The 72,089-nt window shown below is 36.8% G+C and overlaps 3 protein-coding genes, 1 long non-coding RNA gene and 1 pseudogene across 4 annotated transcripts in view; 2 read left to right on the top strand and 3 right to left on the bottom strand.

Annotated features, from left to right (window-relative positions):
• The window catches only part of LOC114274036 (pentatricopeptide repeat-containing protein At2g20710, mitochondrial), a 3,890-nt gene extending 1,536 nt beyond the window's left edge, over positions 1–2,354 (top strand). The window contains exon 2 of the mRNA XM_028215897.2: positions 612–2,354. Coding sequence (XP_028071698.2) covers positions 612–1,727 — 1,116 coding nt within the window. The 3' untranslated portion in view covers positions 1,728–2,354. The remainder of the gene's footprint in view (positions 1–611) is intronic.
• Positions 2,355–4,977: 2,623 nt separating this feature from the next.
• LOC114274103 (uncharacterized) lies at positions 4,978–6,211 on the bottom strand. The gene is made up of 2 exons (XR_003633295.2): positions 5,799–6,211; positions 4,978–5,266 (listed from the first exon to the last, which is right to left on the bottom strand). It is a non-coding gene; the product is annotated as an uncharacterized LOC114274103 (long non-coding RNA).
• A 25,542-nt stretch (positions 6,212–31,753) lies between these two features.
• On the top strand, positions 31,754–35,085 carry LOC114274035 (pentatricopeptide repeat-containing protein At2g20710, mitochondrial). Its single transcript, XM_082883797.1, has 2 exons — positions 31,754–32,115; positions 33,737–35,085. The coding sequence occupies exons 1-2, from the start codon at positions 31,822–31,824 to the stop codon at positions 34,850–34,852; spliced, it is 1,410 nt and encodes a 469-aa protein (XP_082739923.1). The 5' UTR covers positions 31,754–31,821; the 3' UTR covers positions 34,853–35,085.
• A 10,954-nt stretch (positions 35,086–46,039) lies between these two features.
• LOC114274034 (E3 ubiquitin-protein ligase RMA1H1-like) lies at positions 46,040–47,533 on the bottom strand (annotated as a pseudogene).
• A 1,700-nt stretch (positions 47,534–49,233) lies between these two features.
• LOC114274033 (E3 ubiquitin-protein ligase RMA1H1) lies at positions 49,234–52,920 on the bottom strand. Its single transcript, XM_028215895.2, has 2 exons — positions 52,780–52,920; positions 49,234–50,342 (listed from the first exon to the last, which is right to left on the bottom strand). The coding sequence occupies exon 2, from the start codon at positions 50,297–50,299 to the stop codon at positions 49,523–49,525; it is 777 nt and encodes a 258-aa protein (XP_028071696.1). The 5' UTR covers positions 50,300–50,342; positions 52,780–52,920; the 3' UTR covers positions 49,234–49,522.
• Positions 52,921–72,089: the final 19,169 nt, after the last annotated feature.

Raw genomic sequence — 72,089 nt, 5'->3', positions numbered from 1 at the left:
ACACAACATACACCCAAAGATCTCTAGGTGCTTTACAACATATCAAATGGTGTTTAGCAGTCTCCTTGGCCTTTCTTCACATACAACACCAAGTAGTTGATATTTCCTCTAGACTAACAGCTATGGACCTTAGAAGGCATTTATCCATACTAAATGCCTTTTTGAAGAGATCCTGGCTCAAAATTGTGCTCCATAGAACTACAAAAATCTCGAGCAAAATCTGCCCCTTTTATTGGCCTTGAGCTCCCAATCCTGACTGCTTGAATAAAGCATAGCTCCCAAACTACGTGGGTCTCCAAGAACATCACTTAATTCACTTCAAATTCATGCCAGTAAAAAAATCCAGACAGTGACAACTGATCATGCTTTCCAAAATTTCCATTAAATAACAGGGTTCCAACTTGAATGTTTTTAAATTATGCCTTCTATAAACTTTGCCTGTCGTCAACTCCCTACTTTTTATGTTAGTTTGTCTTCATTGGTTATGCAGTTCACTTTTTTTGAGCTTTCGGCTTGCTTATGTAGGGGTATTTATTTACTCAAATTATCTCATTTCTACAATCTTTAACACTGTGTTGGTACTTCAGTAGTTTTTTTCACTCTTACTTCAGTTGTCTGAGTGGATGAGTCACAGTTTGAACCTTGCCCCATCACCTGGAGACGTTGCAGTTCAGTTGGATTTGGTATCGAAGGTTCATGGCCTAGAACAGGCAGAGAAGTATTTTAATAACATCCCAGACACTTTGAGAACCTTCCATGTTTGTGGCGCTCTATTGAATTGCTATGCCAACAAGAAATCCTTGGCCAAAGCAGAGACCATCATGCAGAAGATGAGGGAGTTCGGGATTTTGAAAAAATCACTGTCTTATAACGTTATGCTGAATCTCTATTCAAAGATGGGACAGCAAGAAAAGTTTGATTCTCTCATCAAAGAGATGGAAGAGAAGGGCATCAGTTGTGAGAGATCCACAGTATACATCCGATTGAATGCATATGCAGCTGTGTCTGACATAAAGGGAATGGAAAAGCTTCTTACACATATGGAAAGCGATCCTCGATTCACCATGGATTGGAATTCTTATGTTATAGCAGCAAATGGGTACTTGAAAGCTGGACTTTTCGAAAAAAGTTTGGAAATGCTAAAGAAATCAGAGCAACATATACATAGTAAAAGAAGAGGGTTTGCTTATGAAATTCTCCTCACTCTATATGCTGGTCTTGGTAACAAAGATGAGTTGTATCGTATATGGAATTTGTACAAGCAAATGGGGAAAATATACAATAGGGGCTATTTTCGCATGATAAGCTCATTGGTCAAGTTGGATGACCTTGATGGAGCTGAGAAGGTCTTAGTGGAGTGGGAATCTGTGAATACGTCTTTTGATTTTGATATTCCAAATTTGCTTATCAATGCTTATTGCAAGAAGGGGCTTTTGGGGAAGGCTGAAATGTACATAAGCCGGGCTATAGAGAGAGGAAAGGAGCCTACAGCAGGCACGTGGGATCATCTGGCAACTAGATACTACAAAGATAACCAGATGGCAAAAGCAGTGGAGATAATGAAGAAGGCAATCATGGCTGATCAACGTGGATGGAAACTTAATTATGTTACTTTAACAGCATGTGTAGTATACTTGAAAGAGACTGGAGATACGGAAGTAGCAGAAGAGTTCACGAGGTTGCTTTGCTTGCCAAACATGGACATTTCGCAGAGATGCCTAAAATAAATATTACAAAAGATGGATATTTTGGAGACAAACTCGATGAGATGGAGGGGGATGATCAGGAAGTGGAGGGAAATACCTATGGGGTAATGGAGTTAAAGTACGAGGGCAACAGCTAATTTACATAAAAGTCACCAGTGTTTGTTGTTGCTTGCATATACAAGTTATTCAAAGTTAAAACTACCTAGAATACAACCTCAAGTTTGAGATTTTCCAGCTGAAGTTTCTCTGGTTGTGAAATGTAAGGCGGGTTTCAAGACTATAGTTCCTGTCGATGAATTGATCATGGGATTTGAACAACAAAACTACAGCTTGATGAGATGACTTTTATTAGTCTCAGCATAAGTATTGAATTTGATGGGCCGATTCATTCGATCTCGGCTCTACATTACAAGTATTTCAGAAGGTAAGAGGGTGGAGAATTAAGGGATTCTCCCCCAGTTTATGTTGTCTCAGAGGGTCTTGTAAAACCACTGTACATTGCAATTCTCTTTATATTTTCTGATGAGTTTGAGATTGTGAATGTAATTGAGATGAATATGTTGCTAGGGCCGTTTTATTTATCAAAACTGATTTTTTTATGATTCTTAATCTGAACCAACATATTTTTGGTAGCATGGTTAACATCAATGTTGAGTATATATTTACATGTTGGACTATTTTTTAATATAGTGTTTATATTATGCTTATTGGAGTAGGATGGAGCACCCAGCTAGCAATGTCCATTGCAAATCTAATATATCCCGAATCAATAACATCACCCTTTAATTTCGAGAAATTACAGCTTCATCAAATCTTAACTTTTAAGTAATATTTCTTTGCGAAATCTCATTAAAAAAAAAAAAAAAAAAAACCAAACCATTGGCGTAGACTCTCATTATGAAGGATTTTCTTATCAGCAATTAAATTCTAGCTTAAAAAAAAAATCACCTTTTTATGCTTTAAAAAAATATTCATTTTTTTTTCAGGGATTATCAGTCTAATATTTCTCTCTAACATTTGATAATGAAAGAGGTCGATAATATTTTTTTAAGCCTAAGATTCCTCACCCGTAATAGGTAGTGTGTTTCTCTCATTTCTTCTAAACCCACTCTCTCTCTTCATCATCATCCTCTCTCTTTCTCTCTCTCGCTCTTTCTATTCTCTCTTCATAGCCAGATGCACCAAACCTAGATCACGACTATCACAATCTCTCTCTAATGGAAGCTTCTCTTCAATGAAAACCCTAGGCAAGATCAGCTTGGAGTTTCACACTCATGGCCGAAAATCATGGTTCCAAACCTGTCTAAGAGTTCTTCAATGTCATCTTGGTTCATTCAATCTCTTCCCGACGGACCTTCAAGCTCAACGAAGAGGTCTTTGCAATATGTATATACTAGTGTATGTTCGTGTCTTCAAAATAAATTTGAGATTAAAATAAAATTAAATGTAATTTAACTAACTTGTTGCCAAAAATAAAAATAAAAAATTTGAAGTCAAAAAATATTAATAGATAGTCTATTTGGTTTGAATTTTTAAATGAAGTTTATAATTATATTTTTTAAAAGAGTTTGTCAAACTTGAAATTTTGATTTCGTTTGGGAAGTGAATTGAGTTTTTAGCTATTTTAAGACTAAAAAATATCATTTGAGATGGATTTTTTGATTTTTTTGAGAGAAAAATTAAAAATAATTATAATTTAAATGTGATATTTTATATTATTAATTTTTAATCTATTTTGTCATTTTGTAATCATTTTAATCCCAACCTATACCGTAAAACGAAGCCAATTTGATCGTACATTTGGAAATAAATTTTACAAATTTAAAATTCAAAACATATTTAGTTTTTGGGTGTGCCACACCCGATGGTCGGCGTGGGACGAAACTACTTTTGTGTGTGCATGGTGAATAGATGCGTGTACCGGTAGATGTATATATATAAAATAAAAGTTAATTTTTTAATTTTTTTTTAAAAACGTGTAAAAATTTTGAGAAATAATATGATCTAAAATGAGTTAAAAGTTAAAAAGTGAATTTTAACTCATTTCTCAAAATAAGTTAAAAAATTTGTAAACTAAAAAAAATTTCCAGCCGTTATTATCACATGTATCAAAAAATTTCTATCAATATTCAGCACAGGTATAAAAAAGATTGCCACAAACATTTTTTAAACCTAGCACCAATCAGCACACAAAAGGGGTATTTTGGAAAGATGATTAAAGCCATCTTCCAGTTTTTAATTTATTTTAAGTCACATCATTTCTCACATATTTTTATATATTTTTTCAAAAAAAGACAAAATAAATCAAAAAATTAAGATTTTCACAAACATTTTTTAAACTCAATACCAGCTAGCACACAAAAGGCTATTTTGAAAAGATAATTAAAAGTCATCTTTTAGTTTTTAATTTATTTTAGGTCACATCATCTCTCACATTTTTTACACATTTTTTCAAAAAAAGACGAAAAAAATCAAAAAATTAGTTTTTAAACATCCCAAAACAAATGCAATGCCCTTTGCCTCCAAACTATATTTTTTTATTTTTAATCTATTTAAGAAATGTGCTAATGTTAAGGCTTTTGACAGATAGCACTCAAATTAAAATTATTGAGTCAGACTTATTTAGATCAAATTCATAATCATTTTCATTTAAATTAATTATCTTCTAAATATAATCATTTTAATCTATTAAAATAATTAAAAATTAAAATAATTTCGTTTGACTTTATTATTATTTTTTTGAGAGAAAATAATTAAAAAATGTTCCAAATTACATATGTTCTCAATTATTTAATCTGTCTCATATATCAAGAAGAAGAGAGATAAATAAATCACATATATTAAGAAGAGAGATAAATGAATCACAATTCTGTAGGACTCTTTACATCTGCCCACTTACTCTTTCTTTTTGACTCTCTCCATTTACAATCTCCTACTCATTCTCTCTGTCCATCTTCCCTACTCAATCTCTCTCTACCTATTATCTCTATTCTCACCTCTCTGTCCCACTACCTATTATCTCTCCCTCTACCATCTCTAACTATTCTCTCTCTCCAAACCCTTTATTTCCTTGGTTCCTTCTTTCGTTAAATAGATTTTTTTTTTCTTCACTCTATTTTCTCTGAAATTCATGATTTGATTTTGTTAAATCATAGGAAATCAATGCTCATTTTAAAAATCAACACGCATTTTCCATTAAAGAATCAAACTCATTTCATAAATCAAAATCATATCACAAATCAAATTTTAAAAAAAAATTCAATAAAACCCATTTTATGAAGATCCAGAAACATATATACTCATTTACTCATTTATTGGATAAAACCCAAAACCTTTTAAAAAACTAAATCCATTTAAGTTTCTTAATGTTAAGATTAAATTAGATAAATTACATTTTAATCCAAAATGATAAGAACATATACTCATTTAAAAACAGAATACAGTGTTCTTATGGCGTTTGTAGAGAAGCCTGACTTGCTCTTTGATCTCTTCTTCAACATAAGAACATGTATTGTAGAAGTTCATAACTAGGCCAACTTGTTCTTCACTTTCCTCATTTTCTGCAAAAGCTAGGTTGAGATTGAGAGAAACAACATTGAGAAGGATAAGATTGAAAAGAAGAAGAGAGCTTTGGAACCCATTTCTCTATATCTCAACTCACACAAGCTCACTGGCCTTGCTTTTAAAAAAAAAAACATCGTAAACTAAAAACAGATTGAACAATAATTGAAAAAAAAAAAAAAAAAAGTTACAACTATAGCTCATGGGATACCTTCACTAAAATAATAATAATAATAATAATGAAAAGTTGAAGCCCTTTTCGAAAACTGGTTTTGCACAAAAACAAAAATGATATGAAACTATGGGTATTTTTAAACCTTCCAATGTTTTTGTTTCTGAAGACTCAAAAAACAAAACGAACATTACCAAACATGGCCCAAAGTAAACAAAATTGAGCAACATAGACGCAATTAGTGACTTGATGTATATATACACAGAGAGAGATATAATTGTAGTAAGTATGGTACCAAAATTGGATGTACGAAGCAAAATAAAAGAAGAATTTTGAAGACAGAAGAGTAAAGCCCTAACCTTGCTATTGGTAGAGGTAGGTTGTTGTGCGGTGGTCAATGGCGGCGGTCAGAAGTGGAGCTTGTCGAGGATTATACAGTTTTTTTGCGACCGGAGGAGTATTGGATAATCGTAGGTGATTGCCGTGAAGGATGAAAAAGGGGAAAGGTAAGAATAGTGGCTTATTGTCGAATTCCTTGCCGAACAGTGGCTTATCGGAGCAAAGCCCTTGAAGAACAGCTCTAAGGATACCTTATATAAAAAATAAAAATTGAAGCCATTAGATATAGCTATTTATTTCAAATCTATTCTTATGATAAGGCTGCAAGAGTCTTGTATGGCTTTGATGCTATATTGAATTTTCCTAGCTACAAAACTGACTTGATCACTAAAAGTACAACAATGTTGGGTAATTGATGAGTGGTTCGGTGCCATGGATTTATATGAAGTTTGTTTAAAGTGACTCATTGATTTCAGCAACAATTTTGATTTTTGACGAATCACTGTAACAAACAAGAGTTGCAGGATTGGTGCAACACAATTTTCTATGTGTTAAAATTGGTTTGTGTTGGCTTTTTTATCAATTTTTACTATGGTTGAGTCAAAACTAGGGATGTAAACGGTTCGGTTCGGCCGGTATTGAGAATATATTTAGCACCGAACCAATCCTTTCAGTTTTTATGATTAAGAAATCGATATAGATTGTATGCTACGGTTCAGTTTTATCAGTTTTGTAGGTTTGATGTAGAAGAGAAATTTCATGAAATTTTAAAAGATTTTATAGTAGATTATAGAATTTTTCATTGAAAATAAATGAAGAAAATATATAAAAATTTCCTTATAACTGTTTTTCTCCCTAATTTTTATGACAAAAGTGTATTATATTAGTTACTTATCATATAATGTTCAAGAAAATATAATATAAAAATATTTAAATATAATATTCGGTCGGTTTGGTTTGCATCAGTACAAAAGTTTCAAATTTGAAACAGACCGTATGTTATGAAAAACAGACCAAAATTTTAAATTTTGATCGGTTTCAATTAGTCGGCTCAGTTTTATCAATTTTTCTTACATACCTAGTCAAAACACACTCTTCTTTGGTTTGATCAAAACACAGAGAAAATTATGAGCAAACTAGAGAATTTGGGAAAGATGAGGAATGAAATTGGAAGAGAAGAGAGAATTGCCACTTAACACGCTTGTGTGTGTAATTTTCTCTAGCATGTTTAATTTTCTCTAGTTTGAATCCAGAGAAATTCTTGCAAAAACCAAAGAAATTCTCTGAAAATCTAGAGAAAATCTCTAGACTGGAATCCAGAAAAATTCTTTAGTCTTTCTAGAATTTCTAAATTCTATGGGAAGTTTAGAGAAATTCTCTTGATCGAATTTTCTCTGGATCGATATTGAGGGACCTTAGATATTATAAAAATATTGAATGTCATTTATACTATAAAATCTTAATGCCTAGGACCCTAAAAAAAATTCCCTCTCCTTTTTTTCTTACTGAAATTCAAAATTATGGGAAAATATTTTTTTATTTAATTTAAATTTGATAAAAATTTAAAAAGATTAAGCCTCAATTTGGCAATCTAGTTTTGGGCTAAATTGGCCATATCCGTCCAAAATATGCTAAATTAGCCACTACCAGACAAAACACATTCACGTGCTTACAAACAACACAGCGCAGGGTGAATTTACTAAACTACCCTTAGGCCAAACTGTTTCACACCAACACCAATTCAAACCACACACAACACTTTTCTCACTTAGGGCACCGACAAATGCAGAAGCGAAGAAGGCGAATCGACGATGCTGAATGATGAAGAAGAATAGCGAAGCTTGCCATAGCCCAACACCACTAGACACCACCGGTCATCAGGTACTGGTTTTTATTTTTATTTTATTTAATTTTTTTTTTTTGTTCGTAATACAATCTCCTTCAACCCGATCTGGTGGGTTTATCTCTGAAAGCCATTGTTCTGGGTGATTCAAAATTTTTCTCCAAACTTTTGTATGTGCATATGTTATTTTTTGTTTGGCATATGGGAAACGCACTGTTGTGCGATGGAAATGACGCCAAAAACGATTCCTGATGGACGATTACTGATGGAAATTAGTTTTGGACGATTACTGATGGAAATTACTTTTGGTTTTCTTGACAAATCTAAAATTTTTGGGAACAATTACTGAATATTCCTCATTCTTTCATTCTTGGTAGCATTTTTGGGATTTGCCCTGTTTATCTTCAACTTCTGTTCAGTAATTCTTGAAATTATTCTATACAAAGTTAGAAAAAGGAAGTCCCTGATTTCATTGACCAGATAATTTCTTCTTTAATTAACGGTAATCAATGATAGAAACCGTATTCTCATTTTCTTAACAATTTTTTCTTAATGTAATGAAACAAACCTTAATTTAAAAAACATTTTTTCTTAACAATTTTGTCTAAAATAAATTATTTCTTTATTCTCATTTTCTGTTAGAGTTATGATAATGCTGTCCGTCTCGGGTGGATGGGTCGGGCTGGTCCAAGCTCTTCAAGTTCCGGTTCAGGATGATGTTTCCGCCAAGTGACCTGCAAGCAAGTCCAAAGGGGAACGGGACAGTCCCCCAGTGAACCCTCCGGCGAGATAATCAGTAGTCGACGAAAAGAATGTAGAGAGAGAGAGAGAGATAAAAGTCCAACCTTCCTCTTGTCTTGTATCCTTGCTTATATCCTTTGGTAATCATTTCACTGCCCCTTGTGACGTGCCCCCTTCCGCCGAAAGCCTGTGTCGTAGCTTACCTTGTTCAGGGTGAGGGGGCTCTGTTCCGACGGAGAGGTGTTGTCGTAATAAATGCTATGACGGGCTGCATTAATGGTGATGTGTTGTGGTAATAACTCTGCAGATCTTTGTCTGCTGATGTGGCCTGTGTTCCACCTGCCATGTGCCCGAATGCCATTGGCCCTCCATGTCTAGATGGCCTCCAGCTGTCCTGGGCTTTGTCAACCGGGTTATGCTATTAGTCCCAAGCGATGGGTTTGGGGTGGTTTGTTGTGGGCCGTATGCCTTGTGGGCCCATCCATGTCAGTAGTCCCCCATTTTTTAGTGCAGCTTTAGTCCAACGAAGGGAATAGTAACAAGGAAGGGAAGTTCGAACCGAGTGGAGAGGCTGACTGGAAGCCGTGCCGATCGCAAGGTTGACTGAACGGGAGAAGCTGACTGTGAGGCTGGCCGGGTGAAAGAGAACAGGTCCAGAAGGGGCCTGACCCCAAGGAAGGAGGGGTTCGTCTGGCGACGGGGATCTATCACGCGCGTGCGGTAGCTGGAAGGTTGGAGGAAAAAGAAGGCCCAGCCAGGGCGGGGGCAGACCGCCTGGTGAAGATTGTGGAAGAGACAGCTCTGCGCGCGGCCTCAGGATATAATGAGGCTGACCTGCTGAGGGGGTTATGCTCCGCCCAAATGGAGGTAACTACCTTGGCAGGGGCCCTCCTTAGGAAGGCAGGGGCTGCCAAGTTGAAGGCTGAGGAGGCCAAGGCCCAGTTGGCCAAATTGAAGAAGGACAGTGCCGACTGGAAGACTGCCCATGTCGATCTGCCAGCAGTCAAGTTGGAGCTGGAGGACACACGCCGTAAGGTCGTGTCGCTCGAGTTCCAACTGGCTGGTGAACAGAAAAAGTTGGAAGAGTCTGAAAGGGCCTACGCCGTGGCGGTCGAGCGGCATGAAGAGGCCATGACCAGCAATGAAGAGCTGGTCAGGCAAAAGGATGAAGCAGATTCCAGAATTGGGGATCTGTTGAAGGAGTTGGGGGAGGAGCGTGCCAGAGCAGAGGAGGAGAAGGGGAGGCTTCTGAGGGAGTGGGAAATAGAGAAGGCGAAGGCAGTGGCGAAGCTGGAGAGTCTAAAGAGGGGGGCGGAAGAGGAGGGGGCAACGGCGGCCGTTGAAAGGGGGGCCCTGCAACGGGAGCTGGACAAGGAGAGGGCGAAGGCGGTGTCTGAGAGGGCGGCCTACCCTGATCAGTGCGTCGCAGCAGTGGAGCAATATAAAGGGTCCCCCGAATTTCAGCTGGTGGTAGATGCCGCTGTCGCCAGGAGTCTGGCTGGGCAAGAGTTTGGGGGGGTGGGTCCATCAAGGAAGACTGCTGGAGGTAGGACAAAGGCAGAGGTGATTGAAAGCTTCCAGCAGTCAGACTTCTACAAGCACGAAATAGCCGAGTTCTGGGACCGCGGTTGGAAGATGTTCAAGCGCAGAGCTGAAGAGCTGCTCCCACACTTGGACCTTAGTAGTGTGACGATAGGGGAAGATGATGTGGCCCAGACCCCCCTGGACGAAGGCATTGAAGAAGAAGATCTGGCGTCTAGTGAGGAGGAGTAGCCAGGGAGAAGAAGAACTGGGCGTGCTCTGTGTCTGTGTGTGTGTTTTTTTTTTTTTTTTTTTTTTTTGTAATGTACTTGTGAACACAATGTAAAGGAATGAGTGCATGAATAAATGTATGAAGAATTTATTTGTAATGAATTTGTGTACAAAGGTTACTTCGTTTATGTTGTCAGTTGAATTTTGTTTATTTTGTTTATGTTGCTAGAATAAATGAAGTGTTGTTATAAAAACTGGTCATAGAGATTGGGTCAATAAAGATATCGTGTAAAATTAAAGTTAAAGATTCCTCTCTGCGAAGTGTGATTGGAGTTGTATGAAAATTGAAAGGATGATAGTGTTTGATTGAACAATTGGAGTAGCAAATTGTAGAGCATAATATTAAGCACAGATGAAGACTAAACATTTAATTGCAAATTGTAACTAAACAGTTAATTGTAAACTGGGTGAGGCGGCAAATAATCTGATTAGTAAATGAAATACGTGAGAGTATGTTTGGAATTTAGCTAGGTAAAAACGTGGTCCTGGAATTATGAAGAAACTTCAAAATGTGACTAAGTGTTAAAAATGTGGTTCTGCTTAGCTTTGAAGCGCAGAGTCAGGCTGAGGCTTTTGAAGTGCTCGGTCTGGCCGAGGCTTTGAAGTGCTCAGTCTGGCCGAGGCTTTTGAAGTGCTCGGTCTGGCTGAGGCTTTGAAGTGCTCAGTCTGGCTGAGGCTTTTGAAGTGCTCAGTCTGGCTGAGGCTTTTGAAGTGCTCGGTCTGGCCGAGGCTTTGAAGTGCTCAGTCTGGCTGAGGCTTTTGAAGTGCTCGGTCTGGCCGAGGCTATTGAAGTGCTCGGTCTGGCCGAGGCTTTGAAGTGCTCGGTCTGGCCGAGGCTTTGAAGTGCTCAGTCGGGCTGAGGCTTTTGAAGTGCTCGGTCTGGCTGGGGCTTTGAAGTGCTCAGTCGGGCTGAGGCTTTTGAAGTGCTCGGTCTGGCCGAGGCTTTGGAGTGCTCGGTTTGGCCGAGGCTTTGAAGTGCTCGGTCTGGCCGAGGCTTTGAAGTGCTCAGTCGGGCTGAGGCTTTTGAGGTGCTCAGTCGGGCTGAGGCTTTTGAAGTGCTCGGTCTGGCCGAGGCTTTTGAAATGCTGCAAGTGAAAAAGTTATGGGAGCGACATAGAGACAATTGAATTATGAAAACCGAGGTCACCAGTCGAAATTTACATTATGTATAAAAAGGGAAATACAACAATGTTGACAATACAAAAGTATGAACTTATTGGTAGTAACGCTTCAAATGTTCCGCATTCCAGGGATGGGGCAGGTCTCGTCCTTCCATGTCTTGAAGTCAGTAAGTGCCTGGTCGTGGTCGGGCTTTCACAACATAGGGCCCCTCCCATTTGGCTGCCAGTTTGCCCTCGGTTGGATTCTTTGTGGCAAGAGTCACTTCCCGTAAGACAAGGTCCCCTACGGAGAACTCTCGTGGTCGGACTCGGCGGTTGTAGTGTGTTCTCATTTTCTGCTAGTACGAAGCCAATCTGACAGCAGCGGTCTCTCTGAGTTCTTCGACGAGGTCCAAGTCTGTTCGATGGAGTTCTTCGGCTGCGGCCAGATCCGGATGTAAAACCCTGGGAGTGAGCAAACCGACTTTTATCGGAATAACCGCCTCAGCGCCATATGTTAAGCGAAAAGGGGTTTCACCAGTGGGAGTGCGAGCAGTGGTTCGGTAAGCCTAGAGTACGTTTGGTAGTTCCTCAGCCCAAAGGCCTTTAGCAGCTTCGAGCTTAGTTTTGATGATTTTCAGAAGGGAACGGTTGGTGACCTCAACTTGGCCGTTTGCTTGACATTTATCGCATTTGAGCACGAAGTCGGTCGTATCCTGATTAAGGGTCGGCCAAAAATACCCAGTACGGAGTATCTTCTGGGCAAGGGACCTGCCACCCGAGTGATTACCACAAATTCCCTCATGGATCTCCTGCATTACATAAGTTGCTTGAGCTGGATTGAGGCATCGTAGATATGGCCGGGAGAAACCGCGCTTGCACAATATACTGTCGACAATGACGTAATTGGACGCTCGGGATCAGACTTTGGCAGCCTGCTGCTGGTCATCTGGGAGTACTCCTGTGGTCAAGAAGAAGAGAATGTCGGATGCCCAAGGGATGGGTTCGTTTTGTATGTATTGTACAGCTTGCAGATCGGGTGAAATGGCTGGGTGGTGTAGATATTCGACGCGGACGTCGTGGCTGAGAGTAGGATGGTCAGCAGAGGCCAACTGAGCCATCTCATCTGCTTTGGAGTTTTCCGCCCGAGGAATGTGCCTGATGTGGAAGGTATTGAAAAGGCGAGCAAGAGGGAGTGCCAGGTCCCTGTAAGCTCGCATCGTGTCTTCCTTGGCATCAAAGTCCCCCGTCATCTGACCGACGACGAGTTGGGAGTCGCTGAATACTCGGAGGTGGCTGACCCCTATGTCCTTGGCAAGGTGGAGTCCTGCTATTAATGCCTCGTACTCAGCTTCATTGTTGCTTGCTTCGAACAAGAAACGGAGGGCACATTTGAAGTAGCCGCCCTCAGGGGAGGTGAGGATGAGGCCGACACCACTTCCTTCTCTTCGGGACGAACCGTCGACATTGAGAGTCCAAGAATGAGGATCTTCTGGTTCTGTTGGAGTTGGTGGGGGCGGAGGTGTAGTGGTCGGGGTCGGTTTGGTGAATTCCATGATGAAGTCAGCTACAGCCTGTCCCTTGATTGCTGTCCGAGGGCGGTAAGAGATGTCGAACTGGCTGAGTTCTACGAACCACTGCATCAGTCTACCTGAGAGTTCTGGTTGCTGCATGACCTTCTTCAGGGGCTGGTCGGTGAGGACCACTATGGAGTAGGCTTGGAAGTATGGGCGAAGTCGTCTGGAGGCAATGACCAAGGCCAGGGATAGTTTTTCCAACAAGGGGTAGTTTTGCTCCGCGCCCCTGAGAGCCCGACTGATGTAATAGACCGGCCGTTGAATTGAGCCATCTTCTCTGAGGAGAGCTGCACTGACTGTAGTTCCCAATACTACTAGGTAGAGGAAGAGGGGTTCGCCCGTGATTGCTTGGGAGAGAAGGGGGGGTTGGCCATGCATTGCTTTAACTGTTGGAAGGCCTCTTTGGATTCAGCTGTCCATTCAAAAGTCTGCCGAAGAACTTTGAAGAAAGGCAAGCACTTATCTGTTGCACGGGAAATGAAGCGGTTGAGGGCCGCCACTCAGCCAATGAGTCTCTGAACCTCTTTGACCGTCCTAGGCGACTGCATCTCAACCAAGGCCTTTATCTTCTCAGGGTTAGCTTCGATGCCGCGCTGACTGACCATAAAGCCCAAAAATTTGCCAGACCCTACGCCGAAGGCGCACTTCTCTGGGTTGAGCTTCATCTGGTACTTGCGCAAGGTGGCAAAGGTCTCACGTAAATCAGTGAGGTGATCGGAGGAGTATTTGCTTTTGACTAGCATGTCATCGACGTAGACTTCCATATTCCGACCTATTTGGTGATGGAAAACGGCGTTAACTAGCCGCTGATAAGTGGCCCCAGCATTCTTCAATCCGAACGGCATTACACAGTAGTGGTAGGTACATCGATCGGTAATAAATGATGTGTGCTCCCGATCAGATGTGTGCATCAGGATTTGGTTGTACCCAGAGAAGGCATCCATGAAGCTGAGCATTTGATGACCGGCCGTGGCGTCGACCAGCAGATCTATGCGGGGAAGGGGGTAGCTGTCTTTGGGACAAGCTCGGTTCAGGTCAGAGTAGTCGACACAGAGCCGCCATTTACCATTGTGTTTGCGGACGAGGACCACGTTGGACAACCACCTAGGATAGTCCACATTTTTGATGAACTGGGCCTCGAAGAGTTTGTCAACTTCGGCGGCTATAAGAGTGTTGCGCTCCGGATGGAGAATGCGTTGCTTTTGTTGGTGGGGTCGAAAGTGGGGTTCGATGCTGAGGCGATGGGTTATGAAGGAGGGGTCGATGCCTGGCATGTCAGAATGGGTCCATGTGAATACATCTCTGTGCTCGGTCAGAAGAGCAGTAAGGTCGGCCTTGGCTTGGGAAGGTAATTGGCTGCCAATCTTGGCGGTTTTGATTGGGTTGGTGGGATCAATGTTAACTTCAACAAGTTCCTCTACCGGTTCACCTCTGACCAGCTCGTCTTCGTCTCGGACGTCGAGCCCTTCGATGATCATGGCCTCTTTTAGCTTGACTTCTTTGAGTGAGGCGACATAACACTCCCTGGCCACGGTCTGTTCTCCTTTGACAGTTCCGACACCGAGATCGGTGGGAAATTTGATGGCAAGATGATATGCAGATGTGATGACTTGGAAGGCGTTGAGGGCTGTGTGGCCAAGGATGATGTTGTAAGCAGAGGGGCAGTCGACCACCAGAAAGGTGAGCAACTTAGTGGTCTGCCGCGGGTGCTCGCCAATGGTGATAGGTAGATCGATGGAGCCAATGGAGGTCACACGGTCGCCGGTGAAGCCGACCAGAGGGGTTTGGAGAGGAGACAAGCTTTCCTCCCCAATCTTGAGCTGGCGGAAGCAATTGAGGAAGATAATTTCTGAAGAGCTGCCGTTGTCTATGAGGACTCGTCTGACTTTGTAGTTGGAGAGGATGGCGGAAATGACAAGGGGGTCATCATGTGGGTAACGGACTCCTGCACAGTCAGTGTCGGTGAAGGTGATAGGTTCGATCCATTGTTTCGACTGTTTAGGAGGTCGGTCCACCGTCGTCACTGCTTTGTCTGATCCCTGCCTGATTTTTCTGAGTTCTGCCTTCTGAGCAGAGCGGGATGGCCCCCCGCAAGCAAGGCCGCCTGAAATAACTCGGATTTCTCTGACTGGTGGAGGGGGATTACCAGGAGGCCAAGGCTGTGGTGGTGGGCGATCGTGACCTTGGTTAGGTGGGGCTTGATTGCGGGGTGGTGTTTGTCGGCGATTGTTCCTGGTGAGGTCGGTTCTTTGCCTCTGTGGAGGGCGGGTGTCTGTGAATCGGCTGAGGCGACCCTGGCGTATGAAGGTCTCGATCTGATCTTTGAGGTTAATACACTCGTCAGTGGTATGACCATGGTCTTGGTGGAAACGGCAGTATTTGGACTGATCTTTTCGAGTGGAAGGGTTTCGTGAGGGTAGGGGCCACTTGAGGGGGTAGTCCCGTTGGATCTGATTGAGGACGTGCTCCATGGGGGAGTTGAGAGGTGTGTATCGCTCAAACCGACCGGGCGGCCGGGTCGGAGTCGACCGGTCGGCACGGGGGGGTCGGTCGTTATAGTGGGGTGTTTGGCTATTATACTGGGTGGCTCTGTTTTCGGGGTCTTTCCTCTTGTCTCTAGGGATCGGCATTTTTAGGGGTGGGCTCTTGCCGAGCGGCCAGGGAATCCTCAACATTCATGTATTTCTGGGCTTTGGAGAGCAGGGCTGCCATGGTGGTTGGAGGGTTTTTGGAGAGGGAGAAAAGGAAGTCCGACGACCGCAGGCCGGCCATGAAGGCGGTGAGGATGACCTTGTCGTCATTCTCTGCCACTTGAAGAGCCTCGGTGTTAAAGCGAGTGACGAAGCTGCGGAGCGACTCCCTCTCGGTCTGACGAATGTTCAGGAGTTGGGTGGCTGGGCGTCTCTGACGCTGGGCCCCGATGAAGTGGCTCAAGAAAGAGTCACTGAGGTGTTGGAAGATAGAGACGGAGTCCGCCGGTAACTGGCTAAACCACAATCGAGCTGATCCCTTTAGTGTCACTGGAAAGGCTCGGCACATGATCTCGTCAGGGAAAGCGTGGAGGATCATGAGGGTGCGGTAGGTTTCCAGATGGTCGACTGGGTCCGTCGTGCCATCGAAGGAGTCAATGGTAGGCATTTTGAACTTGGCGGGCAGCGGTTTGTCGCGGATGGAGGCAACAAAGGGCGAGTTGGCGGTGGCTGAGGGCTTGTGCTGGATGTTCTGGATGACCCCTTATAGTTGGAGTTTCATGGCTCGGATTTCTGCGTCCCAGAGGGGAATGTTGTCGCCATGGTCGGTCAATGGGGGCTGGACACTGCTGGCTTCCCCCCTCAGGGGCTAGTGGCACGACCAGCGGGCGTGGAGGCTGGGGTGGTAGGCTCACATGTGGAGGAGGAGGGGGTTGTAAACCTTCTGGGTTGGGAAGGTTGGGGGGAGGGGGTTGTGGGGCAGTGTGGTCGAGGGTTCTTTCTTGGTTGGGTGGAATGTCTGGAGGTGGAGCAGGGAGGTTTATTTGGAGCAAAGCATTGATCAGGGCCTGGTTTTGCTCGGCCATGCGGTTAATACTGTTAGTAAGTTCGATGATGTACTGTGGTGGGTTGTTTGGATGGGAAGGGTCTGTTTGATGATCGGTGGTATTATGGTGGGAGGCCATGGACCTAGTCGTGACCATACACCTGGATGGGTGAGAGGAAAAAGGTAATAGTGAGGAAGGAGGGCTCCGGCGATAGCGAACACAACTAGCGCACGAATAAACCACAAGCTTCCCACAGACGGCGCCAACTGATAATGCTGTCCGTCTCGGGTGGATGGGTCGGGCTGGTCCAAGCTCTTCAAGTTCCGGTTTAGGATGATGTTTCCGCCAAGTGACCTGCAAGCAAGTCCAAAGGGGAACGGGGCAGTCCCCCAGTGAACCCTCCGGCGAGATAATCAGTAGTCGACGAAAAGAATGTAGAGAGAGAGAGAGAGAGAGAGATAAAAGTCCAACCTTCCTCTTGTCCTGTATCCTTGCTTATATCCTTTGGTAATCATTTCACTGCCCTTTGTGACGTGCCCCCTTCCGCTGAAAGCCTGTGCCGTAGCTTACCTTGCTCAGGGTGAGGGGGCTCTGTTCCGACGGGGAGGTGTTGTCGTAATAAATGCTATGACGGGCTGCATTAATGGTGATGTGTTGTGGTAATAACTCTGCAGATCTTTGTCTGCTGATGTGGCCTGTGTTCCACCTGCCATGTGCCCGAATGCCATTGGCCCTCCATGTCTAGATGGCCTCCAGCTGTCCTGGGCTTTGTCAACCGGGTTATGCTATTAGTCCCAAGCGATGGGTTTGGGGTGGTTTGTTGTGGGCCGTATGCCTTGTGGGCCCATCCATGTCAAGTTATGTTTTTCAAATTTATTTTCATTTTAAGGGTTATTAGAAATGGTCCGATCAATTTCTTTTACATATATATATATATATATATATCTGTTAACTGAATTCACACTAAAAATGTACATATGAAACTCATTTTTGTTTGTCCCATTAATTGTTGGGACACTTGTTATTTTCTGCTTGATCAACCCTATTACTTCGCAGCTTTCTTGCTACTGTTTTCTGTCTAATTTGTCTAGTGGGTATAAGTATTATTATTATTTTATTTTTATTTTTTTGCTATTTGGATGAATCTATCTGAGCTTTTGGATGGATAGTGAAAATTCAACAACATCCGCAACTTCCCTACATCCATCAGAACTAAACACATGTGTTGTAATTATTTGGATTTAAATACTTTTCTAAAGTCATATTAATCATAGACTTTATTTATTTATTTGGGTACGGAATAGTCGAATAGACATGTCATCATAGACAATTTGTGTTTTATAGGAAAATGCTCAAATATACATAGATTGGATGAAGAAATTTATAATTGAAAACTTACATTTTTTCCTATTGTAAAACCCCATTTTTAAATAACAAATGGGGACATTCCTCATTTTATACATAACCATTTCCTGAACTCTGAATAATGTGGCACCTACATGTTATCATTAGTCTTTCACACGGTCAAAAAACAAACCATGGCTTCGTCTACCTTTATTGTAACTTCCAGTACATGGCCACGTCGAATGTACGCCTGTAGCTATGGCCAATGTGTTATGAAGATATCCAGGTCAACCAGAAATTCAGGGCGTCTATACTTTGCATGTCACCGCCCTGTGGTGTGTGCCCAATTCATTAACGGTTATAACTGCATTTCATTTCGAACCAATTAACTAATAGCTTCATCATTTTCACTCGTCAGCCTTGTGTCAGTTGGATTAGTTGGTGCGAAGAACTATGGAGACAAAGCACGAACTATGCCTCATCTAGAAATGACATTATCATGCAATTGCGGGATAATGTCATACACATTCAACAGTCATTGTGTCTCCTTAAAACCATTGTTTATGTGCTATCCATTGTCGTTGTCATTTTGCTGTTGCGTATGTAAGGAAACTTAGGATGTTGTTAGGATGTTAACTCTAATGACTTTAAGTTTGCCTTGCGTTCCATGACTAGTTTGGGGGAGACATTAATGACTACTTTTATTTACTGTTTTTATTCTAATGTTTATATTTGTTCTGCATGAATGTTATGGGTTTGTATTGTTATGTCAATTAATGTGCAATGGTTATATACTGCCAACTTAGCATCCAATTTTTGTGTTTTTTGTGCAATGGTCATACATTGTTCATGTGGCAACCAATTTAAATTATTGTGCTATGGTCTTATATGTATGTGTATAACAAGCAATTTTGTGATGGTGATAATTTTAACCCGTAAATTAGTTACCTTAGTTGTGTGGTTAGTCCAAATGGCTTCATACGTACTTCTCCTCGTACCCAATCGAAAAACAAAGGCATTGCTCCAAAGAAGTCAAGTAGTGTTGAAGAGACACACAAGCAATTAAACCACAAGGCATCCTGGGATAGTGAGTCAATCTAAATTTTCCTGCAGTTGATTGCCAATGAGATTATAAAAGGATTCCTAGCCCTAAGCCAAGTTGGGTATAAGTCATTGGCATGGAAATTTGAGAAAAAAACTAGAAAAAAGCATGGGCTGAAACAGTTGAAGAATAAATACACGAATCTGAAAAAAGAATGGAATGCTTGTAGGAAGTTGATATATTCTAGTAGAGGAGGGTCAGGGATTGGCTTTAACATCAAAACTGGTATGTTTCAGGCATTTGATGAATGGTGGGACAAGATGGAATCGATAAGTATAATGTAATTTTCGCATGTTTGTTTCATTTCATATTTGCCTGTTACCAAATAATTTTTTCGTTTTTGTTGTTAGTGAAAATTCCACCTATTGCATGTTCTGAACGTTTTCTTTTTTTACAATGTCCAATTTCGCAGACAAACCAGGCGTGTGCAAAGTTCAGGAAAAAACCTTTGGAACATTGCGAGTTGATGGAGACGGTCTTTACAGGGGCATCAACTATTGGTAAGAACCATTGGACCCCAGGCGAGAAAGTTGTTGAAGCTACCGATGTGTCATCCGATTCTGTGGACAGTATCGGTGCCCAGCCATTTGTTGATTCAATACCCACACGTGTAAACAACGTGGATTCAAATTCTTTAATGGAACTAGTTCGGACTAACGTGAAAAGGAAACAGACTCCGTCAATAAGTTGTGCAAAGTCGAAGAAAGCAATAAGTGGTGCATCAATTATAGCGGAAAACATGAATAATTTGACAAATGCGGTTAGACACCTCACAAGTAACGAATCACTGTACATAATTTCGGAATGCTTGCAACGGTTGAGGAACATTACTTCCCTTCTCGATACGTCGCTATTCCATTTTGCTTCGACACTAATGGATAACGCAAATTACTAGGAGATGATGATGTGCCATCCCGATGATGACCACATTATAGACTGGCTCACATAGAAGCAGTTGCAGTGCAGTGCGTCGGTGTCGTTTGCGAACCTGTTTAGGGCTTACCGGGTTTGCTAGCCGTGTGGTTTTGAAGATGCCTTTCCTTGTCTTGGTTTAAAAAGCTTTTAATTACCGTTCATGTTGGACTTGTAATAAACAAGATGGTTGTGCGTACTAATTTTTTTTTTTTTTTGTGGTTTTTGTTTTCTCGAGTTTGGTTAAGAAATATTTGCATGTTTGTGTTTGTTTTTGGACGATGGAATATGATGGTTGTGTGTTTTTTTATGATAGAACAGGATGGTTGTGTTTTCTTTTTATTATGGGAATTAGATTCGCAACAGCGGGCTGCCGTGTCTTGTTTATTTTATTTTTTTGTTTGTTGTTAGGTTGTTGTACTATTAGTATGGTTGTGTTGGTAATGTAGTTGATCTTTTATTGGTTTGTGTATTACCAATTACCAGCAAGTTCACTGTTTGTTTATTATATGTTGATATCAGTTTATATGCAATTATACCTTGCTATTAGGCATATTCACCATGGTGACGCAACATAAATATTTGCAACGATGTTGGCAATCTGTATTTGGAAACTGTTATTACCTTTATACCACAACATCATGTGTAAACTGATTGAAACCGTCCCATTGTTGTAGGTTTCGCTTGAATCAACATGATGAATCTCGGGGAGGGAAGCAACAATGACGATTTAACGGAAATGCTTAACTAAATGGCCATACAGTTGCAACAACAAAACAACTGGACATTTCTCAAAGCATGCCAGTATGTCCAAGAGTGGTACGAAAAACATGTCTAAGACGCCATATCGCACTTCAATTTTGACCGGGCATGCATGGATAACCGAACTACATGCGGGCCATGTGGGTCAATTTGAGGAAAATGTGTGCATGCCAAAGAAAGTTTTTGCGGCTTTGTGTCACACATTAGTAACTGATTTCGAGTTACAAGTACCACAACGTCCACATGGCTTAGTTGTTGAAGAAAGCGTTGCAATGTTTATTCACGTGTTGAGAGGGTTACAAAAAGGCGAAATCTAAGACGGTTATTCAGGGAAGACTGTGTCCCAGCATGTGCATAATGTATTAACGGTGATGAAGGAGTTCACTGTTATATATTGCAGGCCAACATATAGTCAGCATCATATACATCCATACGTGCGGTTTAAACGAAAATACCTACCGTTCAAGGTACTATTTTCAAACCTTACTCAGTTAAGTATGTTTGACTTATTATTATATTTTACGTGATGTTTGAAAAATAACCATTACATGTACCCCTAGCAATAACAAAATAATTGGGTTGTTGGCAGGACTGTATCGGAGCCATAGATGGAACACATGTTACTGTATAGGTTACGGGGCTAGATGTCCCAACATATCTTAGTAGGAAATACTATCACACACAAAATATCATGGCCACGTGCAATTTTGACATGTGTTTCACCTTCGTATCGCTTGGATGGAAAAGAAGTATATATGATAGTCGCATCTTCAATGAGATACTAACAAATGACAATATCTCATTCCCACATCCTGAACAGGGTAACACATTGTATTGAAAATTTTTGGGTACATAATATTTTGGAAAACATCTTTAATTAAAAATTAAACAAAATTTAGTGGTTTATTTTAAATTCTGGTATTGTCTGCAGGCAAATATTATCTTGTTGATGCTGGCTACTTGAACCGGGTAGGTTACCTTGCACCATTCAAAGGCAGCCATTACCACCAACAACAATTTCGCGTTAGTGGCATAGGACAACAAACACACTTAGGGAATTATTTAACAAAGTTCATTCGTCGTTACGGAATGTGGTGAAACGCACTTTCGGCGCATGGAAAAATTGATGGGGGTTTATTAGAGACATGCCTCGATATGATTTTACAAATATGTAAGTTTAGTTAATAAGTGCGTTAATGGCGTTACATAATTATATACGTAGAAATGTAGGCAATCCAACAACTGTTAACCCCATCTTCAACGAGGAAAAGGCTACGGCAATAGTAAATGTCATACCAGAAGTTGAACATGACGACGATGGTTTAATGGTTGGGGATGAGGACCCGGATATGGCATTGGTGCGAGTTCGCATATAGGACAAGTTAGTGTACATGCGTAATAACGAAATGCTAAGAAATATATAATAGTCCACCTAATATTCGTAGGCTTGTAACATTGGTAACCCACGAGGAAGAGGCTATATGTGATTATATTATCATGTATAATATGTATGTGTTTACGCGAAAAATAATCCCTTTCAATTGGTTACGTGCCTTACTTTGTAAAATTATTAGGTTAGAGAAGGACAAATTTTGTTACATACTTGTAATAATCAAACAGGATAGTACGATGGGCAACCGCGGTATTATGAATTAATGACTATGACACAAAAACTAAAAACATTTAAAAAGTAAAATGGGTACATAATATGTGGCCGTCAACTGAATTTTGGATAAAAGCTAGGACTATGATTTTCACAATTTTTTGTTTAACAACTTGGGTAAAGGAGACCAAAAAGTAATTTTGCAAATTATTATTGTCAAAAATCTTAACAAATTTTTTTAAAAAAATGTTCCAACAAATAGTTACAATCGATGACATAAATATTTTCAAATGTTTGCCTTTTTCTTTAAAAAAATAATAAAGCTGAAATTATCATTATTCTCGTCATTAAAAAAAACATAAAAAAAAACCTTTTTCCAAAAAAAAAATTACTCGGCTGATTAGGGGTGTAATTTTGGCCCGTGACCCCGCAGGCGGCCCGAGGTGGGCCCGGCCCGCTAAGGCTCGAGCCCAAGCCCAGCCTAAGGCCTTAGGCCATCGTTTTGAAACTCGGCCCGGCCCATGGGGCCCGCTCAAGGCCCGCCCAAAAGCCTGGCCCGAGGCTCGGCCCGCCTGGCCTGTCCGATGCCCAGTGTTATTTTTAATGAAAAATAATAAAATTTTGATGGAAAGAATTTAAAAAAATTGTTTAGGCCTGCTCAAAGCCCGAGCCTAGGCCCAAAGCCCGAATACCCATGAGCTTGGGCTTGGACCTGAGCCTATTTTTCTGGCTCGTGGACCGGCTCGGTCCGATTTTTTGACGGGAGCCCGTAAGGCCCGACAGTAGCCAACACATTAAAAGAACAACTTTCACTCCAAGGTAGTTAGGTAATTTCACATGTGAGCACCTCACTAAAAAGTCAAAAACTTAAAAAACTTAAAAAAAATTATTCCAAACCAAATTTTTTAGTTACAACTTAAAAAAATTAAAAAGTCAAAAAAAATTTCAAACGAACCCTAAGTATATGTATGGCGGTGTTTGGCAAACAAAGGTTTAGGCTATTATAGCCTCTTTTCAAAAATAAGCCAAAAAGCGTGAACAGTGCACGCGTTTGTTCAGCTAGGTTATAAACGGGGGTGGAATTACCATTTTACCCTTTGACTATTTCAAAGGGTATGGGTTATACACACGGCTGAAACACGAGTGCCCTATTCTTATCTCTTTCGTTCCGTCTCTCACACCGACTGTAGCAACACCAGTTCGCGAGTGATCTCTCTCTGGCGGACCTATCTCCGGCGGAGCTCTGCCTTCTACAGAACACGATGGAGGAAGAACTACGACAGGTAAATCACCTGAACCGATTATACATGTGTTTCTTACCTTTGTCGGCTCGGTTTGAAACTTTTTCCATTCCGATCTACAAGATCTTCCTCTGTTTTGGCCAATAGTGATGGTATTCGGTGGCTATTTACGCCGATCTGGTGATGATCCGTCTTTCCCCAAATATAAATCGCCGACAATAAATTTATTTTTTTTTTTTCTCGCCTCAGTTAAATGGGTCATAACAACCGAATACCATTGTGTTGAGCTACATTTCTTTCCCCCGCGATTTCCATAATTACCATTCACAATCCGAATGATGTAATCGTTGCTTACGTTTGGATTTTGTTTGTTTGTTTGTTTTTTTTTTTTTCAAAACAATTTTTTTCATAATTATCATTCACAATCCATTTTTTCCCATTTTTTTCCCAGTTTTTCGAACTGGAATGATGTAATCCCCCTTGATTTCCATAATTATCATTCACAATCCACTGTGTTTTTTCCCTTTTTTTTTCTGTTCATAACAATTTTTTTCATAATTATCATTCACAATCCAGTTTTTCCCATTTTTTTCCCAGTTTTTCGAACTGGAATGATGTAATCCCCCTTGATTTCCATAATTATCATTCACAATCCACTGTGTTTTTTCCCATTTTTTTTCTGTTCATCCGTGTTTGTGCATCATATATGAGATGGACCAAATTTTTCATAATAGTGAATCTGTGTTTATGAGATGGAGCAAAAAAAATTCCTGTCAACCCGTTCAATTAATCTGAATTAAGGGTAGAATAACATGTTGGGAATCTTCAATGCTCTGTTCATTACTTTAATCTGATTTCCTTATTTTGTCATTTCTGTTCATTATTTTACCTATTTCATCATGACTGTCTAAATCCCAAAACTGTTACTCTCCAATGCTCTGAACTTGGTCACCTTTGCTAAATTTGCTCCATCAAGTGGTAGGCCTTGCCTGATAGAAAATTCGATTAACCTGCATAGCCCTTTTATATATCTCAATCAAACAGAGTCTTAATATTTTCTGGTTACTCTGGGACAACCCAAATCCATGACCAAGTTCTGTGCGTGCGTGTGCGTGTGCGTGTGTGTGTGTGTGTGTGTGTGTGTTCATATTACAAAATGCATAAGCCTACTGGGCTTTTTTACTCAATTCAGTTGAAACCTCCACACCTACGACCAATTGGATGAACCATTTTTCTCCTCTATTTATTTAGAACCTTAACATATGTTAGTTAGTGTAAAATTTCCGTAGTTTAGTCTGTTTGGTAATGGTCTTTATAAGTTTTTCAACTGGTTTGTTGGTGTCAACTATTTGGAGGGATTTGCATCAAAACAAAAAGAATCAGGAACTAGAGCAGTAGGTTGACATTTTCTTGAATATTAGATAGATGTTGGTAAGTGAGAATCATATAATTCCTGCATGGATTGAAAGTACAATTCAATTTGGGGTCACTATCCAAAAAGAATCAGGAACTAGAGCAGTAGGTTGACATTTTCTTGAATATTCAATTGGTAATGCACCCATTTCCATGGCCCAGTTCATGTTCTTGGAATACATTTGTAGTTTACAATTTATAATTTATAAATACATATAATTTATTGGTATGTATTGGTTGAGTGGTTCATTTAAGAGTTTGTTATGTTTCATATTCAAATAATTATGAAAATACTCTAATTTATTTCGTAGCTCTTCAATATAAATAACAACAACATAGGTGATATGTATTGCTTGAGTGGTTCATTTAAGAGTTAAAATGATAATGTCGGACTACGCCAAACTTTAGATGACGCATGTTTGTTTGGCTAGAATCACATCAGAAAAGTTATATTTATACTACAGATGAACCTGTATTATCTGTAAAGTGTACTAGATAAATTTTAAAAATCACTATTTTCACTAAATATTTGTTAGTAAGAAACGGCGGATGGCTTCGTCTATGTCCACTAGTACGTCAACATGGCCACGACGAATGTGTGCTTGCAGCTATGGCCATTGTGTTGTTAAGATTTCCAGATCCCACAAAAATCCTGGTCGTGCATATTATGTTTGTCCTCGGCCTGTGGTGAGTTGTGTAAAATATGTTATTTGAATCTCCATTGAATGGCAAAATTGAACTTTCTTAGCTAACCACAGTTATGTTTGTTGGTCATCAGCAATGTGTAAACTGGATTGGTTAGTGTGATGAATCAGGGAGACCGAGCCCCGATCATGACTCATCCCCAACCGAAGTCATGTAGTTACGGGCTGACATCGTGCAAATTTTTAATACATTGCGTGCCATGAAAATGATTATTTCTATGTTGTGCATAACGGTTATCATATTATTACTGCGCATGTAAAACGTTGTAACAACATCGTGTATGTACGTTGGATGCTTGTTTAACTTGTAACTGAAGTAACAAAACTGGACTACTGTAAATGCAACTTCTTATTACTAGTTATGTTCTACTTTTCTCCTACATTCCACAGTTATTTTTCCTTATGATATTTGATGCGGGAAGTTTTTGTCTATTTTCCGTTTCTAATTTATTTATGTAAAATGTGTACACTGCCTTGTACCGTAATTAGTTCAATGGCGGCAACACGCTCCTCCCCTCGAACACCGTCCAAACATAAAAGTGTTGGACAGTTGCCTACTGAAGGGTTGCCTGATTACATTGATCTTTCACATAAAGCAACTTGGGACAGTGTATCAACCGAAATTTTCTTAGAGTGTGTGCGGGAGCAAATTTTAGCGGGACGTAGGCTAGGTACAACTATCACAGTTGTCGGGTATAAGGAAATTGCAGTGCAATTTGCTCAGCGCACAGGGAGACGTCATGACATGAAGCAGTTCAAGAACAAGTACCTTGCTTTGAAAAAGGAGTGGCAGGCTTGGAATAAATTGATGGACACCAGTAATGGTGTAACTGGGATTGGGTTCGACAGGTCAATCGAGTTTGAAATCGGTATGTAATGGAATATATATACTTGTACTGTATTGTTCAATTCATATTCGTAATTAACTTGGTTGTTTGTTACTTTACAACTTTAATTTGGGTTTCTAATTTTTATTCTTCTCATTTGTAAACAAACAAGCTAGCGTACAAATTCAAGACCAAGCCATTGGAACATGAAGATTTGATACGGGAAGTTTTCATAGGTGCAACCGCGACTGGGAAACATCATTGGACGCCCGGCGAGCAAGTTGTGGACATTGCGGACGGTGAATCCGATTCTGCTGACTCACCTGGGTTGTAGCCATTTACTGCGCCATATCAGCCGGTTGTCGACTCACCACCACCCTCCCCCATTGTCCAGGTAGATGAAACAGAGCAAGGGTCAAAGCGCAAAAAGGGGGCTAGTTCAAGTGGAAAGTCTAAGAAGCCGTCCACTGGCGCATCAGTGCTTGCAGACAGTTTCAACCATCTATCCGAGGCTGTTCGTTCACAGAAGCACCTTACGATCAGGCATGAAATTGGTGCCTCTCAGAAGTATGGCATTGAGGCATGCATGCAGAGGAATATGGCTATACCCGACTTTCTCAGTATGCCTCTTTTCCACTTTGCCTGCATTGCTTTGGAGAATGCAGATTACCGTGAGATACTAATGTGCATGCCTGATGATGGTAATGTGGTCGGTTGGCTTGCAGCATTGAAGGCCTCCAAAGGACTGTGAGAACTGTGGTTTGTTGTTTTTGGGGAAAATGGAAACCATTGTGGGTGTTTGTGGACATGACTTGTGCTGTTTTGTTTCTTTATTTTGCTTTTTGGTAGCTTCGATTATCAGTACTGCTAGTTAATATTAATGTTTTTGGGTGAATGGATGCGGACCTAATGTCGAACATTTTGTGCAGTATTGCTTCATCAAAGCGTGGTTTGTGTTGACTATACCAGCATTCGTATCTAGAATTGTTCAATTTCATTGACTGCATTCTTCTTTATGGTTTGTAAGAAAATGTGGATGTATGCATAGGTGTTGCCATTCTTTTTTATTTGGTGCATTAGTTTAACGATGGATAAGACTACATGGTCAACGTAATTAATGCTGTGTTGTGTGCATTGTAGGGTTCAACACTTTTGATATGTGGAACGGTGAATGTAGCAATCTGTATCGAAATAATGATGATTACTTAATCGAGCAAGCAGAAGAACAAGAGGACCAACAGAATGATGTAATCGTTGAAGCAGCGCGACATGCAATGGAATATTACATAAAGTACATGGACAAGATCCCATATCGAACTTCAATTTTAACCGGTCGTGCATGGATTCAAAAATTATTTGATGGACACTTGGGTAGGGGTGAAGAAAATTTGCATATGCCTCTGTATGTGTTTAACACGTTATGTCATACATTACGACGAGATTTTGGTTTACGGGTACCTAAAAGACCTCATGGGTTACACATTGAAGAAAGTGTTGCCATGTTCATACATACCTTGGCCGGCTACCAAAACCGAAGCATTCAAGAGTGGTTTCAACGCTCAGGAGAAACGGTTTCTCGACATTTTCATGCAGTGTTGGATGCAATGATGTTGTTCATTGAATAGCATTGCAAGCTAACCAGAGCTCAAACTAGTAGGCATCCCAAATTGTGGTCAAGAGGCAAATACATACCGTTCAAGGTGAAGAAAATTTTAATTGTCGTTAAGAACACTTGCGTACAATGCGGTGTTCAATTTAATAGTTGTGATGTGTTCTATTATGGCAGAATTGTATAGGTGCGTTGGATGAAACTCACGTACAAGCTGTGTTGCCTGTCCGTGATGCGGGCACATATTATGGCCGAAAAGGTTATCCAACCCAAAATATACTAGCTGTATGTGACTTTGACATGTGCTTTATTTTTATTTCATGCGGCTGGGATGGAAGCATGCATGACAGTCGCATCTTTAAGGAAGTAATTGAAAATCAGCGTGCACCGTTTCCGCACCCACAAGAAGGTAACATATTTCAAATTCAGTACTAGTTGGGGTTTATGTCACGTGTATATAATTGTTTTTTTTATTTTATTTTATTTAACTATAGGTAAATATTACCTTGTTGATGCGGGATATCCAAACAAGAATGGGTACCTGGCACCATTCAAAGGGTCTTGGTATCATCAAGTACAATTTCAGGAACATGGACAACCCGATAACCCGAGAGAAATGTTTAACGAAGCGCATGCGTCACTAAGGAGTGTAGTGGAAAGGACTTTTGGAGTGTGGAAATCTCGGTGGAAGTTCCTGCACAACATGCCGGACTATGATTTCGTGACGGTGCAAGTGCCATTGGTCGGTGCATCAATGGCCTTACACAATTTCATTCGTAGACACGAGATAGCTGCCTTGGGCAATGACAGACATTATTTTGTTTCATCAACGCCGGATGACATGCCCGACCTTCACGCCGGCGAACAAAATCTCGATGATGGGCTCATGGTTGGGGATACAAATGTGAATATGGCAAGAGTTCATGTTCGTATATACGACCATTTGTTTTACATACGCAGTTTGGGACTATTGTGAATATGCTCTTTTCGATGTTTTCTTTATGTTATGTAATGTGACCCACGTAGCAAGCCATTGGACTTATGTTCCTATTTGTAATGCATACTATTTCAAACTGCAGTAGCTTCAATGTTTGTAATGTACTTATAAATTTTAATTAACTAGATCGTCCTTTAGTTTTATTCAATTTTGCACCTATTGGATGCCTTTGACATTTGACTCCCAGTCAAATTTCATGACAAAGAATTGTATTCTTTTTTTGAAATGTAGTTCATAATTTTTATTGGTAATTTATTCAATTTCTGACAAATTCAATAATTTTTTAAGCTAATTTTTTTTTATTTGTAGAAAAACATAGAAATTCATATTTAATTTTTAACAGATTTTGACAAAATGTTTTCAATTTTTTGTAAACATGAACTAAAGAAAAGAGTTCGCGGTCAAGCCAAAAATATATTTCAATTTAATATTTATTATTTATGATAATGAGAGCATACACATTATAGTTGGAACAAAATTACTTGAAAAAAAAAATGAAAACAAAATAGTTACAGAAAAAAAAATATTTTTATTTGGGGAAAAAAATTTACTCCCAAAAAAAAATATTGAAAACAAAATAGTTGGAAAAGAAAAATAGTTCAAAACAGAAATTGAAAACAAATTATTGGAAAAAAAAATTCAAATAAATGTAATGGACACAAAATTTATTTGGAAAAAAGTAAATTCCGAATTTTTATTTGAAAAAGAAAATTAATTGACAAGTAAATAATTGGAGAAAAATATGTATTTTTCACATTAATATAATTCATTATAAACTGATGATTATTAATAAATTATAAATTTCAAAAGAATTATAAATTATATTAATGAGTCAGGTTTAATAAATGACTGAAGGTGTGTTCATATATGTAATTAATTGTGTATAAGTTTTACATATATTTTTTTTGTTAGCTGTACATGTTAAAAATTACAATTCAATTAAAATAAATAATAATCCTTTTTATTTTTTTGTTACCCAGGTCTGTTTATTATTTTTTTCAATTAAAAGTAACAATCTTTTTTTTTCAATTAAATAACAATGGGTAAAAATATCGTTTATTTTTTTTTCAATTAAAGTTAGAATTTCAATTAAAATTCAACTTGGACAAAACAAGGACTGACGTGCAATCCGTACGTCCACGTGAAGCCTTCTGCTGAGCTGAGATCAACGGCTGCTACATTGGTGATCTGGGGGCAGTTTGGTAATTTAATAACAAAACATCATATCAAACACTCTCTCCAATACAATCATTTCAAAATATTTTCATCCATCTTCCCAAACACACAAACTAAAATAGCCTACTAAAATAGTTAAATAGTCAAAAAGCCTAAAAAATAGTCACTTTCCAAACGAGGCCTATATATATTTTATATCAGATTTAATGAAAGGAAAAATTTAGGATAAGAAAAGAATTTTGAAAAAGATTTTGATAAAAATTTAATGTGAAAGTTGAAGGAATTAACAAAATTTAATTTAAGGGGTGGTTTGGCATCCCTATATAATCCATCTTTTTATCTTTTTTTCCATCACATCACTTCTCTACTTTTCTGTACATCTTTTCGTAAAAAGATAAAAAGTATACCTATTTAGATCCTCCCAAACAACCCTTAAATGGGAGGGGGAGTTAGAGTCCGGATCGTCGGCTGCGCTTGCTTGCGGTGCTTCCTGCGACAGTCCAAAACAACGTCGTTTTGGACATTTTTTTTTTAAATAATTTTTCATCTTCTTTTGCTTTTCAGCCTTTTTGCACTTCATCATGGCGACCTTCATGTTGGCGACCGACTCGTCTTTTCGGTTTTGCTTATAGTTCTATGGTGTTTTGGCTATGTGAGCTCTCTCTCTCTCTCTCTCTCTTCAGTTAGGGCTTTGATTTTGCGAAGAAAGTTACCTCCATTTCTGATGAGCAGGTTGTTGGAGTTGAAATTGGGGGTTTATAATGGGTTTGTGATTTGCAAATTGTAGGGTTTTGGGTTTGGTTTGGTTGGTGTGCGTTTGTGTTTTTCGAATCTGTGGAATGTATGTGAGCTTTTTGACTATGGTCACATGATGGTATGTGGAGCCCTGATTGAGGAGAGGGGGGAGTATTTTGAAGACAAAAAAGTTACATTGGAACAACAGTTAGGGCTCAAGATTATGACTGATATAGCAAGGGTTGAAGAGAGAGAGAGAGTCTGGTTTTGCTTAAATTTCTGTGGTGTTTTGGCTATTGGTGAAGTAAAAATGATGAAGTGAAAAAGAGGGCTCAAGATTATGAGTGATACAGCAAAGGGTTGAAGAGAGAGAGAGAGAGAGAGAGAGAGAGTCTGGTTTCCTTAATCCCGTTTGTTTGGGGTTATGGGAAGGGGATTAGGTTTGATAGTGAGGAGGGGATTGAGAATGAGGTGTTTGTTTTGAGAGATAGGGAATGGATTAGTAATCTCTTGGTATTAGTAAGGAGGAGGAAAGGGGATTGGTAAGGATGAGGTAAAGATGGTATTAGAAAAATAAAGAGGGGATTAAAAAAAATTATTTTTTTTATTTTTTATATATTGAGAATTTTTTTTAAATATAATGTTTATTTTTTTATATTTTTTATTATTTTATATAAAAATAATTTAATAATTTCTCACTATTAATTATTTCACTAACAATTTTCTCACTATCAATCCCCTCAATTCTATCTCCCAAAACAAACGGGGTAGTTTTTGTGGTGTTATGGCTATCTGTGAAGTAAAATGAAGAAGTGAAAAAAGAGGCTTAAAAAAAAAAAAAAAAGGGTCTAAAACGACGACGTTTTAGGATGCCGCTGGAAAGTGCCGCAGGCAAGCACGGCCGACGATCCGGACTTGGGGGGTTAAGCAGTGAAGAGTTGATGTGAGTTGATGTTTTTTTGTTTTGTTTTTTGTTTTTGGTTTTTTGTTTTTTTTTTTTTGCTCTCTCTCTTCTTCTCTGTACCCGGATGAGGATGATGATGATGAGGAGGCTGCTTCAATCGCGCACATGGTGTAAACATGGTGGCATTGCAAGGGTTTTATACTGTACCGAAACCCTAACTGCTTGCTCATCTTCTTCTTCTTCTTCAAGTTCAAGGGACACTCTGTATAGTAGGATTTCACCCCTTGGGGACCCTAGGGTTTCAATCGAACCAATTCTCCATCAATGGGTCAGAGAAGGAAGAGTCATCGAGCACCAACAACTTCAAATGATCATCAAACTACTCAGAAAATTCAGGCGTTTCAAGCACGCTCTGCAGGTACCCAACCCTCTCTCTCTCTCTCTAGAACACACACAGACATGCCCTTCTTCTTGGTTTTTTTATGCCCATATTGATTTCCAATTTTTTAAAGAGATTTTCTTTTAATTGCAATTTTCCCAATTTTATTTGCTATGTATATAAATACTACATCTATTAGAGCATCTCCAATCCTTCATCAGATATTTTATCAAATTTGAGTAAAAATTTGATCCGATGCACTTCAACCCTTTCATCAAATCTGGCCGGTCGTCCGTCTATAGTAAATTTTCGTCAAAATTCATCCCAAAACCGGTTGTCCGGGAGGCCGTCCGGCTTAACAGTCAACCACATATTTAATGACAGGATTTTAATGACGGGATAAACGCTTCCTTCATTTGATGAGAGGTACCGATTCTTTCATCTGTTACCAAACTGTTGAAATGGTTGGAGCACCATTTTCAGCAGTAAGGATTGGAGATGGTCTAAACAACCCAAATTAATGAAAACTAGCACTAATTTAACATTTAAAAAAAATCTAAATTTAAATCATCTGGAGACTTAGATCTTTGTTGTGTTGTGTTAGGCTCTAGGAAAGAAATTTTTATAGGAAAAGCCAAAATTTATGCTATGTTTTCCAAATTGAATTGATTCATGCTTTAATGTAATTCCAGATGGGATAGAGAAGTAGAACTTCTGGGGAGTGTGAGGTTATATATACAATAACCTATATTTTAGAAGAGAAAGACTGCCATTGCAACTACTTTGAAATAATTTTGATCGTGTCAGGTGTCAGCAACAGGTTATTTTCTTGGCAGATTTCAGTAAGAACAAAATAGATGGTTGAGTCATAAAATGATGAGAAATTTGAGAAAAAGTTTATGAAGTTGCACTGGTGTTCGATCATGGAAGCAACTCCAGCCAACAAAGTGGAAGATGGAGTCCACAATGGGGCCAAACATGGGATTGGTGACCTTCCTCTTGATTCCAAATGCTTCAAAACTACAGGAAATGGATTTTAAGAAGTTTATGTCCAATATATTGTTTTTGGGTTTTCCCAGTACTTAAAAATTTTGTTGCCTCAAACTAAATGGAGAGTTTGAAGTTAGAATGACAGGGTTACTAATGATTTACAGATTATACAAAAATTAAACCATTTATTGACTTGCTACCATTAATAAGCATAGCAGCCAAGTAAGGATAGCTGTTAACATAATGAATTAAACATAGTAGCCAAGTAAGGAGATTTTTATTTTTGTATTTTTATTTTCTTTTGTCTGTTTGTGGTAAAAAGTAAAGACAGTTGAAACTACAAAATTTGGGGAAAAGGTACTTTCCGGCGGCATGTCTGTTGGACTGCATGTATGCTTATAGCTAGGAACACTAATAACTTTAGATGCAATGGCACAGGTGTCAATGGTGAAACAACACTTCTAGAGTGGAACAAAATCAAATGAATGAAAGCACTTATGTTTTGATTAGCCACCATGTGGTCTGAACCTTGTATAGTCAATATAGCCAGCCTTACCTATATCTATAAATCTGTCATGTGAACTTTTCGTTCTCCATTGTTTACTACAATTGCTGAGCTACTTAAATCTGATTGCTCTTCTTTGATTCATTTGTCCTGTCCTCATGTCAGGTATCTGAATGGATGAGTGACAAAAGTTATTTTGACCTGTTCCCTGGAGATGTTGCAATTCGGTTGGATTTGATTTCAAAGGCTCATGGACTAGAACAAGCAGAGGATTATTTTAACCACATACCAAATGCCTTGAGAGTCTTCCCTGTTTATGGTGCTCTTTTAAATTGCTATGCCCATGCAAAATCCTTGGAGAAAGCTGAGGCCACAATGCAGAAGATGAGGGAGCTGGGTTCTAGAACACCACTTGTGTACAACGTTATGCTCAAACTCTATTCCCAGATGGGGAAGCACAAGAAAATAGATTCCCTGGTTCAAGAGATGGAGGAGAAGGGCATTGCTTGTGATAAATTCACATTCAGCATACTGTTAAACTCACATGCTGTCACTTCTGACATCAAGGGCATGGAGAAGATTTTAATGAAAATGGAAGCTGATCCTGTTATCTCTATGGACTGGAATGCTTATGTTATTGCAGCAAATGGGTACTTGAAAGCCGGTTTAGTGGAAAAGGGTTTTTCAACGTTGAAGAAATCAGAGCAACTTATCACTGTTAAGTCAAGAAAACATGCTTATGAATTCCTACTGACACTTTATGCTAGCATGGGGAACAAAGATGAGGTGTATCATATGTGGAATTTGTGCAAGAAAAGTGGGAAAATTTACAATACAAACTATATTTCTATGTTGAGCTCACTGGGGAAGTTGGATGACCTTGATGGAATGGAGAAGTTATTTGAGGAGTGGGAAATCAATAGGACATGTTTTGATTTTCGGGTCCCTAATTTGATGATCAGTGCTTACTGCAGAAAGGGTCTTCTGGAGAAGGCAGAATCGATTGTAAACAGGCTTATAGAGAGCGGGAAGGAGCCAAATACTGGCACATGGGAACGCTTGTCCGCTGGATATAATAAATTTAATCATATGGAAAAGGCTGTGGACACTTTGAAGAAAGCTATCCTGGCTAGTCATCCAATTCCGGGGTGGAAACCAGACCTTCCCACTTTTGCTGGATGTTTGGAATACTTGAAAGGGAAAGGAGACGAGGAAGTTGCGGAGTTTAAAAATTTACTAGAGGAACACGATCATTTCTCTACAGATACATATGATAGATGAGAAAATTATATAAAAAATGGAAACCCAGGATCCAAAGCACTTGATAAGAATGGATGGGATATGTATGAAGATGAAGTCTCCTATGTCTGCCCAGTAATTTTAGCTAACCATGCTGAATTGTGAGACTTGTAGGGACCATAAAGGCCATTTGATATCAATCATTGAGGGGGGTAAAGAAGCTCACTTGCTGTCAAATCCCAATTCTCATTAGTCAATTTGGTATTTATCTATCATTTTATACTATTATTAAGTGAAGGTTATTAGATTTGATATCCAAGCCTTCACGTCACGGCATGTGACAACTTTTTTTATCCTAAAATAAAAAGTTACAAATTGGGATGAAGAAGATTTGAACCCAAAATCTTGGGTTTTATTCAAAAAAAATTATTATCACTTGGACAACATATATATTATGGTATTAATTCTTTATTATCTGTTTTTATTTTAACTTATTTGAATTACACACTATGTGTGATCACCCACTGGTATTATTTAATGAAGGTGACATTTGGAAACATATAAAGCAGAACACCTCATTTTTTTGGTTCTTTTTTTTCTCCTGCTTATTCAGGATTCAAATGCATAATGCTATGATGTGACTCAACAAAATGATACATCAAAACTCTGGTAAAATGCTTCTTCTTTTAAATCTTCCGTAGAATCCTCCTGTTATGCTAATGATGCAAAATTGAATGATTAGTTTAGTTTTTTGACTGATGATACCGAGCAGTGAGCACCATTACTTGGAGACAAGTCTTATCCTTGAAGTAGGCCAACAGCCAATAACCAACCCATGTAGATTTCTTCTAGGAGGACTTCTGCCGTCTGAGGGTGATTCTATTTGCACCCAAATAATAATTCGGTACATTCAATAAAAATTTTGAATTTTTAATTCTTATTACACCTTAATATAAATTTATTAATAAGGACAATATCAATTAAACCCTAAAATAAGATTTTTTTTTTTTCTCATGGCACCCAAATCACTTATATGTATTTTTCATATTCAATGCTCTTTATTTTTTTTTCAAGTTTTAATTATTTTCTCTTCAGCTTTTTTCTCGCTTCAAAACTCCAATCCATTCCATCAAAACTCACAATTATCATCAATATTATTATTTCTTATTGTGTTGTTACTTACAAATAGAACAAAACAAGAACAAAATAATATGTGCTAAAAAAAAATAAAAAAAAATCTGGAAATTGTTAAGAACACAATAATTTTTTTATTCAATTAATCAAATAAAAAATAAATAAATAAATAAATAGTATCTTGTTCAATTAATCAAATCGAAAAATACGTAATGTCTCATTCAATTAATCAAACATCAACTAGTATTATTCTAGAAAGCTTTAGTTCTTGGGAATTGCTAGATGGTCATTCAGAGATGCCATGGAGGTTCAACAACAAAAATGTTTTTCAATCTTCATGGAATTATCATGGGGGTTTTTCAACCAAGTATTTCATGGGGTTATTACTAATATAATAGAAACACATAGAAGTAAATATGATGTCATATAGAACAACTCATACCAATCGTGCTTTGTTTGTGAGTAAAATGGATAATTATAATGGGAAATTTGTTTAAGGGTTTATGATTGGGTTTTTCAAAGTAATGTAATTTGAAAATTTTGATTTATTTATTATTTGAGTGTACTTTGAAGGGTAATTTGCGAAAAAACATAGGGTGTATTGAGAGGAAATTATAATCCTAGGGCCCTGTTTGTTTCACTGGATATAAAATGGAGAATATAATATGATATGAGATTTAGTCAGGATATATAATTAATAAGATATATGTACTCTCAATTCATGTTTGTTGACTTGATATATAAGACTGGATATATATTATCCATGTTTGTTTTACAAAATATATTGTGAGATATAAACAAATAATTTTCAAGATTGCCCTCATAATATATTTTAAATACCCATATTGCCCTTATGCTCATTAAAAGGGACATTGTTCAGTTTAGGAAAAAATAACACCACATGCAAAATTAATGCATATAAACAAATTAAAATTTCATATTATTTTTTATTTGAACAAATTAAAGATTCATATTAAATTCAATAATTTTCCCAAACCAAAAAATATATATATTATATTATATCAATGTCAACCTGATAATAATAATAATAATAAATTAATACCACAAAATCATTTTAAACAAGTATGTTGCAGGGCAACATAGGCCTCAATGAGGCCCCTCCTCCCATCAAATCTTTTATTATTTGCCATCTATGAAAAGAAATAGAGCAATAGTAAATTAAATAACTAAAGCAATCAAATAGATAACTAAATCAATGCTAACTACTATTCACAGCAGCTTCACGTCAACAATCAGATTTGATAGAAAATAATCTTATCCACAAGAAGCATTCAATAAGAAGGATTATTAAGCTACAACAAAAATCAAACTTTTGACATAATTTTCTAGACCAATCATATATTTTTAGGTTAAATTTTTTTTTAAAAAAAATTTAGAACTAATTTTTTTTGTCATGTACAAACAACCAGATTTCTCATTGTTTATGTTATATTTATAAATTAATATTTTTTGTTTATATATAGATGCATAATTATTTTTCAGATTAAGAACATATAAAAACAAGAAGCATTGAAGAAGAACGGTTATTCAACTATAACAAAAACTAATCTTTAAACTACTTTTCCCAATATATAAAAATCTGATTACATGAAAAAAAATCAAACTCTTCATAGATTTTTTTTTATTTATTTTATTTTATTTTTTATTTTTATGTGAAGAGTTTGATTCAATCAAATTCCTACATTTTTACATACAAAACAAACAAATTTTTATTGTCTTGTATAAATGAACACTATTAACCACAAGTCATAGATGTACAAGAATGAGAAGGAAAAAAAAAAATTTAAAGCAAATCAGTTAATATATGTAACCTCTCTCAATCCTCTGATTTCAAACAAAAAAACTCAAATAAAAACTAAAAAGGTATTATTATTATTATTACTTGAATCAAAGTCACCAAAAAAATAAAAAAAGCAACAACAACAACAACATAGACATGATCAATATACCCACAAACAATAAAATAGAGATAACATACCCACTATTTTGTCAAAGATTACAAAAAGGGTCAGATTGAACAAATAAAAAATCAGATTGAACAAACCCTTGTATAAATAAAATAAAAAAAGGGTTTAGAAAGTTCAGATTGAACAAAAATCAGAAAAGGGTCACAAATGCTTTAGATAAAAATCATACAAGGAAAACTCAAAACTAGAAAATCAAAAAAAAAAAGATAGCCAAGTAGAGGGAAACGATGATTATCACCGGAAAGAAACTTTGCCACCGAAAATCGACCAGAAAATCGAGTAGATCTACACTTGTAAAACCAGAGCTCTTTTCTCTACTGAATGTATTGAGCCGCATATGTTTTGTTAAACCCTAATGTGTGTATATATTAGATAGATAAGATGGTAAATTGAACTTTTTAAATCATATCTCAATCCAAGGGATATGATATAATGAGGGGAGAGTGGTATTGTATATCCACCGATTTTGAAAATATACAATCCTATAATATATTATATCCTCTTTATAAAAATAAAAAATAAAAATTACAAAATGGGATATGTGGATCCTACATTATATAATATCTAATTATACCCTTTATATTCTGGAATCAAACATGACCTAAATAATTTAATAAAGTGTACTAAAAAATAATACATCCTTAATGATTTTTTGGATGCAAATAGATTCTCCCGCTGTCTAAAAGCAACCCACAACAGTTGGTTGTTTTTCGTTGGTTGGATCCATGACTTTTGAAGGAGAAAACTTAAGCTTCATTTGACATTTGATTTTTGGCTAAAAAAATATAAAAAGATAAAATTAGCTGCATAAGTCAATAAGATAAAATATCATATTTAAATCATAATCATTATATTTTTTTTTCACAAAAATTAAAAAAACTAAATAAATCAAATAAAACGCGATTAAAAAAATCTCAATACAAAAAAACTAATTAAAAAAAGTCAATGGGAAACCAAGATCGAAAGCTGGCAGTGATTGAATACCCTACCGTTATGTCACATTCAGGCCTCGTTTGGCAAGAGGCTATTTTAGTCAATTAGTTAAAAAGTTGTTAAATTAGCCAAAAAGTCAACAACCCATACCAAAAAGTCAAATATTCTCTTTTCTCTCTACTTTTTGCACATCTTTTCGTAATTAGCCAAAAAGTCATCCCAAACATACAAGTTTTTTTTACCTACCTTTTTAGCCAAATAGCCAAAAAGTTACTAAATTAGCCTGTTCCCAAACGAGGCCTCAGTATGAGTTTTTTTTCCAAACAAGGTGATTTGCATTGGGGTTATTACCTAACAGTGGTGTCGGGAAAACAAAATACAAACTCATGGAAAAGTTTACAAATTTAATTATTAACATTTATAAAAAATTTCACTAATTTGTAATTATTTTTTTCACACCCCACTGATGTGATAATTTCCCTTGCTAAGGATCATTACCTGACAATGGTGTCAGAAAAAAAATACAAATTCATGAAAAAATTTATAAATTTAATTATTAATATTTATAATTTTTTTTATTAATTTGTAATTATTTTTCCACACTCCATTATCATTTGGGGGATGTCTCTCCCTCTCTCCCTCTAATGGCTAATGATCCAGTCTTATCTCATCCTTAAATTTGGTGATAGGAAGCTTCTTTTCGGCTGAAAGACGGGTGGTCGTCCCATCCGAATTCAGTAGGGTAAATTTCTATCCCAATGTAGTGTGTTTGGAACACTTGAAAAAGTCACCTCTTGGTTTTGAGTATTTTTTTAAAATAAAATTATGCCATTTTTTTTTTTAAACTTTTCTAATCTGTCTTGTGTTGAAGAATCTAAAAAATAACTTTTTTACAAAAAATTCTATAAAAAAAAATTAAAATGCCAAAATAAACAAAATAATTTGTCTTTTTTGGACTCGTTTAGATTTTTTTTATTTTTCTTTTCGTCTTGTCGAGCGGAGCAAAAAATTTTGTGAATTTTTAAAAAAAATTTACTAAAGACGAAATTTTTTAAAAAATCACCAAATTAATAAATTCCAAACAATTTGGGTCAGTCGGGTTGTGTTATTATTGGTTGGTGTCAAAATCCTTTGAACATTAACTGAATTTGTGCAAATTATTTATCTTTTAGGATAAATAACAACCTTTAACATTAGCTTCCGTTTGGGAATTGAGTTAACTTTTTAATTTTTTGACTTTTTTAACTATTTTAGTCTGGGACTAAAAAGCTCAATTTGGAGAGGACTTTTGACTTTTTTGACTTTTTTATGAGAAAAAGAATGTAATGACTATGGGTTTGATGTGATGTTTTGTCTTATTGAGCTAAAAAATCTATTTTGTTTTTTGTGGCTATTTTAGTCCAAAAAACCTCAAAATCAACTTGCCAAACGAAGGCTTAGTGCCATTTTGGGAACTTGCCAAAAACGTGGCGTTTTTGGCTTGTGAAGGAAAACGCAATGCTGCCGAAAACGCCAGAACATGCATTTGGGAAGTGAAAAAAAAGCTGTCGAGCAAAATTACCTAAATACCCTCTATGTTAATAAATTACTTAAAATTCCAAAGTTTGGCAAGGGTATATTGGGCATTTTATTTTGATTTGATGTCATAAATAAATATTAAACCAAAAAGTAAAAAAGTCAGCTTTTTACTAACTTCCCAAATCACTAACAAAAAAGCCAAAAACCTTGATAAAAAGTCAAAAGTCAACTTTTTACCAACTTCCCAAAATAACCCTTAGTTTAAAACATTTGAGAAGTGGGTTAGTTTTTTTACTTTTTAACTTTTTTGGCTATTTTAGCCTAAGATTAAAAAGTCTAGTTTGGGGAGGACGTTTGACTTTTTTGACCATTTTTGTGAGAGAAAGAATGTAATGATTATGGGTTGGATGTGATGTTTTGTCTTAATGGACTAAAATAGCTTATTTTGTCTTATATGACTATTTTAGTCCAAATCTTACTTCCCAAACGGAAGCTATTTTTTGTTATTTTGAAAATTACATCATGCTCTTTTAAATTTCTAATCACGTAACAATGACATTTTCATTAGTCAACCATTAAGACAATTTAGCAGTTTTTAGGGTTCGTTTGGAATGTGAGTTGGCTTTTTGACTATTTTAGCATGGGTTAAAAAGCCTCGTTTAGGATGGATTTTTTAGGGTTGGTTTGGGAAGTGGGTTGGCTTTTTGATTTTTTGACTTTTTTGACTATTTTAGCTTGGGCTAAAAAGCTTGGTTTGGGAATGATTTTTTGACTTTTTGGCTTTTTTGAATTTTTTTGTGAGAAAAGAGTGTAATGATTATGGATTGGATGTGATGTTTTATTTTTTGTGGCTAAAATAGTCTATTTTGTCTTTTGTGGCTAAAATAGCCAAAAAAAACCCAATCTAACTCTTCCTAAACGGAGCCTAGTCTTTTTGACTTTTATGAGAGAAAAATTATAATAATTATGGATTGGATGTGATGTTTTGTCTTATTGGCCAAGAAAAACTTATTTTGTTTCTTCCCAAACAAGGGTTTAATAATCTCATAAATATATTTTAATTAACAATTCTTGTAATTTTATTGTTTTATAGGAGGATAATTAGGAATTTTATTTTTTTTTATTAATTGGTTAATGACAAAATATAACAAGACACATTTATAATTTTCAGAATTACACTGAATAAATTTTAAATAAATCTCAAGAATATATATATAATTAATCATATTTTTTATTACCTTGTCTTGTCATTTTGGGTTTTAGTTTGAATCATGTCCATGGGTCATACGAAAAAAAAAAATTTAGCCAGCGTTTGGGAAGTGGGTTGGCTTTTCAGATTTTTGGTTTTTTTGGCTATTTTAACCTGGGCTTAAAAGTTTGGTTTGGGAAGAGCTTCTTGGCTTTTTGACTTTTTTGAGTTTTTTTATGAGAGAAGAATGTAATGATTATAGATTGGATGTGATGTTTTGTTTGTTATGGCTAAAATAGTCTATTTTATTTTTTTGTGACTAAAATAGCCAAAAAAGTCCAAACCATGGCTTCCCGAACGAAGCCTTACTCGGTTTAAAGTTCCAAGTGCATGTAGATGTTAAAGTTTTTTTGGGGGGGGGGGGGTCATGTTATACTATACCACAACACAAGTCAATTCAATAAAAATATAAAAATATTACTTGGTTAAAATTTAGGAGCATGCACCAATAAATTTTAAATTTTTATCTTCTGACTCATTTGGTCCTATGGTCCTATTTTTTATCTTATAATCCAATTAGTCTCAATCTAGTGACAACATTATCCGTGTTTGACTCTGTTGACCACCTTCTAGTAAGGGTAATTGAGGAATATTCTAATGTGGATTTTACTAAAATGTCCAAAGTCCTTAAGCCTCCGTTTGGAAAGTGGGTTGGTTTTTTAGCTTTTTGACTTTTTTGACTATTTTAACTTGGGCTTAAAAGCTTGGTTTAGGAAGAATTTTTTGGCTTTTTTAAATTTTTTTGTGAGAGAAGAATGTAATGATTATGGGTTGGATGTGATGTTTTGTTTGTTATAGCTAAAATAGCCTATTTTGTTTTTTGTGGCTAAAATAACCAAAAAAGACCAAACCATGGCTTCCCAAATGAAGCTTAATTTGTTGATGTTTGTTTTCCCACCCAGCAGATCGGAACCGAAGAGACGTGGATGGAAATGTGCACAGTACGCCGACGTTAATGGCGTAATGTTAGGTGTTGTAGTTGAAGGTTCTTTCTTGGCAATGTCCCAAAAGGGGAGCTACAATATTTATATTAATTTATTTACTAATATATTGCCTTTCCATTTTCAATTGCACACTGATAAATTGAATTCACCGTTATCGACAAAGCGAACATATCCTTATTCCTTTTTATCACCATCTTCAGATCCCCTTATGCTCTCTCTCTCACTTCTCAACAGCACCATTTCTATTTCCATTACTTGTAGGGCTCACAACTCAAAACCCTAAACAAAGAATTTCAATTTCCATCAAACCAAAATCGAAATCAAATAATGCTCAAACTCTGAGCCACGGCTTCAAATCGATACCTGGGTCGGTGAACCAAATGTTAATCAATAACAAAACAGTGAAAACAATGCCAATCAATGAACATGGTGGTCGCCGTCTTCTGACAGATTACAGAAATGGTGAAAAATAATGTTCATAAATAAAAAATCCCCACAAACCATTAACATTACCTAACCCAATACAAAACATAATCAAATGTTTAAGGGAGTAATCATGCAAAGGGTATTGGCCGGTGAAAATGACACTCACAATATTCTGACTCCCAATAACAATGAAAAACACTGGTAATCAATTCCCCACAATAGGTTAACATTACGGAAACCAGTGGAATGTTGAAGGAAACAAACATGGAAAGGGTATAGAAGTAAAAACAAATGGAATTAAATCACATCGCCAAAAATTTACCAATAAAATAGGACTAAATGGTATACAAAAAAAACTTAAAGAACTAAATGGTTTAACTTTTCTGTAGATAGGATTTATGGGTAATTATTCATAAAAATATAAAATATTTAATTTCAATTCAATTCAATTTTTTCCAATTTCAAAATCATAAACCCTATTATTTAATTAATTTTATTTTTTTTAAATTGATTCCAGAATAGTAAACAATTTCAAATAATAATAATAATAATAAATAAATAAATAAGGGACTATTGATCGCAAAATTTTATTTTACATATAATTTTTTTTTTTGTTAAGATGGATGTGTTCCATACCAGATTCAAACATGTCACGACACTCTAAAACAAAAATAACATTAAAATGACAAATTCTCTATTAAGTGGATTTTCTGTCTCAATTTAAAAAACCTTAAAAAAACGTAATTTACAACTGGATCCAGAATATGTCTCTTAATCACTTGGCTACCTGTGCAGGGCAACATGTTTGTTTGCAAGCAGCAAAGATCTTTCATGAGCACAAACTCTAGAGCTTGTAGGCAAGAGATCTACTTCTCTTGCCCACATTATTCTTATGAAATTGTTTGCACCATATTTTATTTTTCTGTTGATTGTGACCTATTAGTTATGGTCAAGTTCAATTATGATCTGTCGATTGAAATTATAAACTATTTTCAAAGAATAATCTTGACAGTATTTGTTTTTATTATTTCTATCGACAGGTATACTGACATGGCGTGGCAAGTATGCTAGTAACGTGGCATGGAAAAGATGATGATGTGAATTGAAAAGATTAAATAAAGTCAATAAAGATATTTGTTAAAATCAATTAGAAACAATATGTTAAATAAGGTGGATCATAGATAGATAGCTACAACATAAGGTGGCCAAACAAGTATAAAATGAGGACTTGAAGAATGAAAAAAAACATCTCAATTATCAAAAACACTCACAAATAGTCTATTTATGAGTAGTTTAACTTAACATTTTGAGAGTTGATTAAAACTAGTAGATTTTTCCAACTCCCACTTCTCTTCTGTCGATTGTTGTATTTCTTTAATCTTTTATTCTTGTTTAAGTTCTTATAACTAGCAACAAGTGACAATTCATTTGAATTAATGCATATTTTTTTCTATTCTATCTCTTCTTTGTCTAATTATTCAGGAAAGTCTATATCCTGTTTAAAGTATAGAACTTAACGACAAAGTCTGATTTTTATTTGTATTTACTTAAAGATTGATTTAAGTCTATCGATCAAATCATTGTCGATTAGGCTTGAACTAAATTTTTACCAACAGAAACACAGAAACCATAAGGTAAAAATAAACAAAATCTCAAGTTACTGCATTCACAGCCAGCTTGGGATATATATATACATATAGCATATACAACTACAAGCTAACAACCAATGCAGTGGTGAAGAAGTTGTAATTGATGATACGGTTCGTTCCAATGAACCGGGTCGGACTGATCCACGCTCCTCACGCCTATATTCGAATGACCAAGACCACCGGAAGACCTGCACACGAGTTCAGCGGGGAACAGGGAGTCCCCCAGCTAACCCTCCAACGAGCAAGTTAGAAAGAGGAGTGGAGTATATAGCGAGATTAGAGATAGAAAGCTTAACCTTCTTCTTATCTTCAACTTCTGCTTATATCCTTTGGTAATCATTTCGTTGTCTCTTCCGACCTGTCACCTTAGCCGAAAGTCTATGTTGTAGTTTACCTTGTTCAAAGTGAAGCCGTGTTGTCCCGACAGAAAGGGGTTATCGCAATAAATGCTGTAGGGAGCCTCATTAATGGCGATGTGGCGTAGCAATAACTTTATAGATCTTTGTCTGCTGATATGGCTTGCCCTTCTCTTGCCATGTGTGTTGATGCCATTGGTTCTTATTACTATGTGAGGCTTCAGCGGTGTTGGGCTTCATTAATTGGATTATGTATTGAGCCCTAAGTGGTAGGTTTGGATTGTTCATAGTGAGCTATAGCCTTCATGGATTTACCCATGTCAGTAATCATGGTATTACTACATATGACATGAACATATACATCTACCTGAGAAACTGATCAACGCTTTGGACAATAGAAAATTGATGAGTGGACAACGAAAGAAGAAGAAGAGGACAACAGCTCCAGCACGACTTGATATGTGACCTCTTCTTGCCCACTTGCCATACCTATTGGCGAGAAATGTCAATTGTTAGATGCGTAAGCCAAACAAAAACAACCTCTTCCGTGGAAGATTAAACTCCGCCACTGCCATCACAATCACCATCATCATCATCATCATCATGTCCACCACCACCATGGAATCCACCACCAGTTTCTAATCTAATTGAAAAGTACACATGCCACTTGCAGTGTTCATGTCTTGAATAGGACAAAGGGCCTGCAAAGATTCCAACCTTATTCAACCCTTCTATTAACTTCCCTAGGCCACAGAGCCTGAATATCAAATCTCTAGCCGAGGTAAGAAGTTATCAACAGCAACGAGTGGTTTTATCACGCAACAACTCGTGATGTTCATATTGATCTATGCCTAAAAAGCGCAGGACCACCCACTAGGCATCATCTATTTCGAGATCATCCCATTTCCATCACCACCAAATTTTCATGATTATCTTAACTTGTGAAGTCTAGGGAATCAACTCATAAAATCAAGATAGAACATTAAAACATAGGATATATCACATTCTTTGAAAGACATCAGACACTAGTTATAGAGCAGGGAATCAAACTAACCTCAATTACATTCAAAATTTTGACTACAACCTCCGTTACAAGTTCAATAGACTCATATATATATATATATATATGCATATCAGCACATAAATGCAAAAGCTCTGACATCTATCACACCTGGCCGGATCTATGTATTGATATTCATAATTTTCACAAGACGGTACAATGGGCAGGAAGAAATAACAAGGTAAGGTGGTAATTAGAACACCAGCGGGCACAAAACAGTGCAACAGCAGAGGAAAAAACAAACTCTGCTGAGAGACTTCTCAGCCTTCATTATGTGCCTTCTCACCCTCGGACTATTGCTACATGCCAAGTGATAAGAGTTTGGATAAGCATACGAAGTAGTTTCCGAGTTCCCAAAAATCCTCGCATAAACCATTTCCCCAAACATGCCAACCATCGGGTGAATCACGTCGGTTGTCGTCATTCCACCTAGGCTGAGCATGGACTTGGCAGCATAGCCACCAGAGTGAAGGTGATATGGCTGAGACCTACGATGATGAAGTTGCCGTGCCGAATGAGAATTGGTGGTGTTTGCAGTTGTTACCTGTGTGTGGACTCCGCAACTAGTAGGGCTAGGAGGTCTTCATGGTACAACTATACCCAGGTGTCAGGCTTTGATTTCAGAGGATTTCGCAGTTTGGCCACGGCCATAAAGTGGGACTAAGGATCTTTGCTAAACTTCGGCTTTGCATACCGGGCATTATGGTTTTTGCTGATCAGGGTTTTCAGCAGAGACACTCTGGAAATGGATCCATTTGTAAATGCAAGAAGAACAATAGAGGTGACCGCAAAGCGTGACAACTGGGTCCAGCACAGAGTCTAGGCAAATGTTGCAGTCAAAACCAATGGAAGGATTATAGAGAGTGGGAAGGAGCCGAATACTGGCACATGGGAACGCTTGGCCGCTGGATATAATAAATTTAACCATATGGAAAAGACTGTGGACACCTTGAAGAAAGCTATCCTGGCTAGTTATCCAATTCCAGGTAGAAAACGGACCTTTCCGCTTTTGCTGGATGTTTGGAATACTTGAAAGGGAAAGGAAATGCAGAAGTTGCAGAGTTTAGAAATTTACTAGAGGAGCACGGTCATTTCTCTACAGATACATATGACGGATTAGAAAATTATATAAAAAAATGGAAACCCGGGATCCAAAGAACTTGATAAGAATGGATGGGATGATCTAGATCAGGGCCCAGAGGGAGAAATACTTGGAGGCATGGGTTTGAAGACAAATGCATCGGTTGAATGATACAGAAAACTTCAGATAGGCCAGATAGTGAAGGCATTGAAAAATATTATGTTGTAGCATCAAGCGTTTGGGGTTTAGCTATTTGGTTTAGAATTGTAATTTTCTTTGAGTAGTTTGACAAAATAGTACGTACATTTGTGCCTTAGATATGTATGAAGATCAAGTAGCCTATGTCGGGCCAGTAATTTTAGCAAAAATAATACTAGGAATCATTAAAAAAAATATCATGAAAATTTTTCATCATTTGATCGACTTATATGGACAATAAAGGCCATTTGATATGAGTCATTGAGGGGGGTAAAGAAGCTCACTTGCTCTCAAATCCCAACTCTCATTAATCAATTTGGTATAATATATTTAATGAAGGTGAGATATGGAAACATATAAAACAGAACACCCTTTTTCTTTTTATTTTTTCCTCTTATTCAGGATTCAGATGCATATTGTTGTGATGTGATTCAACAAAATGATACATCAAAGCTCTGGTAAAAATTCCGTCTTTTAAATATTCCGTAGAATCCTCCTGCTATGTTAATGACGTAAAATTGAATGATTTTCTTTTTTATTTTTTGACTGATGATACTGAGCAGTGAGCACCATTACTTGGAGACAAGTCTTAACCTTGAAGTAGGCCAACAACCAACAACCAACCCATGTATTCTAGGAGGACTTCTGCTGTCTTGGCAGTTGTTTGTGGGTGGTTGGATTCATGACTTTTGAAGGAGGAAACTTAAAAACTCTGTTTGGTTGGCAATGATTGTATACCCTGTGATTTATTTCAATGTTTTTAGTCCAAACACCATTATCATCTCTCGTCTCTCTCTCTGTCTCTCGTGGTTAATGATCCAATCTTATCTAATCCAAGGAAATGAAATTTGGTGATCAGAAGCATCTTTTCGGCTGAAAGAGTCGTCCCATCCATATTCGGTAGGATAAATTTTTAGAATTCGGTAGGATAAAGTTTTAGAATCAAGATCCTCTCTTTGAGTTTCTTTTTTGAGTTCTTACTTGCTAGGTTATTGAATTCACTTTTAGATTCAATTTCAATGATTCGAACCATTCATATTTTAAGATTTATTGAGTATATCATACCTGTAAAAAATCAAATTGATCGAATATCATATTTTTTTTTAAATTTAATAAATAATTTTCCAAACACATATTTTCTAATATATTCAATAAATCAACTTAATTTTTTACAGGTATAATATATTCAATAAATCTTAAAATGTTAACGGTTTGAATATTCAAAATTGAGCCTAAAAATAGACCCAATGACCAACAAGTAAGAAATCAAGGTGAGAATTCTGATTCAAATTTTTATCCCAATGCAGGGTGCTTGGCAACACCTAAAAAAAGGCACCTCTATTTTCGTTCTCTCGTCTTTAGTTTTTTTTTTTATTATATACATATATATCAAAATTATGCTGATTTTTTTTTTTCTTTTTCGATCGGTCGAGGACGATTTGAGAAGTGACCTCTTCTTGGACAATTGCCATACCTATTGGCCGAAAATATCGATTGTTAGAGACAGACAGATGCATAAACAAACAAAACAACCTCTTCCGTGGAAGATTAATCTCCACCACCGCCTTTATCATCATCATCATGTCCACCACTACCTTGGCCCAATCTATAAATGAAAAGGACACATGCCACTTACAGTGTTCATATCTTGATTAGGACAAAGGGCCTGGAAAGATTCCAACCTTATTACGCAAGTTACTATCAGCAGCAACAAAGTGCTTTTATTACACCAACGACTTGTGATATTCATATCGATCTAGACCTAAAAAGTGCAGGACCACCCACTGGGCATCATATATTTCGAGACCATTTCATTTCCATCACCACCACATTTTCATGATGATCTGAACTTGTGAATTCTAGGGAATCAACTCATAAAATCAAGGATAGAACATTAAAACATATCACATTATATCCATACTTCCGCTTTCTTTCAAAAACACCAGATACAAGTTATAGAGCAGGGAATCAAACTAAGCTCAATTACATTCAAAATTTTAACTACAACCTCCGTTATAAGTTCAATAGACTCGTGTATATAATATATATATATATATCAGCACATAGATGCAAAAGCTCTGACATCTATCACACATGGCCGGATCTATGTATTGATATTCATAATTCTCACAGGACTGTACAATGGGCAGGAAGAAATAACAAGCTGAGGTGGTAATTAGAACAGAAGCAGGCACAAAACAATGCAACAGCAGAGGAAAAAACAAATTCTGCTGAGAGACTTCTCGGCCTTCATTATGTGCCTTCTCACCCTCGGACTATTGCTACCTGCCAAGTGATAAGAGTTTGGATAAGCATACGAAGTAGTTTCTGAGTTCCCAAAAATCCTCGCATAAACCATTTCCCCAAACATGCCAACCATCGGGTGAATCACATCCGTTGTCGGCGTTCCATCTAGGCTGAGCATGGGCATGGCAGCATAGCCACCAGAGTGAAGGTGATATGGCTGAGACCTACGATGACGAAGTTGCTGTGCTGGATGAGAATTAGTGGTGTCTGCAGTTGTTATCAGTGTGTGGACTCCGCAACTAGTAGGGCTAGGAGGTCTTCGTGGTACAACTATACCCAGATGTGGGGATTTGGTTTCAGAGGATTTCGCAGTTTGGCCGCGGCCATAAAGTGGGACTAAGGATCTTTGTGAAACTTCGGCTTTGCATACAGGGCATTGTGGTTTTTGCTGATCAGGGTTTTCAGCAGAGACACTCTGGAAATGGATCCATTTGTAAATGCAAGGCCAACAATAGAGGTGACCGCAAAGCGTGACAACTGGGTCCTGCACAGAGTCTAGGCAAATGTTGCAGTCAAAACCAATGGAAGGATTATCTTCAGACTCATCAACTGTGGCCGAGACAGAATTCCACTTCTCTACAGAAGCCCCATATTCAACGGATTCATTTTGTGCTTCAGCCTCTTGAAGATACTGCTCCATAACCATTTTGAGTGCTAAAAAATGCGTATCTTTCTTAGTTGCCGGAGATCTGTAGACATATACCAGAAAGAAAAGGTTAGTATTCACAATTTCTCAAATAGAGCTGAAAAATATAATACACCAGGAAAATTCGCATAATTTGACTAGCAAAAAAAATTAAAAATTAGAAACAAACTGAAGATTTTTCATCTTCTAGATTCAAATTAATTATTTTACAGCACATCCATGATCTCTCACTGTTAGATAACCTAGTCCATAAGAAGGCCCCACCATTTTGATTCCAACCCAACTGAAGGTACAGACATAAATAATAATATAATGAAAGGTTGCGTATATGCATCAACTAGTAGATTGGGTCCCCCCACAACCAGATACCATCGATTCATTTGATATGCCATTGGACTATCAAGCATACCGCTATTGTAGATCAACCAACATTTCCAAACCGTCCAATTTCCAACCCCACCAAACAAAGACAATAACTCCAAGTTATGAAATTTTTATAGCTAAAAAGACAGTTTAATTTTTTCAAAGTCCACATCCTGAAAGGTTTACTATTGTTTGGCCTGATAACAACTATGAGAATAAGAAGATTGAGAACAAATTATTAGAAGACACAAAGTAAATAGTTATATAATACTTTTACTACTACGGGATCATACACCATGAGAATTGTCGTAAAAGGTTTAAAGAATTAGAAGGGGGAAAATTCAACAACCTATTCATACAGACTAGAAAATCCTGATTAGAGGTTCTTTGGTCTGTTATGCATACAAAGGATTAAAAAACCATAGCCTCTCTCTCTCTCTCTCCTTTTCTTTTTCTTTAAGAAAGCATGTCACAATTTTGGAAAATCCTGATTACACAAAGTACTTAAAAAACCATAGCCTCTCTCTCTCTCTCTCTCTCCCCACTCATTTTTCTTTTTCTTTTTCTTTAAGAAAGCATATCACAATTTTGGAAAATCCTGAATAGAGATTCTTTGGTCTGTTATGCATACAAAGTAATAAAAAACCATAGCCTCTCTCTCTCTCCCCCCCCCCCCCCCCCCTTTTTTCTTTAAGAAAGCATGTCACAATTTTGGTAAGTTTAGACATAAATTCTGAAACAAAAGCATCTAAGCAATTTCTACAAATCCTTCACCATAGATCTGTAATCTTTATCTGTTCAACTCCCCCATCCAATTACCAACCCACTTCAAATCTCAAAGAGTAGGGCACCTAATAGAATAGCTTAACAATTCTTTATTTCATGCCAAATCAAGTTAATCATAAACTGACAGAAATCAAACATAACAAAGATGCATGAATTTCCATTTATCATTTTAGTTATGGACATTAAATTAAAAACAAATAAATAAGAAGAAGAAAAAAGAAAGAAGTCTTTATCACTTGAGTGAAGCTCAAAATACAATTCAAGTGTGAAATTTGAATCCTTCATCAACTCCTAACATGGGTACTTAATTATTGGACTACATACTTACTCCATAAATTCTGGAAAAAAAATAAATAAATAAAAGACAAAATTTAATATTCCAGTCAACTATTTAGATTCAAAAGAGTGGTCCAAGATCGTTGAGCATTCAATGATGAAACTTTGTACACTCATCCATCACAATTTATTCATTGAAATCTCAAAAATCCAATATTCTCTATTAGAGTCTTGAATTTGGATGAAAGAAAAAAGCAACAGCAAGACATAAATTAAAGAGGATGGTTCAGGTGCTTTCAGGGTTATATGAAGACTTAAAAAAGAGCTTTTGGATGAAGTGTTTAGACACAGAAAAGGATGTTTTCTCGAGTGAAAAGTCCGACACCCAACAAAGAAAGAAATTCTAGAATTAAAGATTCCGATAGAAACTAAAATCATGATTTGGAAGGGGAAAAAACATGGCAGCTAAAGGCATGGTCTTGATAAAACCAAACATGTTTGTCGATTCACAAATCGAGCTTCATATGAAGACAATAACGCAAAAACCTCTTTAATTTGGGCAGAACATCGACAAAAGCTTTGAAATCATCGCAACAGTAACGAAGAACAAAGCAAAAAACAAATTTTTTATATATAAAAAAGATAAAAAGAAAAAAAGAAAGAAAAGACAAATCACAAGCCATTACAAAAATAAAATAAAAAAGAAATTCTCTGGATGTAGTCACACGAGGGAATTGGAATTGAAATTGAAACAGAGGAATGAATTCAGAAAATCTTCTTCCATTGTTGTTGTTCGATCTTCACACTTTTTAGGCCTATTAATCCCGAAAATTTTGTAAAACTGAAGAAGACTGAATACAAAAAATCTGTAGGTTTGAGATTTGGAGACTCGAAGAGCACTCAGTAACGTAAGATCTAAATACCTTTTTACTAGAAAATGCAAAAATCAGTCTTCCAACCCTAACATACAATGAAAGATCTAGAACCAGAAATCAACCCAAATCATATCCATACAAACACAGAGAGAAGTGAGACTAAACAAGAGGGAAACATACCAGAGAGAGACAAAATGGCGTCTTACAGACAAAATGCCAGAGAGAGGTTTTAGAGAGAGAAAGAAAGAGAGAGAGTATGCAGATGTAGCAAAGGGATGAACGTTTGAGTATGAGAGAGAGAGAGGCCGTCTTCAAATCGTAAAGCCTATATATAGCCCACTCGTACCTATATAAAGCATTTATATATAATACGAGTAATAAATACATGTACTATATTTTCCATATACAGAGAAAGGGAAATATATATAATTGTAGAGAGAGAGAGAGAGAGAGAGAGAAGATAACATCTACACGGCGATAATACACCCCAAGTGACGTGGTAAATAGCGGGTACAGAGGAGAAATTATTTGGTGTTTTCGAGGTGATACTTATCTAGTCATTCACTTTTGTTAACATGTGCGGACATTTGTTATGAAATATGTTATATGCGTTTGTTTGCAGATTTGAAAAGAAATTTAAAAAGAAAAAAAGAATTGTGAAATTAAAATAAAATATATTTATATTTTATTTTATTTTATATATATATATTTTTTATATTTTCAATTTTTTTAAAAAAGATTTTAACTAAACATAACGTAAATAAATATAATTATTTCAATTTGTATCGAAACTAGGAAATTTTTTTAAAATTATTATGATTAATGAAACTTTTTTCATAGAGACCAAAAATACCCTCTGCTTATGTTTCCCTCGATTTCATTCATTAATTTGGGTTTTATTATTTTATTTTATTATAATTATATATTTTTTAATTTACAACCCATATAGTGATTATATAATTTTAAATAAAGTGTTGTTTTGGCAACATGGTTTTTTAGTCACTTTTTAGGCCAGTAGCAAAACCTAAAAGTTAATTTTTTTTGTCTTTTTTTTATTTGGGAAATTGATTTTTAGCCAATGGTAAAATTACAATTTTACCCCTCATTGGTGAAAATGTCTTATATAGGTGAAGTTGTAAATATTTTAAATAAATAAAAGTAGTGTGGTCATTTTATTGTGATTTGACATCATAAACAAATATAAATAAAAAAAGTGAAAAGTAACTTTTTATCAACTTCTCAAATCATTTGTCAAAAAAATCCAAAAATTTGGTTAAAAACTTAAAAGTCACTTTTTACCATCTTCCCAAAATAAGCCAAAGTATTTTTATTTATTTCGCTTATTATTTTTTGGAATAAATTGATTTTTTTTTAATTGTAATATTATAGCATCAATGAATTTTATTTGGTTATAATATTATAAAATTAATAGGTTAAAACCTAATTGTAAGTGAAATTTAACAATCTATTTCAAGAATTGTTTTGAGTTAAATGAGCTTTCAAATAAAGAAAGTAATATTAATGTTTTTGTCTTATAATGAAGGGGGTACTATCATTTTATTTTGTTATATTTTCTTTATATATAGGTTAATTTCGTTATTTCAAATGTAAGGAGATTTTCGTCCACGTTGAAAAATATCTAAACTTTTGAAAATCATCATATTTATTTTTATATTCTCCCATTCAAGTGGAAGTAGTTGAAAAATATCTAAACTTTTGAAAATCATCATATTTATTTTTATATTCTCCCATACAAGTGAAAGTAGTTAAGATAATTAAATACATTTTTATGTAACCTTAGAATACATGTTAATTTCTTAAAAAGTTAACAAAAATGGCAAATGTTAGCAAGTGTTCTCTATGCATTGTTTAATGTTGGGAAAGTATGTATATAAAGTGTCTTAAAAATATGTAAAACTATTAAAAAGTGTATTGATTTAAGTAAAAGTGCATTCAATTCAATGAAAAATGTATTTTATTCTTTAATTTTTTTTGTCTTTTACTTATGACCTAGGAGCATTTGTTAGGACACCACATCACTCTGGACTATTTTGGAAAAATGATTAAAAATCATCTTCTAACTTTTAACTCATTTTGAATCACATTATTTCTCACATTTTTTACACGTTTTTAAAAAAAATCAACTTTTAACTATCTTTCTAAAACAATCATCTGTCACACGACCACCCTATAATTTGTAAGGTACTTAGGCCTTGTTTGATTGGGGGACTATGAGGGGGGACTATCCACTATTTGGATTGTAATCCAAATAGTGCTCCTTATCCGTCGTTTGATTTTTTTTTAGTCCGCCGGACTCCATGTCCGGCCGGACTCCATGTCCCCCATATGGGGGACTATTGTGTCCTGGGGGGGTGGGACAGAAAGTGGGGGACTATCCACTGTTGGGATTAGATGCGAAAATGACCATTTTGACCCTCTACTATTTAATTATGTATTATATTTAATAAAATTCAATAAAATTTAAATGTCTCAATTTAAAAATAAAATAATTTTATTTAACTTTTTATTGATGTTTTATTTATTTAATTTTTTAAAATAATTTTTTATAGATATTTTATTGATGTTTTATTTTAAAATTTTGTTTATAATTTATTTAATTTCATTATTTAAATTGTAATAGGTGTTTTATTTAAAATTTTAATTAAAATAATATAAACAAATTTAGTGGTTATTTATTTATTTAATTGTGTAAAAAAATAAATTTATTTAATTGTGTAAATAAACAAACACAGTAAATTATTTAATTGTGTAAATAAACAAACACAGTAAAATTTTGTATGTAAAAAAAATAATGATTTGTTATACAGTAATGATTTAAAACAAATTTTATTGATATTTTATTTATTTATTTATTTTATTTAAAAAACAAATTTATTTAATTAAAAATAATTAAAATATTAAAGATATGTTTAATATTACTATTACTTAGTAAACAATTGAAAAAGGGCAAAATAGTCTTTTGTTCATTTATCCTATCCAGTCCGTCCAACCAAACATTGGATTCACTGAAAATAGTCCTATCCAGACATCTAATCCCATGAAAAAATAAACACAGGATACATATCCAATCCGACCAAATAGTCCGGGGGATTCACAGTCCCAGGACTCAAGTCCGATGGATTCTAATCCCCCCTTTTCCAGTCCGTCCAATCAAACACACCCTTAGAGGCATTTTGAAAAGTTGGAAATAAACTACCTTCTTACTTTTTTGAGCATATTTGCATTTGGAAATATAAGGATAAGTCAATTAGTGAAATTACCGAAATATCCTCACTTTTTTTTGCATGGTAATTTGAAAAATGTTAGTGAAGAGTGAATTGATAATTTTAAAAATATGCATGAAAGTAATATGAGAATTTTACAATTTTTATAAATGATGTGACATTATATTATAACAATTTTTTAAAAAGCAAAAAAAATGCTTATTTAACACTTCTCAACTATATTTATAAAAAATAAAATAAAATTTTAAAAAAAAAAAGAGCCAAAAAACGACAAGTAAACAAACAAACTGTTTATTTCCATATAAAACACCCCTCCTTAGTGCGTGCCGTTCATGTGACACTATCTCTTTCTTTCCCTTCCTTTTTCTTTTTGTTTTTTTTCGGTTTTAATTTTGTCCTTTTTAGATTTGAAAAAAAAAAACTTTATTTTCAAAATATTAGATATACTTTTTCAAGTTTAATGATATGACAATTAATTAAAATATTTAAAAAAATATTTTCTCATATTTATTTTAATTATTAATCAATCATATCACTTACATATTATTTATCATTATCCTTAAGCTAATCATATTTAAGTTTTGTAGCGGAGACAATTGCAAACAAATGGTATAATCTCAAAATAATTGTACAATGATATCATTTTCTTTTCTTTGCGATTCTCCCTTTTTAATGTGGTTTATTTTTGGACAAATTACATATATCCCTTGAGGTTTGGCTAAATTACAAATACCCCTTGAGGTTTGAGAAATTACAAATTTCCTCCTGAATGCTATATTTGCATAACAAATTAGGGGGTAATTTGTTATGAAATTTAAACCTCAGGGGACAAATTGTTATGAAAATACAAACCTTAGGGGGCGGGATGTAATTTCAGAAACCTCAGGGGTATCTGTAATTTAGCCAAACCTCAAGGGAGGTATATGTAATTTGTCCTTTATTTTTATATTGCAGTAATTACATTATTTATGAGTCTTACTTTTATATATAAAATATTACCTTATATTTAGATGATGAATTTGAAAAAGAAAAGTCAAATTTAAAAAAATTAACTTATATTTCATTCATATATTTTTAATATTTACTCTTTTCTTTTTAAATTGTATTCAAATTTAAGATCCAAGCACGATATTAATTGTACAAGACTTATTAATTTAATAATATAATTTTTTTTATTCAAATTAAATTATATAATTAGTGTCATATAAGATGACATAACATACTTGTTAATCACATAGATATTACTCTTTTCTATTGTATAAATAATTTCTTCAAAATGATGCAACGTCAATTTTGTATTTTATGGAAAATCATTTTTTTAATTAATTATCATGATTACTTCCGAAGAAAGAATAAAAAAAAGAAAATTAAAAACTAAGGTGCCGTTTGGTAACACTTACGTTTTCAGTTTTCTGTTTATATTTACAAAAATTTTAAAAACTCAAATAAAAACTTGTTTGGTAAAATTTTTGATTTATAAATCAGTGGTCTCAGTTTATAAATTTGGCCAAAAAATGAAAACACAAAAAATGTGTTTCCATTTTGAGTTTTCAGTTTTTTTTTTTTTAACAACCCAACACTAGCCACCACCCGCCACCATTTTCCACCACCACCACCCCCCACCCCCCACCACCACCTGCCACCACCACTCACCACCCACCTGCCACCACCACCCACCACCCGCCACCACTACCCACTTGCCACCACCACCCACCACCCGCCACCACCACCCACCACCCGCCACCACCACCCACCTGCCATCCACTCGCCACCACCACCACCACCACCACCACCACCACCACTACCACCCACCACCCACCTGTCATCCACCACCCACCACTCGCCACTACCATCCACCGCCCGCCACCACCACCCGCCACCTACTTGCCATCACCACTCACTACCCACCTGCCACCACCATCCACCACCTACTACCACCAGCCACCTGTCACCCAGCCACCCGCCCCCACCACCCGCCCCCACCACCACTAGCACCACCACCACCACCACCATCACCCACCACCCACCCGCCACCTACCTGCCACCACCACTCACTCGCTACCATCTACCACCTACCACCTGCCACCGTCACCCACTCACCCACCACTACCCGCCACCACCCACCACCACCCGCCACCCACTTGCCACCACCACCACCAACCACCCGCCGCCACCACCACCCACCACCACCCGTCATCCGCCACCCACTTGCCACCACCACCAACCACCTGCCGCCACCACCACCACCACTACCCACTCGCTACCACCTACTACCCGTCACCGTCACCCACCCAACCACCATCAGCACCCACCACCCACCCGCCACCACCCGCCATCCGCCACTCACCTGCCACCACCATCCACCACCCGCCACCGCCATCACCACCACCACCACCACCACCAACTCGCTACCACCCACCACCCGCCACTGTCATCTACCCACCCACTACTAGCATCCGCCACATACCCGCCACCACCCGCCACCCACCTGCCACAACCACCCGCCACCCGCCACCCACCTGCCACAACCACCTGCCACCGCCACCACCACCACCACCCACTCGCTACCACCGTCACCCACCCACTCGCCACCACCCGCCACCACCAGGTACCCACCACCCACCGTCACCACTTTCCACCACCCGCTACCGCCACCGCCACCACCACCACCCACTCGCTACCACCCAACACCGTTACCCACCCACCCACCACCACCAGCTACCCACCACCCACCGTCTTTTGCCGCCACTTGCCACTACTTGCCATTTTTCACTCTTTTTTATATTTTTTAAATTTTGTAAACATTTTGTCAATTACCAAACGCGTTTGTAGTTTATGTTTTTCTAAAAATAAACAAAAAATAAACAAAAACCAGTTTATAAAATTTTTGTAAATATAAACTGAAAGCGTAAACGTTACCAAACACACCCTAAGAGTTCTTTTATTACAAGAAAGTGAAAAAAAAATTACTGTATAGTGAAAGGACAAAAAAAAAAGTTGAGATATATATACGATTCAATGTTTTATTTACTAATATTATTAGAATACTCGTTAATTGAATGGTTAAAAATAATTAAAAAAATATGCACCATTTAATATTTTATTAATGAATATTCTTAAAACGTTCCGTAAAGCTAAGGTAAACGCAGCGGATGAAAAATTATAGTAATACATTTCTCTGCAAAGTCTGAATTGAAGGATCTCGTGGGTAAATCACGTGCTTCCTGAATCTGATCAATCAACCCAGCAATGGAGTGATATTACAGAATGAATATCACTCACACACGTCACAGTGCAAAATGGCTCTTGATCGTTGTATTTTGGAAGAGAGTCAGTATATGTGAAAAACATAAGACATACGTTGTTTTTCTCTTAATCACTCATATCCCATATCATATCAGATATATAGGATAATATCTCATCTATCCGTGTCAGTTGATATGATAGATATGAATATCCTGAGTGGTTATCCAAGTAAGTTTTTAATTCAAATTCAAACTTACATGGATAAGGTTCAAAGGGTTCAAAGGGTTATGCCACATGGGCGCCCAATTTCTAACATCTCCCACTCGGACATGAGTTGACATGACACTGCCACATCTCTATCTCAATCTCCCAAAAAATGAACAATCTCATACTAGCCACTGCACCGTGCGACTGCTGAGAACACCTGCATGTGGGTGCTCTATACTAGAAACTCAAAATAAGCCAGCATAGAGACATCAACCCAAAAAGAACAGAAATAGTGTCTCATATACCCTAGACCCATCTAATTACATCGGTCCAAAAAATATCTCTAATCCCTAAAAAAAAAGCATGTTTGACATTCTCAATTCTTGCAATATATTCACACTCAATCCGCCTCTCATACAGAGCGATGTGAGTTGCTGGCAGTGAATATACAACAATGGTGTAATACTAGATGATCTTCCCTTTGCTTTCATGCCATTTAATTTAGGATTGACCACTTTCCCAGTGATGTCCCTTAAGGCCGAATCATACGTGACCGCAGGCAACATATCAAAGTAGCAGAACATCAACCCCTTACCTTATGACATAGTCAAAAGTCACAAAATGGTACATAAATAAAAGTCATATCAATAATGACATGTAAGACTCACATGGTGAGGAAACAGGGATCCATTCTCTCACCTCATTACTCGGTCGCCAAGCACATATAATATGAATACATGTTACGGTGGAGTAACTTTTCCAAAAGAATGACGTCATACTCAATATACCGTACAGATCTTAGTATAATCACTTTCTAGCGCCTAACCCGAATTCTCTATTTGCTCACCTTCTAAGCGTCAAATGAGATCTCGCATCTTGCTAATCATAACAGGCACAACATGGAAAGTAGGTACTAACATCCATGTTTGGTCCTTAACACGACCTCATCTTGGTTGTAACCAAGGCGACATGCATAGTGGATAATTTAAGCCTCTCTTGGCTTCAAATAAAAAATAAACCACTAGTCTCTTCCTTGCTCGCTCCTAAGCGCCAAGGGCGATTGCTCGTGTGAATGAGCCAATCTTGCCTGCTGACATCATCATCTGCTAATCATTATGACACAAACCATAATAGTGTCAACATCGCATCATCTCACAACAAATAAGTGATCGATTTTAAAAAACACAACCACAGTCTGCGCAATTCTAGATTCCAAGCATAAGCCTTATCAGTACCTCTTGCAATAAGCATATACAACGGAATCCACCATTTGTGCCTCACATGAAGTGGTTCAAGATCATTACCTCTTGTGCAATTACCTCTCTAAAGATATTTTGGTGACCAATTTGCGTTCATTCTTAATGCGCCCAACTAGTGCAGCTGTGTCCAACTAGCGCATTGAATCTTACAAGGAGCAAATTAATATACTACTAGTAAAGTATTCTATCCACACTCTAATGAGCAAGGTCAATGTCTAAACAACTCAGTTGATCATTTACCAAAGATAACACTTATCATGCCGAATACGCCCACAAAGCGTACTTTAGGTCCCACAACAAAGAAAAGATCAAGGAATATAGGTCATCTGTTTTTCCTAAAGATAATCCGAGGATACACTCAATAGCTAAGGCTCTGACTTTTACCAATAGGTAAGTCAATGGGTTGCAATTTTACATCTAGAATCATTCTAGGATATTCCTTATGTAAGTCATCGAAGACAAACTGAGAATTTTCTCAAAACAATCCCTAACGATCGTACATTCGAGCATATAAATTACATCACCCATGTCCATCATATCTAAAATAGAGGACTGCCCATCATAGGTGGCGACAACCTTATAAATTCCTAGCTCATAATGACTAAGTAAGGAAAAAAAATTTTTGGATCATTGATCATGCCTCAGTGGTCTTCATCGATCATCGTTGGCCTATCATGGCTTGACAAAATCTAAGAACCACTATTTGGATAACTGTTTTAGGCTGTAAAAGATTTATTGGAACTAATAACCTTTTTGCACTCCTAACTTTTCACCATAAAAGCAGAAGGTAAATCCTTACGGATTTACTTATCCAATTCTCTAACGAGAAAGTTGGGTCACAATGTCCACAAATCAACGTTTCGAACTTATGTCAATCATAGCCTAAGTCAAAATAACCTCACTCCCTAAGAGGAAGTCTTCTCATGGTCTACACTTTCCTCAATGGTGCGACTTTTCGGTATCTAACGAGCCTTATGCCTCAACAATGACTATCCAAATTACGCATAACTTTAGAACAGTTTCGCATCATAATGAAAAGTCAACCAAATTATAGAAATGGTTAATCCTCAAAGACTTTGTCTTAAACCGCGCAACATTAATCCACTTTCTAAAAATAGGGGACTAGAGCCTTTGGCATTATCCTAGGCTCTTTATCATCTTGCGGAGCAATCATGAATGTTTCCCTCTCAATCACCCAGTGATGACGTGAAAAATTTTCACATTTGCAACCATGCAACTAAGAATGTAGAGTATTCTTCTCTAATAGAGTAATCCATTAGTAGGCACATCACTCCCACTATCCCTAGGATATTGGAAATTTCTTTCCATTCTCAACTAGGCTATATAGAGCGCTATGCTTAGAATTCTCTATCTTATAGAGTTCCAAAAACTCTATTTTCGTCACCTTTACTAAGAAAAATTTATGTGACTTAGTTACACTCTCACAAAACTGCTTACCTATATGCACATGACCCGGAGGGTTTACATGACAGCATACAATAATGCGCCTTGTGACCCTATGTGTTTTCAAGACAGCATACAATAATGTACCATAGAACTCTAGGTCTTAACTTCGCAACCTTATGAGAAGTAAAAATAAAGATAAGCTGCTTAATGGTTACAAATCGCCCATAGATGGCTCTCCACTAACCCATTATATAAATGGAGTGTAAAAATTTGATATGGAGGGCATTTAGTTAGGGATATAGGCAACAAACTAAAGTGCAATTCCCAATTGGGAAACATTTTGCGGCATTATCCACTTAACATTAACAATATTTAATTTCTTATCTCTGCTACACCATTGTATTATTGAGTATTATGAATAATCAATTTTCTAAGCTTCCATTTCTCTTCACAGAGTTTTTTCTAAAATAACTCAAATAGATACTCGCCACCTTGGTCAAAACTAAAAGCACGAAAGCTGTTATCTAATTGATCTCAACCTCATATGTGCAATGTCAAAAATCATCTCAAAACTTTTGACTTATGGGAGATCAAATAGTCTTGACTCAGATGCGTATCGTAATCTATAAATGTGTCAAGATTGAGGCTTAACTATCATATCCTTACACATATCTAGTCACAAATATCATAGTGGACTAAATGCGCCAAAATAAATGACCTTCTATGGCTTTCCTACTTACTTGTGCACACCCATTGCGAACAAAGTTACACATTCACATGAGAGCAGGATGTCACAAGTGAGTGGGCCCGAGAAGGCCTACTCAAACCATCGTGTCGTCATCTCATTAATGTGATTAAGTATAATAAGCCACTGGTTCATGACCAATGTCATAAACTAATTCCAATCATCTTAATGTGTGAGTTCTCGAAGACAAGTTTTAAAGGTTTAGGCCCAACTAGGTAATGACTCACGACTAATTCATATTCACTAGATCATAAAAGGATGTCATGGAGATATCAAGTGTACCTAAGTCGCAAATTTAACTAGTAAGTGCTAATCCCCTGCACTTTCAAGTCAATTTTATTCTCCATACACTTTACTGCATCTAGTTGAAAGATGACGATACTCCTCTTGCCATCTCTGTTTCTCGCTTCATAGTTACTTGTAATTAATTCTATTATCCATAAGAAGGAGATAATAAGCTATCAATCTATAACAGCTCCTGAAGTAACTTAAGCGCGAATTAGGCTAAAGAGTCTAATTCAACACAATGCTCTCACAAGCGATGTGTCAAATTCTTAGAGTCATAACAACCTTGTCAGCCTTGACCTTTTCATTATTATGCTGCAACGTTTGCGCTTAGTAGTAAACGTTATTCAAAAATATTAGCCTAGCTAAGGAATCATACAAAGAAGCCTCTCCTCATGTCTCACACTCAAGTGTGGAAACAGTAAGTGTCCAGACTTAGATAAGTTGGCAATGCTAATAGATTTTGCAGCCACTAAGCGCTAATCTTTCACTTAGTGTTAATAGATTTTACAGCTTCTAAGCGCTAATCTTTTCACATAGTGTTAATAGATTTTGCAGCTTCTAAGCGCTAATCTTTTCACTTAGTGTTAATAGATTTTTCAGCTTCTAAGTGCTAATCTATTAACTTCACGTGATATTTCAACGCACACTATTATAGTGCATGAAATTTTGCTGCATCCACTCCCAATAATTGGGTAAAGAGCAAAACACTACTCATACTGACTACTCGTCTTACACTTAATGACTAATTTATTTAAGCTCGCATTTCTTTGATGACGTGACTTTTGAATGTTACTTCATCCAATCATGTAACATTATTTACAAGTCAAATTACAAAGTCAATCCGTGCAGCTCAATAGTCAAGATCATATACAGATCTATTGAGGGCTTACTAATTTCATAACTCCAAAACTCGCCAACCAAAACTACGTAGCATACCACTAACCATAGCGCACACATTAGTTTTTATTGTGCCAAACAAGGTAACAAAATCACAGCGGCTTTGAGTCATGTTTCCTTACTTTGGCTCAATTAAGGTCTGACCTAAAGTCTCCAAGACTTTTGCTCATCTAAAGAATAGGATTACATTGTTCACATTTGAATATCTCTACTAAGTCTAGGTCAACCAATTAACTTCCATAAGCTAAGTCAATTTAGAGAGAAATTCGCATTGGAATTAATTTGATTAGCATAATATAATTTTGCCACAAATATCTAAATGAAATAGTGACAATATTACACAAGTCGCAAGATCGAAAATCCGCTATGTTCGTAATCATCTCTTGCGCCACATGTGACAATTATTCAAAATTTAATTTAATTTATGCGCAAAATATTGATTTTCGGGAGTAAATCTACAAAGATTTCTCTCAACCGAACAATCTCCCACTGATTATGGCATGTCAAAGCATGATAAATTTCATACAATAGTATCTTAATGTAAATTTACAAATAACTCATGCTATATTCATTTAATAATAGAATTCAAATAAATAAATACTAAGCATGCTTCTCTAATCACAACATATTAGAAACTCTAGGAAAAAAATAACAATATGATGTATTTAATATTCAAATTATTTCATAACAGAAAGTATATCACTTCTGAAAATTTCTGGAAATTTTTGGTATTTTCTGAAATTTTAAATAACTAATAAACACACATAAAACTAGAAATAAATATTCTAGAATTTGGTAAAATGAAATAACCATACCAGTAAATAGTAAACTACAACAATAGTTTACAATAAAAAAAATTCAGTCCCAGAAACTTAATCATGCAACACTAGATGCATTTTAAAGCAGAAATAATGAATGATTATTTCAGAAAAAATATTTTTTATTTTCATAAAATTTTGAAAATTTTACAGAATATAGAAAATTTAATTCTGAGTCTAATGGTCCCAACCACGCTTAAAACAAAGCTATAACGAATTAATTATGACCATTTAACGCGATTCAGAATTAAAAACAAAACAAACAGAGCCTTAACTTCAGCAGCCAAGCCAGCGGAGAAAAACGGCGTGGCTCAGCGCGCGGCTCAGCGCGAGGCTCAGAAGCCGGCTCAGCGCGCGGCTCAAAGAACAGCCTAGCGAGCGGCTCAGCGCACGGTGCGCGTGCATGGCGCGGACGGCGCGCGAGTGGACAACGCGGCTGATGCGCGTGTAGGCGCGTGTATTGTGCGCTTGGCGCGTGGCAACGCGTGCCCGCTGCTAATGGCGTCATCTAGCGCGTGAGACACGCGTCGCCTTCCGGGGTGTTTTCTGGTCCGATTTCGGTACTCCCGAACTCCATTTTTCACAACAAAAATATTTATGGCATCAAAAATCACATTTAATGAACATAAAAATGAGGTGTACCACACTCTCAATCTAATGGGAGTTGAAATTTTCCTCCTTTATAAACATTCATGTATATAATGTATACATGTATATAATGTATACATATATATATAAAAAATATACACATGATTAGAGAAAATACGAAAATACCCATTCATGCTCTGATACCAATGTAAATCTAAGGTAAACGCAGCGGATGAAAAATTATAGTCATACCTTTTTCTGCAGAGTCTGAATTGAAGGATCTCGTAGGTAAATCACGTGCTTCCTGAATCTGATTAATCAACCCAGCAATGGAGTGATATTACAGAATGAATATCACCCACACAAGTCACAGTGCAAAATGGCTCTTAATCATTGTATTTTGGGAGAGAGTCAGTATATGGGAAAAACATACGACATACGTTGTTTTTCTCTTAATCACTCATATCCCATATCATATCAGATATATAGGATAATATTTCATCTATTCATATCAGTTGATATGATAGATATGGATATCCTGAGTGGTTATCCAAGTACACAGCAGCCCTAAAACCGTCATAGCCATGTCGGAAGTCATTCCGGTGAAAACGTCCAACTCTCACTCTGTCCAAATCACCACCATCCGCCTAAATGGTGATAATTCTCTCCGCTGGTCACAATCTGTCCGGATGTATATCCGTGGGTAAGGAAAGATCGGCTACATCACTGGTGACAAGAAGGCTCCTGCTGTTAATGATCCGCTGTTCGACAGTTGGGACGCTGAAAACTCCATGGTTATGACATGGTTGGTCAATTCCATGGAGGAGGATATAAGCTCTAATTACATGTGCTATACTACTGCACAAGAATTGTGGGATAATGTTAGTCAGATGTATTCTGACCTAGGAAATCAATCTCAAGTTTTCGAATTAACTTTGAAGTTGGGAGAGATTCGTCAAGGAGATGATTCCGTCACCAAATATTTCAATTCGTTGAAAAGGTTGTGACAGGATCTTGACATCTTCAATACATACGAATGGAAATCGGTTGACGACTGCAACCACCACAAGAAAACTGTGGAAGACAGCTGTATTTACAAGTTTCTTGCCGGCCTCAACATTGAGTTCGATGAAGTGCGAGGAAGAATTATTGGCAGACCTCCTCTCCCATCCATTGGCGAAGTATTTGCCGAAGTCAGAAGGGAAGAGAGCCGAAGGAGCGTCATGCTTAAGAAAAAAGGTACTGGTGAATCAATTGAAATTTCTGCTTTAATTAGCGATGCTGCGGCCAACAAGGCTGCAAATTACCAGCGCAGGTTTGATGATAAGCCACGGGTCTGGTGTGATTTTTGCAACAAGCCTCGCCATACACGCGAAACGTGTTGGAAGATCCATGGCAAACCTGTCAACTGGAAAAGCAGCAAACAAGGAGAGAAGAATCGTGGCTTTCCTACCGCTAATGAAGCCGATTCAGGTCCCTTCAACAAAGAGCAGATTGATCAACTCTTAAAGCTGATAAAATCCAACTCCTCATCCGGTACTCCTAGTGTTTTGTTGGCACAAACAGGTAGAAATCCTAAAGCCTTCTCTTGCCTAAACTTCTCTCCGTGGATCATAGATTCCGGTGCCTCCGATCACATGACTAGTTTTTCCCATTTATTTAGTACCTATTTCCCTTGTTCTGGTCATGACAAAATCAGAATAGCCGATGGTAGTTTTTCACCTATTGCAGGAAAATGATTTATTAAACTAACTGAGAAAATTAATCTCAATGTTGTTCTTCACGTCCCCAACTTAGCCTGTAACCTTTTGTCTGTCAGTAAACTATCTAAGGATTCTAATTGTCGTGTTACATTTTTTGAATCCCATTGTGAATTTCAGGACCAGAACTCGGGGATGATGATTGGGCGTGCTAGGATGCTTGAAGGTCTTTACTACTTTGATGAAGTACCTGTTAGTAATAAAAAAGCTCAGAGTTTTAATAGTACTAGTTCAATCTCTGTTCGAGAAAAAATAATGCTATGGCACTATAGGCTAGGGCATCCTAGTTTTCTTTATCTGAAACATTTATTTCCAGCATTATTTAAAGGGATTGATTGTTCTTCTTTTCATTGTGAAAGTTGCATTTTTGCAAAATTTCATCGCTCTACTTATTTGCCAAAACCTTACCAGGCTTCCAAACCTTTTTATTTGATTCATAGTGATGTTTGGGGCACTTCTAAAATCACTACTCTTTCTGGTAAAAAATGGTTTGTTACATTTATTGATGACCATACCCGCTTATGTTGGATTTATTTGATGAATAAAAAATCTGACGTGAAAAATTTATTCACAAATTTTTACAATATGATTGAAAACCAATTTCAAACCAAAATTGGTATTTTACATTCTGATAATGGAACAGAATATTTCAATGAGCAGTTGGGTGAGTTTTTGAAAAAAAAGGAGATTTTTCATCAATCTACATGTCGGGATACCCCTCAACAAAATGGCATTGCAGAACGAAAAAATAAACATCTACTTGAAGTAGCACATGCTATAATGTTTTACATGCATGTTCCTAAATATTTATGGGGTGAAGCAATTTTAACAGCCTCTTATTTGATAAACAGGATGCCTACAAAGGTGTTAACATACAAAACACCTTTTGATTGTCTCAAAACTTTTTTTCCTGACACGAGGTTGTTTTCTGATTTACCTGCCAAAGTTTTTGGATGTATTGCCTATGTTCATGTTCCCAGTCAATTTCGTTCAAAACTTGACCCCCGTGCTATAAAATGTGTTTTTTTGGGTTATTCCTCAAACAAAAAGGGGTATAAGTGTTTCGATCCTCAAACCAAGAAATTTCATGTGAGTATGGATGTGTCATTTGTGGAAACAAAATCCTATTTCCCCAACACTTCACTTCAGGGGGAGACAAGTGGAGTAGAAGACCGTTTTTGGGATATTTCTATCCCGCTCCCCAATGTCATTTATCCTACACAAAAACCACATCTGTCTGATAATGATCACTTAGGGGAACCAAGTTCTATGGTGCCTAGTCAAGAAGATTCTTGTTTAGGGGGAGAAGTACTACAACATGATCTAAATCCTGAGCTTCAGGTTTATACTAGGAAGCGATTTCATCTGAGGAATAATGACCCGAATGTTCATCCTAATGACCCGAATGTCCACCCGAGTTCTGGCATCGAAATTTTAGGTAATCCTATTCCTTCTATTTCCGACCTTGATGTTCCTATAGCAATTAGGAAAGGTGTCCGAAATTGCATTAAACATCCTATTGCAAATTACCTCTCCTATCAAAGACTGTCTAAAAACCATAGAGCTTTCACATCTAGGATTTCACACTTGTTTGTTCCAAGGAATATACAGGAAGCATTGGATGATCCGAATTGGAAATTAGCAGTCATGGAGGAGATGAATGCTTTAAGGAGAAGTGGTACTTGTGAGATAGTTGATCTACCCAAAGACAAGAAAACAGTTGGGTGTAAATGGGTGTTTACGATAAAATGTAACGCAGATGGAAGCGTTGAGAGATACAAGGCGAGACTGGTGGCTAAAGGTTTCACTCAAACTTATGGGATCGACTATCAGGAGACGTTTGCTCCTGTTGCTAAAATAAATTCCATCAGAGTACTGTTATCTCTTGCAGTAAATTCAGATTGGCCTCTACATCAACTTGACATTAAAAATGCATTTCTCAATGGTGATCTTGAAGAGGAGGTGTTCATGAGCCTACCGCCGGGATTTGAGCAGAGACTTGGAAGCGACAGAGTATGCAGATTGAACAAGTCATTATACGGACTCAAACAATCACCAAGAGCGTGGTTTGAACGCTTTGGGAAGACAGTTATCAGTTGTGGCTTCTCGCAGAGTCAAGCAGATCACACAATATTTTATAAACATTCAAAAAACAGTAAAATTGCAATTTTGATTGTTTATGTTGATGACATCATTTTAACTGGTAATGATGAAGCAGAGTTAGCAGGCCTCAAAAAGAAACTCGCAAAAGAATTTCACATTAAGGATCTGGAATCCCTCAAGTATTTCCTCGGAATGGAATTTGCAAGATCCAAGGAAGGTATATTTGTTAATCAGAGAAAATATGTTCTTGATCTCCTTGGAGAAACAGGTATGCTTGGTTGTAAGATGGTGGAGACTCCGATCGAGCCTAACTTGAAGTTACAAGCTGCTAAGGCTGAAGAAGTCAAAGAGAGGGAACAATATCAGCGACTTGTAGGGAAATTGATTTACTTGTCTCATACGCGGCCTGATATTGCCTTTGCAGTCAGCATGGTAAGTCAGTTCATGCACTCACCAGGGGCAGAGCACTTTGAGGCCGTTTATAAGATCTTAAGATATTTGAAAGGAACTCCAGGGAGAGGCTTACTGTTCAAGAAACATGGACATCTTCAAGTTGAAATATACACAGATGCAGACTGGGCAGGAAGTGTTACAGACAGGAGATCAACATCCGGATACTGCTCCTTTGTATGTGGGAACCTAGTTACATGGCGGAGTAAAAAACAGAATGTGGTAGCTAGAAGTAGTGCAGAAGCAGAGTTCAGAGCTGTTGCCCATGGAATCTGTGAAGTAATGTGGATTAAAAGAATTCTTGAAGAATTAAAGCTTTCTCACCCGACACCTATGAAGGTCTATTGTGACAACAAAGCAGCTATATCTATAGCTCATAATCCAGTTCTACATGATCGCACAAAACATATAGAAGTGGATAAACATTTCATCAAGGAGAAAATCAATGCTGGCATAATCTGAATGACCTACCTTCCAACAGGTGAACAATTAGCTGATGTGCTAACGAAGGGACTACACAAGAAGCAATTTGATAAGCTGACTAGCAAGCTGGCTATGGAAGATATCTTCAAACCAGCTTGAGGGGGAGTGTTGGAAATTTGTGTTAATAAGATAGTGGCATATGATAGTGGTGTTGGTGGCATATAGTGGCATGTATAGAATATGATAGTGGTGTTGGTGGAAGATAGTGGCATGTATATAATATGATAGTGGTAGATAGTGGTAATATATAATAGGTAAGTGGCATATAATGGGTTATAATGATGTTTGTAATATTTCTTATATAAGGAGTGTCATTTGGTCTTGTAAGATAAGAAGTTTTGAATATAACAGAAATATATTCCTTCTTCCTCATATTTTCGGAGTTCTTCTTCCTCATATTTTCTAAGTGTTTTGAATTCAAATTCAAACTTACATGGATAAGGTTCAAAAGGTTCAAAGGATCATACCACATGGACGCCTAATTTCTAACACACTCGTTAACAAAAAATTTCCTAAGTTGTTTTTTTTTTTTTTCTTCAAGGTATTGAGAGTGAGCTAATTATGTTTGGCAGTTGGGACCAGGCATCTCCGCTAGAATGAAATTGACATTTTTGGATCAAAATTTGGTAACATTAAAATTGATTTTCAATCCTAGGAGATTTTGGATTTATGCCAAACAAAAATAACTATAAAAAAAAAAATGTTTTTGCAGATAAGAAAGTTGAGAAATATTTCTGTATACAATGCACACTATATGTAAATTTACCACAAAATTACATAAATTAGACACGAATTCGAATAAATTTATAAAATTTACATAATTTTATGATATAAAATTACATAGAATGTACATTGCCCACCAAATTTTTTTTCCAAGAAAGTTTGTTACTTGTCGTTTCAACGAACATTAGTAAGTAGTAACGTGTAAGAAAGTTTATTGCCATATATAGATACATTAAATGGCAAGAAGCATCATCCATTTCGTCATACATGAGTGTACTTACGATATATAACTAATTAATATAATGAAACTTGATTATTTAGGAGCTATTTAGAAATATCATAATTAAAAAAAAAAAAAAAAAAGGTAAAAGTCAACTTTTAATAGATTTTAGATCACATTATCTCTTATAAACTTAAAAAAATTAAAAAATTAATTTTTAATCATCTTTTCAAAATACCTCTTAAATATATTGAATTTTGTTTTTGTGGGATTAACAAATAAGAGTACAGAAGTGCCATTGGTAGAGCAAGGGTGCTTTTGGTCATGTTTGATTCACAACACTAATAGTGAAGTATTAATAATCCTATTAAATTAGTGTGGTATTCACTATCCAATTGGATTAATATCCATTGGATTAATAATCCCACCCCTACCCCATTACTAATAATCCTACAAATTTGTTGGATTAATTATCCATTGGATTATTAATCCTAAATCAAAATGTTAAAACAAACATAGGATAATTGGGCCCACGGATTAATAATCCCAATCCCATGCTCCAATCCACCCAATCAAACATGCCATTTAAGTACAATTCTATGTGAGAGAAGTCGGGCAAATAAGTAACAGTGGATTTCGAGAGAAAAAAAAAATGGTAATTTACCCCAAGGAGTTTTGCAAGTATATTTACAAGGGTAAATTATAGTTTGCTCACTTTATTTTGGTTATCTTTCACTTTGGCCCTTGAAATTTTATTTTTTTTCACTTTAACTTTTCATATTTCAATTTTTTCTTAATTTACTTCTAAAACTAATTTTATTCAAAATTAAACAAAAAAATGTCACGTTAGCTAGCACATAATATAAAAAATATATTATTAAATTGAGATTTAGGTTTGTATTAGATGTATGAGTTATATAAAATAAAATATTTTTATGCTCCGTGACTGTCAATGTATCATTTTTTGTCTAATTTTGAACATAAATTAGCATTTGGAGTAAATTGAAAAACTTGAAATATAAATGGCTAAAGTGAGAAAAAAAAATTAAAA

The sequence above is a fragment of the Camellia sinensis genome, chromosome 8 (genome assembly GCF_055761805.1).
Source record: "Camellia sinensis isolate YWXY chromosome 8, ASM5576180v1, whole genome shotgun sequence".
NCBI classification, from domain to species: Eukaryota; Viridiplantae; Streptophyta; class Magnoliopsida; order Ericales; family Theaceae; genus Camellia; species Camellia sinensis.
Note: the sequence above shows the minus strand (reverse complement) of the source record. Positions and strands in the feature narration are given on the sequence as shown.

Bases quoted from the DNA above. Each gene is read 5' to 3' on its own strand.
- LOC114274033 (XM_028215895.2), bottom strand. From the start codon at position 50,299: ATGGTTATGGAGCAGTATCTTCAAGAGGCTGAAGCACAAAATGAATCC.
- LOC114274035 (XM_082883797.1), top strand. From the start codon at position 31,822: ATGAGGATGATGATGATGAGGAGGCTGCTTCAATCGCGCACATGGTGT. The intron at 32,116-33,736 runs GTACCCAACCCT...TCCTCATGTCAG, and splicing joins GTTTCAAGCACGCTCTGCAG to GTATCTGAATGGATGAGTGA.